The sequence below is a fragment of the Nicotiana sylvestris genome, chromosome 4 (genome assembly GCF_000393655.2).
Source record: "Nicotiana sylvestris chromosome 4, ASM39365v2, whole genome shotgun sequence".
Classification (NCBI taxonomy): Eukaryota; Viridiplantae; Streptophyta; class Magnoliopsida; order Solanales; family Solanaceae; genus Nicotiana; species Nicotiana sylvestris.
The window spans coordinates 58,604,000-58,676,088 of record NC_091060.1 but is presented as its reverse complement, the minus strand read 5'-3'; the positions used below and the strand labels follow the sequence as shown (position 1 = coordinate 58,676,088).

The window sequence follows — 72,089 nt, the reverse complement described above, 5'->3', positions numbered from 1 at the left end:
GTTCCGTATTCGGTATGTGAGCGGAGATTTTGGGCCTTGGGCCACCATTACTGCCCCTGCTTTCTTTCTTCTTTGATATGCCACCTAATTGCAATGCTTTGTTTGTGTCCTGCAGTGCCTCAAATTTTTCACCATCCCACTTTTAATTCCCTCTTCAATCCTTTCTCCAAGTTTGATGATATCAGAGAACTTATGATTTTCAATAACCATTAGCCTTTCATAATACTGTGGGTTCTTTGCCCGAACAAAGAACTTCTTCATCTGTTCCTCGTCTAATGCTGGTCTGACCTTGGCTGCTTCTGACCTCCACCGAATAGTATACTCGTGGAAAGTCTCGGTTGGCTTCTTCTATAGGTTTTGGATATAGAAGACATCTGGTGCATTCTTCGTATTGAACGTGAATCGATCCATAAAGATTGATGCCATGCTCACCCAATTGGCCTATTTCTTAGGATTCTGGATTATGTACCAGGATAGGGAATCTTCGGTAAGACTTTTCGTGAAGAGCTTCATTCGAATCCTTTCATATTTTCCGACCCCTACGAGCTTGTTACAATAAGTTCTCGAATGAACCTTGGGATCACCTGTTCCGTCAAACATTTCGAACTTGGGAGGTTTGTAACCCTCCGGTAGTTCCACATCTGATTGTATGCATAAATCTTCTTAGTTCGGACTTTCTATCCCTTTGCCTCCTTCAACACCCTAAACATGACTTGTCAACTTTTTGAGCTCCTCGACCATGTTCTTGATGAGCAGGTCCTTCTCAGTGGATTCTGGTGTATAAGAGATTGGTTGAGTGGAATGAGGTAGGGTCTCCACATATATGGGGTTGTTTTGGTGGGTGCCAGGGATTTGGGAGTGGTGGTGGTCGTTGGTCGAGTTTTGAGTATCGAGAATAGGTTGTGGTGTGTTATGAAGAGTGTGATAGGTAGTGGTTGTGGGTTCTAGGTTAGTTGATGATGTTGTTGTAGAGGAGTTGGTACCGGTAGAGGATTGGGATTTTGAGATGGTGTGGCGTATTGATGGGGTGCAAGAGGATTTTGTGGATGTTGGTTTGTCGTATTTTAGGGAGGTGTTGGGTTTTGAACATTTTGCTGGTTAACGTCTGGGACGTTCAGAGTGAGGGAGAGGTTTTCGAAGTTGCGGGCCTGCTCAAGTTCTCCTTGTAACTCCAGTATTTTCTGTTCCAATCATAGGACCAAATCATTCGGGGCTGGAGTACTCCGACAGTCTGATGTTTCAATATTCTCAGCATTTTCTTTTCGTATACCACTCAAGTCATCCATCTTAGTTTTTCCTCTTCTTTTCGGATTACTCGGAGGAGGAGGAGGTGGAAGGCCTCTAGATCTGGTGTGATATGCTGATGATGCCAGTATGTGCGAACCAATCTTAGGGGATGAGAATAATAATAAAAGGTAAACAAGTCAGTAATGATTCTAAAAGTGTTTGCAATATTTAAACACATATTGCGAGAATGTAAATTCGCATCCTAATTTGGGAGTCTCGTTGTGCTCGAGGTAGGCCTAACGACAAATAGATTTGGAGAATTTCAGTGCCAATAATTGCCTCATTTTATTAATGTAAAAAAAAGATGACGCTAAATATGATAAGTCACAAATGGCAGTTGGCCTTATTACATTTGAAAAAAGCAAATAAACCTAATATACTTGGTCTCAGAAGGACCTTCTCCAGGCTGGATGTTTTTGGTTTCGTCGATCAAATTCCCCAGTTCGGCAAGTTCAGTAGTAGGTATGCCCTTGCTAAATGTCCTCCTTCACTTCCTTCAGTGTTCTGGCAATCGGTGACTATCTTCCTTATTTTTCCCTCCAATTACATCAGGTTGTACTCCAGATATTTCAACCTTTCGCTTGATTTAATAGCCCTCTCCCTCCATTCATTAATTAGTTCCATATTGGCCTTGTGTCGCTCTATGTGCTCGGCCTCTGACTCATGAACTCTTTTGCGCAGTTTCTTGTACTTCACTTGTGCCTCGACAACTTCATCTATGATTCTATTTCCTAGACCAACCCTTGGCTTGAATATTCCTGCTATGTTATCCTCTAAGCATGATGGGTAAAAGTACACATGACCGGCATGATATCGATCTGGCTTGATGGTATACTTTTCCACAATAATTTTCAAATGCCACATATGCTGAGCTTCACATTTGTATGGGATGTCATCATCCTGAAAATCTGCCCTGTAGTGACTCATTTTAGCAACCCGCGGAATGACTGGCTTCCAGCCTGCCTGTCTCATAACCCTGAGGGGAACATAAGGGTAGATGCCTCTTAACCCGATCAGTACCAAGTATGGAACATCCCTAGATCTGATGATGAACTTGTCGGTAGGGAACCATTCGAACATCCATTGAACCTGGTCCTCGGTCAAATTTTTGAAAAACTACGCCCATCCTATAACATTTTCGGGTTGAGCAAACCTGTCTGGAAAATAGGTCATTCTCTTAGGATGATGGAAATCTATGTGATAATTCCACGGTCTTCGCAGAAGCTCTTAATGGTATTGATCCTTTTAGAGATGCTCTAACAACCAAACTTATAGCAGCAGATTGCAACCTTCGAAGTATTTTTACACCTTCTGGCAGTGCTCTAAGGCCCGGTATATATATGCCATGATCATAGGGATAATGGTATATTTTTGACCCTAGATCCCATCCATCAAGGTTTTGGCTACCATGGCCAGTCTGGTGTGGATTCTATCCCCTTGGATCGGGAGCACTAACATACCCAAGAAATAGACAATGAACACAAAAACCCTGCGGTGGATCCAAACCAAGGACGTGATGGAAGATTCTCATCGAAAATACGATAATATCTGCTATGACTGTATCGTTCATAGAGGAATTCGAAGGGAATGCAAGAATTTTTCAGGCACTCCAAGTCATCATTCTTCTTTAATCCCATCATCTTCAGAAACCCCCTAGTAGAGTGATTTTCTGGCACCAATAAACCAGGGCTATCCTAAGGTAGCCCAGTGTGTCCCCCTATTTCTTCCAAGAGAGGGGTCATATCTATGTTTCCAAAGCGAAACACGGCTCTTTCTTTGTCCCATAATATTGTAGCATCTTCGATTAACATGTTGTTCGGCTGGAGGTCCAATAAAGAAGGAAAATTTTCCAATACCCTTTTCACATGATTTTTATCACTTGATGGAAGATCCTCCCACCAATCTAGCAATAATGGTGGTATGTTGCGGACCATACCAAACCTAGGGACTTCGTGTCTCATTTTCTGCAAAACAAATATGGTTAGGCCATTTCCCCCTCCAGATCCGACTATTTGTACAACAATGATTAGCATATTGACACATATTTCTCCAAAATTAATGCACACAATCGTGGTTGCGTCCGTTGGGATTATGGAAAACCCAATGGACTTTTGGACGAGGCTTGTCTTAAAGGGTTATTATGTGGACAATATATTAAACCGGCTAGGTTTGACCATGATGCATGTACAATTAATCAGAGTAAGGTTTTTAGAGAGATCTAGACTGGTACTCTCAAATGGATAACTTGAGGGGGGAAAAGCACGGAACCATCGACTGCACTGCTGATCGACTAGTTTACAGCAAATACGCTTTTCCGATTTTAAAGGGTGATATATAGGAAGGGCGCAAACACTCTTCAAGTGTTGCTATAGGATTGATTACGCACGAGTGGGATATGATGTCGAGCATGATTTATGCAATAATAAATAGCATGTTGTCACGTATTTGCACGTTAAAAATGATAAATGCGTTATTTAATAATTGAAAGACGTTTAAGAAAGATAACAAGGAGACAAGTCAGTTTCTTTAATAAAGGAAATCACAAATGCTTGAAAAATAGGCAATTAAATCCAAATAAGGGAGGAAAGGGAAAGGGTGCACATGTATTAACAGAATAAAGCATGCTTAAAACTAATTCACAAAAACAAGTTCGTTATGGTAAGAGCCTAAAAATATCCCCAGCGGAGTCGCCATGCTGTCGTGCCCCCTTTTTTCTCGCGGAGTCTAGGTTTCGACATTTTGGGGACAACTCCTTTCCTTTTGAGAATTGGCTAAGAGATTGGAAGAGTTTCCACCTAATGGATTAAGGTGCATTAGGGCACCTAGAGCAAATAACTTATGAACTAGTTTACATTACCAGAGATTGGGTAAGGGCTCGAAATTATCTTGAGGGAAAGGTGTTAGGCACCCCTCGAGGTCCACAATAGTGGGTCCCGACCAAACTCAATTTAGGTGAACTGGTCTCATAAAGCAATTTAAACAAACAGATATCACTCTTAAAACATGGAGTAAATGGGGTCATAGGTTTTTTAACCTATAGGATCACTTCTGTGCAATACTTGGTAATTGTCCTCAAATTGGGGTGCTACACATAGTATTAACGCACAGGTCATCATTTCCTTTACTACCCAATTACCCTCCCCTTTAGATTATTACCTAAGCATTCTAATAACATTCAGTACGTACCCTATGCGTGCACTACCCGTCCTTACCTCTGGCCCTGGAGGTGTTTAGGGCCTCTATTTAAAGTGGTTCTAGACTCACCTATGGTGTTTAAAAGAAGAAAACTGGACTCACCTATGTTGTTTAAAAGGAGAAAACTAAGCGACAAACAAAAGCCAATTAGGACTGTCATACAAGAAGCAATTAAGTGGGCTCATGTTAACCTCCACAAATAGATAAACAGAATGTACAACAGTTTTATTAAAGCGGGCAAATGAGTACGTATCAGTTTGCCTACTGATTTTGTTAACACTTTGAATTCAAGCATATTTCAAACAAGCAATCGCAGTTTTAGGCCCAAAAATTTAATTAACCTACAAGCTTGCTTAAGTGATAGTCGGGCAAAACCTTATAGACATGACAACTAAGTTGTACATCAACTACTAATTCTTAACGGGTAGATTTTTATCTTTAAATACTATAGACATGCTTTCTAAGTGCTGAAGCGAGGATTTCATTTGAAATCCTATACGCATGATTTCTAAATGCATAAACTGATTTTAAAGCCTTATAGGCATGATATCTAAATGCAGAAACTGATTTTAAAACCTTATAGGCATGATATCTAAATGCAGAAATTGATTTTGAAATTCTATAGGCATGGTTTCTAAATGCAGAAACTGATTTTAAAAACCTTATATGCATGATGTCTAAATGCAGAAACTAATTTTGAAATTTTCTGTAGGCATGATAACTAGGTGACTTTAGTTTCTATACGCAGGATTTCTATTACTCATGTGTAGGCAGAATTCTTTAAGCACATTGCCAGGAAAATTGTTATTCAAACAGGCAAGATCCTATAGACATGGCCACTAATGCACATTGAATTGAAAATACATTCGGATTCTACAAACATGATGTCTAATGTACAGAATTAAACGTAGAGTCCAATAGTAGGATTTCTAACATGCAGATGTGCAGCACAGAGTCAAACGATCATAAAATCCTATAGGAAGGATCTCTAAACATAATATAGTATCCACATAGTGTAATCAACATAGTCAAGTCCTATAGGTAGGTTCTCTACCCAATTTTCAACAGAGATGCAAGAATAGACTCCCCCTCCCAACATTTACTAATAATCCAATATCTATTTTTACGAAGATTATTGTTATAGACCAATATGAATGAACTACATAAAGCAATTCATTACACTATAAGGAGCCTTAACAGGCCCAATATAATCCTATGAGCTAGGCCTTCAGCACAACAATCTTGAAACAGTAGCAGGGATCCATTCATAGCACATCAAACCTAACTTCTAGTGTGTCAAAGTTCCCAAAGAGCCTCACGGGCCCTAGGCAATGCTCACACTAGAGCCATGTAATCAACACAGAATTCATAAAGTTTGGAAACCAGCTCCCATGTGTCAGAGTTTAAAAGAGTCTCAGGGACCCTAGGCAGTGCTCACATTAGAGGTGGTAGGAACCTAAGTAGCTAAGAGTGGAAATTTGAAAAGTAGTCCATGTAAGGGGTAGGAGATAGTTTTTAGAAAATAGTTTTTATTCAAGAGCAAACAGAAGTAGAATTCTACCTAGACAAGAAGAGTCCAGACAGATTGGTATGAACAATGTGTCAACCAAAGCAATCACAAAAGAGCAGGGGTACTTGAGTTACAAATAGAACCGACCATACATGTTTGCAGTATCTAAACATGTTACAAATAGAGGCATACAACTAAATCAACAAGGTTACATATGACTGAAGTTGATTTGGCTCATTAATTACCACTAGGTGGAAACATGTAGACAGACATTGAACAAAAGCATGTTGAAGTTAAGATGAACAACCAAACAAACACATAAAGTAGGAGAGTAGGAAGTTAAAGCATACTAGTACAGAAATCATGGATCAAACAGAAACATTATAAGGTAAACTACCCATGATAGCATAGAGAACAAGATAGGTTAACAGGAGCTAGTCATATTAGTTAGGAAGAAACAAACAGGAAACATATGACAAATAGAAGCATATCGAGATTTGAGGTGAATTAATCATATAATCATATAGAACAGAACAAGATAACAAGAGCTAAGGCAAAGAAATAGTCTGGAATCTTGTATCAAACAGGAGCATGTTGAGGGTTGTGATAAAGCTGACTACATGAACATACAGAATAAAACGAGATAATTGGATTAGCACATACCCGTAGAGGAGAAATTAAATATGTAGAAATAGGTAGGTTCTAGAATAGCTTGGCCTTAACTTTCAGCCGGTCAAATAATAGCCACTTGGCATAGCAGCTAGAGAGAGCTTAAGTTTGTAATGAAAAAAATAAGAGAGTTCGAGTTTCCTCTAAAAGGGAGAAGGGGAAGGGATTTATAGAATGTAATAGAATAGAATACACAAGGTAATGAACCAACCACACACAAATAAGATATTACAATCAACTAATAATCAGTTTAGGTCGACATAAGTTAATGAACATGCGCTAAATCGGGCTAGCATAAGTTAATGGACTCAATCAATAGTCAAATAAGGCAAGGAATAATTCCGGAATCAATTAGAAGTAATTTAGGGCACAAATAAAGGATTCAGTAAATCAGGAAAACACACAAAATTATTGTTCGGAATATTTAAGGCAAATACTAGAAGCAAAAATTAGGGAAACATACAAAATCATTCCGAATATTTAAGGCAAATGCACAAAAATACCAAAACATAAATCGTTCAGAATATTTAAGCCAAATACTAAGGTAAAAATTAGGGAAACACCAGAAAATAGAGTAATTAGACATAGAAAAGGAAAGATCCATCAAAACCAGTAAGGAAATGGGACAAGTCTCAAACCCTAATTTTTTTAGGAAAATGAATATTGACAGAAATATAACAAAAATCGGTCACATGGTAAAATATAGGACGAACATAGACATAACAACTCTTAAAATCAGGGTAAGTAAGAATCTCAAAGATACACAGAGATTCATAGAGATTCATAGAATAAAAGAACAAGAACAAACACAGACGAAGAATGTCAAGGAAGTGAACCAGTTTTTAGTTTGGATTCGAAGAAATGCACTTTCCATGTTTAGCCAAGCAACTAGGTAACACCATAAACGAGTAACCAGTAGAGAAATGGAGCCAGATAAGGCAGTAAATCACTAGATGATTTCATATCTGGTTGGGAATCAAAGGGATTTGGAGGGAATTTTAGGTGACGGCACTTTAGGGTTTGAGGGTGAAGAGGGGAGAAATTGAGAGCATTTAGGGGAGGCGGGTTTGGGATTATGGGTAGGTTTTGGGGGTCGTTTTGTTAATAAAAAAGAAAATGAATCCTGGACTGTTGATCTTTTGAGATCAATGGCTAGTATTTTATCTGGGTTGAGCGGGTATTTGGAGATTGGGTTATGGGTTATATTATAAAAAATCAAAAGTTATTGCAATTATAACCCTAACATGTACATATGTCTATTCATGAAATAATTAAATCTTAGTATAAATATAAATGATAAATTAAGCAATAAAATTATCATAAAATCGTTTGTGATGCAATTAGTAATTATTTGGATAAAAAATGCTAGAAAAAATTACTTAAAATCCCTTTAAAATTACAGAAAAATTATGAAAAAATACTGGTTGATGCTCATGCACTATTTTGAAAGTATATATGCATTTTGAAATGTATGAGGGAAAAAATGGTAACAATACCAGCAATGGAGCCTCTGGTAGATTTTGATAAGGAGGTTCCAACTCAGTCTGCACCTGTTGGACTAGCTCAGGTCCAAGAGGGGTTCGTCGTCACCCTAGTACTTTAGGATGCTTTGGTCCGTTTGGTGGGCATTATGGAGAGTGTGGCCCAGGCCGATACATGTCCTATGGCACCAGACGTCTCTCATGCTAGGGGATGAGTAGAGACTCCCGCATCTCACACTCCGGAGCAGATGGCTCCCTATTATCAGACTCCAGCAGCCCCGCTAGTTGGGGTAGTTCAGCCAATTGTCATGGCACAAGCTAGTGATGGACATGCCATGTCTATTGAGAGCTTATTGAAATTGGACAAGTTTACCAAGCTCTTCCCAGATCACTTCAGTGGAGCACCTTCTGAGGACCCATAGGATTATCATGCCCACTACCATGAGGTGCTACGTAACATGGGTATAGTTAAGACAAATGGGATCGATTTTGCTTTGTTTTAGATGACGGGTTCTGCCAAGAGATAGTGGAAGGATTATGTATCTACTAGACCAGCTGGGTCACCTGCTCTTACTTGGGACCAGTTCTCTAAGCTTTTTCTTGAGAAGTTCCTTCCTATCACACTGAGAAAGAGTTACCTCTAGAAGTTTGAGCGTTTCCAGCAGGGCAGTATGTCAGTAACTCAGTATGAGACCAGTTTTGTGGATCTAGCCCATCATGCTAATATTCTGCTTCCTACTGAGTGAGCGAGAGAGAGAGAGGGTGAGGAGGTTTATTGAGGGACTCGCTCATCCTATCAAGATACAGATGGCGAAGGAGACCGGGGTGAGATTTCCTTTTAGACGGCTGCTAATGTTGCCAGGCGGATCGAGGATGTTCTTTCACCAAAGAGAAGGCAAGGGTCTGATAAGAGGCCTCGTCATTACGTAGGTTTTAGTGGTGTCTCATCTGGAGGCAGGGGTACTTTTGGTAGGGGCCATCTTCCCAGGCTATTTCAATCAGCACTTCAGGCATCCCACAGTACTTTAGGGAGTCGTGGTTCTTATGTGCCTCATTCTGGGAAGCCAACCTATAGTGCACCATCAGCTCCTATTCAGAGTTATCACCATGGTTATCAAGCCCATTTGGGTCATTCTCAGTTTCAGCAACCACAGTACCAGGATGGACGTTTTAAGTATAGTGGTTTTGAGCATATCAGGAGGACCTGTCCGAGATTATTATGTAGCACGCCACAATAGAGTTCTTGTGCCATGATTCCGGCACTGGTTGCACCACCGCCAGCTCAGCCAGCTAGAGGCAGGGGTCAGGCAACCAGAGATGGAGGTGAGGTCATTAGAGGTGGAGGTCAGGCCGCTAGAGGTGGAGGTTAGGCTGCTAGATGTGGAGGCCAGCCAGCTAGAGGCCGTCCTAGGGATGTAGTTCAGAGAAGTGGGACCCATCACTGATGTTATGCTTTCCCAGCTAGGCCTGAGGCTGAGTCATCAGACGCTGTTATCACATGTATTGTTCCAGCTTGCCACAGAGATTCTTCAATTCTATTTGATCCAGGCTCTACTTATTCCTACTTGTCATCCTATTTTGCTTCATATTTGGTTGTGCCCCATGATTCTTTGAGTGCTCTTGTGTATGTATTTACACCTGTGGGAGATTCTATTATTGTAGATCATGTCTATCATTCGTGTGTGGTTACTATTGGAAGTCTTGACACTAGCGTAGATCGTCTACTTCTCGATGTGGTTAATTTTGATATCATTTTGGGTATGGATTGGATGTCACCTTATCATGCTATATTGGATTGTCACGCCAAGACGATGACCTTAGCCTTGCCAAAATTACCTCGATTAGATTGGAGATGGACTCCTGACCATTCTACCAACAGAGTTATCTCTTATGTGAAGGCCCGACATATGGTCAAGAAGGGGTGTCTAGCTTATTTGGCTTATGTCCGCGATTCCAGTACGGAGGTTACTTCTATGGATTCAGTACTAGTTGTTTGTGAATTTCCAGAGGTGTTTCCTGCAGATCTGTCGGGGATGCCACCCGACAGTGATATTGACTTCTGTATTGACTTGGCTCCACGGACTCATCTCATTTCTATTCTGCCATATCGTAAGGCCCTGCCAGAGTTGAAAGAATTGAAGGAGCAGTTGCACGATTTGCTTGATAAGGTCTTCATTAGACCTAGTGTCTTGCCCTGGGGTGCGCCTGTTTTGTTTGTGAATAAGAATGATGGATCGATGAGGATGCGCATAGGTTACATGCAATTGAACAAAGTCACCATCAAGAACAAGTATCCATTGCCAAGGATTGATGACTTATTTGATCAGCTTCATGGTGCCAAGGTGTTTTCAAAGATTGATTTGAGGTCTGGCTACCATTAGTTTAGGATTAGGGCATCCAATGTCCTTAAGATAGCTTTTCGGACTCAGTATGGCCATTATGAGTTTCTAGTAATGTCATTTGGGTGGGAAAATGTCCCAACAACATTTATGGATTTGATGAACCGAGTGTTCAAGCCCTATTTGGATTCCTTTGTGATTGTGTTTATTGATGATACCTTTATCTACTTCCACAGTCAAGAGGAGCATAAGCAACATGTTAGGATTGTACTTCAGACTCTGAGACAACCAGTTATATGCTAAGTTTTCAAAGTGCGAGTTTTGGTTGGACTCGGTCGCTTTCTTAGGGCACGTTGTATCAACATAGGGCATTCAGGTGGATCTTAAGAAGATTGAGGCAGTTCACAATTGGCCTAGGTCCACTTCAGCTATAGAGATCCGGAGTTTCTTAGGTTTGGCGAGTTATTACCATTGGTTTGTAGAGGGGTTCTCATCTATAGCAGCCCCATTGACCAGGTTGATCCAGAAGGGTTCCCCCTTTAGGATGGTCACACGAGTGTGAGGCGAGCTTTCAGAAGCTCAAGAATCTTTTGACTACAGGGCCAGTATTTGTGTTGCCCGCAGGTTCAGGTTTTTATATGGTATATTGTGATGCATCTAATATTGGACTTGTTGCAGTATTAATGCAGGATGGCAGTATTATTGCATATGCATCGCGGCAGTTGAAGATTCATGAGAAGAATTATCCTGTTCATGATTTAGAGTTGGCAGTCATTGTTTATGTGCGAAGATGTAGAGGCGCTATCTTTACCGCGTGTCGTGTGAGATATTCACGGATCATCGAAGCTTGCAGTATTTGTTTGAATAAACGGAGCTCAATTTGAGGTAGAGGAGGTGGTTGGAGCTATTGAAAGACTATGATATCACCATCTTGTATCATCCAGAGAAGCCCAATATGGTGGCTGATGCTTTGAGTACAAAGGCAGTAAGTATGGGCAGCCTTGCGTACATTCCAATCAGTGAGAGACCGTTTGCATCAAATGTTCATGTCTTGTCCAATCATTTCGTGAGGTTGGACATTTCAGAGCCCAGTTGCGTTCTAGCTTGTACAGTCGCTTGGTCTTCCTTGTTTGAGCACATCAGGGAGCAGCAGTATGGTGACCCTCATTTGCTTGTCCTTAGGGACACAGTGCGGCAAGGTGATGCCAAGTAGGTTACTATTGGAGATGACAGAGTTTTGAGAATGCTTGGTCGTATTTGTGTGCCTAATGTAGATGGACTTCGTAAGTTGATTCTTGAGGAGGCCCACAGTTCACGGTACTCTATTCATCCGGGTGCCACCAAGATGTATCAGGACTTGTAGCTCGGTGTCTAAATTGTCAGCAAGTAAAGTATGAGCATCAGAGAATTGGTGGGTTGCTTCAGAAGTTAGAGATTCCTGAGTGAAAATGGGAGCGTATCACTATGAATTTCGTTGTTGGACTCCTACGGACTCAGAGGAAGTTCGATACGGTATGGCTTATTGATGACAGACTGACTAAGTCAGCGCATTTCATTCATGTGACAGATACCTATTATTCAGAACGGTTGGCTGCGATTTGCATCCGTGAGATCGTCCGTCTTCATGGTGTTCCCATGTCTATCATTTCTGATCAATGTACACAGTTCACCTTGCACTTCTATAGGGAAGTACAGTGTGAGTCGAGCACGCAGGTTGAGTTTAGCACAATATTTCATCCTCAAACGAACGGACAGTCTGAGCGCACTATTCAGATATTGGAGGATATGCTCTGCTCTTGCGTTATAGACTTCGAAGGTTCTTGGGATCTGTCTTGCCACTTGCAAAGTTTGCCTACAACAACAACTACCAATCGAGCATTCAAATAGCTCCCTATGAGGCATTATATGGGAGGCAGTGCCGATCTCCAATTAGTTGTTTCGAGCCGGGGGAGGCTCGGTTGTTGGGTACAGATTTGGTACAGGATGCCTTGGATAAGGTCAAGATTATTCAGGATCGACTTCGAACAACTTAGTTTAGACAGAAGAGTTATGCCGACAATAGAGTTCGTGATGCTGCATTCATGGTCGGAGAGAGGGTATTTGTTACAACCCATATCCACACGCGTTAGTTCATGCCATATATTAGTTAACATAAATTCAAGAAGGAATTACCTTTGAGATGATAAGAAGTTAATCCTATTGGTCTTAAGTGATACAAGGGTGTATAAGGGTGATTAACAAGTATTAGAAGTTAAACGAATCAAGGATGTGGTAACTCGTATTTTCAGGTAAACCTAGAGGTTCTTAATACACTCAAGGTCATGTATTAAGGTGTTTGAATCATATAATATCCGTATCATAAGTCTTGAAGTCAAACGAGTTATGAAACAAAAGTCGACAAACGTTGTCGCAACTTAGGTTCATAATTTTACTTAAACATTAGGTTAAATGTTTCTAAGCTTTTCTCCTAATTTACAAGTAATTACGGGGTGATATACCCACCAATTTAAATATCTATGAGTCTAGTTTCCAACGCATTAAACCATTTGTCAATACGATCTCGGAGTATAGAGATATTCATATTTTCGCAAGCCTGCGCAGATTGGTAGATGACAAGTAGGTGCATCACCTACTTGCCAAAATGATAGGACAAAATTAAAAGACCTAAGTCGGCCAAGAGAGGACTTTTAAGGGGTTATGAACTCAGTTATTTCATCCATATTTCATACCCTCAAAACCAAAGTTAACCCCTGCAACTCCTCCCCAAAAATCCCACACAAACCCAAATCGATTTTCCCTCCGTTTCAAGTTCTATTTGAAGGTAAAACCTAGAGTTTGAAGAACCAAGGGAAGAGATGAGTTATCCAACAAGTAAGGTAAGTTAATTCCATTTTTAATACATTTTTCTCTACTGTGAATTCATGGTAATTTGTTCTATACATGTAAGAACTCACGGGATGGTGATCGGAAGCCGTGAGTTCGAGTTATTCACTTGTAGCGGACTGTTTTGTGGACTGTTTTGTGTTGCTATTGGGATGCGTTCTTTACTACTATTTTGTGGAGTTTTGGAGGTGGAAGGGTGTGGAGGAACACCATATATATTTAGGTTTGTGGGCTGATAGTGATTCGTAACATTTCCGGGTCGTTTGACACGACGACGGTGGTCGTCGTATGTATGATGTAATAAGGTTGTGCGTGGACTGTTTTGGGAGGCTCAATATGTTTATTATTGATATTGTTTGGGCTGTTTGGTGATTGTTTGGAATGGTGTGAAGTCATATATATAGGGGAGGTGTTGTCAGCTTTAACGTAAAATAAGTTGTGGTCGATACATAATAGTTATGACGCTTAAATGATAACGATAGTATCGTTTCTCTTATTGTAGACTAAGGAGTTGTGACAATTGCACAGCGTGTGATTGGGGCAGTATATACAAGGTTTGTGAGGCTATCCCTTTTCTTCTTTTTCACGACTCCGATTGTACATAATGTAATGAACGAGCTTCCAAAGATACTCTACTCTTAGAAGCTAGTAGTACTTACATTGCTTTCCCTCTTATGGAACGATTGATATTAATGTTTCTTCTCTTATTCTTATGTTATCAATGTTGTCGGTACTTCCTGATTCATATAAGGTTCGTAATGAAGAGTTGGTCCTAATAACGTGTACAGAGGATACCGACCTTACGTCACTCCGAAAGGTTTAGAATGTGATTCCATGAGTTGAGCATGCATTATATATATGTATCTATTTTACTCTACCGAGTCGCGCTATAGTCGGTCGGGTACGGCACATATTGTGCAACCACTGATCAGTTGGGTTTTACCGAGCTCCACATGGCCGGGTACGATTCTACCGAGCCTTATGATGGCCGGGTATATTTTTACCGAGCCTATTATGTTCGGGTACGATATGATGATGATGATGCCCACAGAGGTGTATGTTTTAAAAGTTTATGTATACATACATATGTATCATGCATTGCATGTCAGTATCCCTCAGAAGTACTCAGATTTTCCAGGTTGTATATTCTCTTTCCCTGCTTACATTACTGTTCGTATTTATGGTTCCCTGCCTTACATACTCAGTACTTTATTCGTACTGACGTCCTTTTGTTTGTGGACGCTGCATGTCGTGCTGCAGGTCCTGATAGACAGATAGGTGTAGCTCCCCCACCACAGTAGGCTATCTAGTTCAGCGGTGATTAGCGAGATCCCTTCTCCGGACTTGCCGTAGTCTTGGTATGCATTTTTGTTATAGACATTATGGGTATGTCGGGGCCCTGTTCCGACTATGTTGCAGCACTTTTGTTCATTTAGAGGCTCATAGACAAGTGTCGACTCATGTATAGTTTGGTATGCCTTGTCGGCTGGTTTTTGTTGTATAGTCTTTCATGGTAGCGTGGTAGCTCATACCTTATATGTAGTTTCTTGATTGTCTGGTCATCCCCTGCTATGTATGTTCATGCCGTCATATTTTATTGCTGGTTGTCCATGATCCAGGTCTACCATTTATATTGATCTCGTCAGCCCTAAAAGATAATAATGAAGGTTAGATGAAATGTACGTTGGTGCTCGGCAAGTATGGTCGGGTGCTAGTCATGGCCCTCCAGTTTGGGTCGTGACAAACTTGGTATCAGAGCAAGTCTGTCCTAGGGATTGTCTATGATCCATGTCTAGTAGAGTCTTGATTATGGATGTCTAGCGCGCCACATTTATAATTAGGAGGCTACATGACTTCTAGGGTTGTTACCTTCTTCCTGAATCTAGATCGTTCGTAGAGTTGAGTCGTAAGTGTTTGTCTCTAATATTCACCTTATTTTCTTTAAGCGATGCCTTCGACTAGGAAGCAAACAATTAGTAGACGGCTTGATATAGTTGCGGGAGAGGGTAACAGTCAGGTGCCCCAAGCCAGAGCAGGCCAAAGTGAGGCTCAGAGTGAGATGCCCTCTCATACCTCATCTACTCCATCTCCTCCAGAGGATATTAGAAGGCACCCAGCGCCTCCAGTTCCTCCGTCTGGCACTCCAGACCAGGATATGCGGAGTGCTTTGCAGTTATTGACTAGCTTGGTAGCTGCTCAGGCTCAGAGGCAGAATACAGGTGCTGCTGAGAAACCAGTTAGTACAAGAGTTCGTGATTTTATTAATTTAGACCCTCCAGTGTTTACCGGATCAGACCCCAAGGAGGACCCACAGACTTTTATTGACCAGGTTCATCGTACACTTCGGGTTATGCATGTTAGTGATACAGAGGCAGTAGAGTTGGCTTCTTATCGGCTACGGGATTTAGCGGTTCTCTGGTATGATAGTTGGGAGAGATCCAGGGGTCCGAACCCTCCTCCAGCTGTGTGGAAGGAATTTTCTAAGGCCTTTCTTCATCACTACTTGCCAGTTGAGATACGACGAGCTAGAGCTGATAAGTTCTTGAACCTTAGACAAGGTAATATGAGTGTGCGAGAGTACAGTATGCAGTTCGATTCTTTAGCAAGGTATGCTCCCCATATGGTGGCCGAGATGAGTGATAGAGTGCATTTGTTCGTGAACGGATTGGGACCACATCTGATAAATGAGTGCACGACAGCCTCCTTGGTGGAGGGCATGGATATTTCCCGTATTCAGGCTTATGCCTAGACCCTAGAGGATCATAAGTGCCAGCAGAAGGCAGATAGGGAGCAGGATAGGGGCCAGCATAAGAGGGCGAGATTTGTGAGGTATTCTAATGACTTTAGAGGCAGTGTCAGGCCCCAGTCTTCGAGGAGTTCGGCGACACCTGTAGCTAGTGCTCCCCTACAGTTTCAGAGGCCTCAATATGATCGATTTACCCATTCTGGTCCAGGTCAGAGTTCGCAGGCATCAGGCTCGCAACATCACAGGGATACTAGTCAGACGAGACTCACAACACCACATTGTGATCATTACGGCAAGGCCCACTTTGGACTGTGCCGTCGAGGTTCTGATGCATGTTATTCTTGTGGACAGCCTAGCCATATGATACGGGATTGTCCTAATAGGGGAGGTGATGGTATGGCTCAGCCGACTGGATCTGTGTCTACTTCCTCCTCATCAGTTTGACCTCCAGCACGGGGTTTTTAGCAGTCGACAGGTCGTGGTAGAGGTAGAGGTGCAGTGCCGAGTTTGAGGGGAGGTCAAAATCGAACCTATGCTCTAGTAGGTCGACAGGATCTCGAGTCATCTCCAGATGTTGTTACAGGTATTTTATCTGTGTTTTCTTATGATGTATATGTGCTGATTGATCCGGGATCTACATTATCATATGTTACACCCTTTGTGGCTAATAAATTTGGCATTGAACCTGAATTGATAAGTAAACCCCTTGCGGTATCTACTCCGATAGGAGATTCTGTGATTGCTAGAAGGGTATATAAAGGTTGCACTGTGATGATTTGTAGTCGTCAAACCTCGGCAAATTTATTTGAGTTAGAAATGGTTGATTTTGATGTGATAATGGGAATGGACTGGTTGGCCTCATGCCTATGCAAATGTTGACTGCCGTACGAAGATGGTTAGGTTTCAATTTCCTGGTGAACCCATCATTGAATGGAAAGGGAATATTGCTACACCAAAAGGTAGGTTTATTTCCTATCTTAAGGCAAGGAAAATGATCTCAAAAGGTTACATTTATCATTTCGTTCGCGTTAGGGATGCGGAGGCGAAACCGCCTACTTTACAATCAATCCCCGTGGTCAACGAATTCCCAGATGTTTTCCTAGATGAACTCCCAGGCCTTCCTCCTGAAAGGGAGATTGAGTTTAGCATTGATGTGTTGCCTGACACTCAACCGATCTCTATCCCTCCATACAGAATGGCCCCGGCAGAGTTGCGAGAGTTGAAGGTGCAGTTGAAGGACTTGCTGGATAAGGGCTTCATTAGACCTAGCACTTCACCTTGGGGTGCACCAGTCCTATTCGTGCGGAAGAAAGACGGGTCGTTATGGATGTGTATCGACTATCGACAGCTGAATAAGTGTACTATAAAGAACAAGTATCCACTTCCAAGAATTGATGACCTGTTTGACCAACTCCAGGGTGACAAGTATTTCTCCAAGATTGATTTACGTTCAGGGTATCATTAGGTGAGGGTTAAGGAGAAGGATATTCCAAAGACTGCCTTTCGGACAAGATACGGGCACTTTGAGTTCTTGGTGATGTCGTTCGGGCTAACAAATACCCCAGCAGCTTTTATGGATCTCATGAATACTATATTTAGGCCCTATCTTGATGTGTTCGTGATTGTATTCATTGATGACATTCTAGTATATTCTCGTTCGGAGGCGGAACATGTGGGCCACTTGCGGATAGTATTACAGACGCTTCAGGATCGTAATTTATATGCTAAGCTCTCCAAATGTAAATTTTGGCTGAACTCAGTAGCGTTCCTTGGCCATGTGATATCTGATGAGGGTATTAGTGTCGACACTCAGAAGATCGATGCAGTAAAGAATTGGCCGAGACCTACAACACCATCAGAAGTTCGCAGCTTCCTAGGTCTAGCAGGATATTATAGGCGGTTTGTGGAAGGGTTTTCCTCTATATGATCACCATTGACTAAGTTAACACAGAAAGCTACCAAGTTCCAGTGGTCTGACACTTGTGAACGTAGTTTTCAGGAGCTGAAGAATCGATTGACATCCGCACCAGTGCTCACTCTTCCTGAAGGAACAGAAGGTTATGTGGTATATTGTGATGCCTCAGGTATAGGTTTGGGGTGCGTATTGATGCAGCGTGGGAAGGTGATTGCTTATGCATCAAGACAATTGAAGAAGCATGAAAAGAATTATCCAACCCATGATTTGGAATTGGCTGCAGTAATATATGCTTTGAAGATATGGCGGCACTACTTATACGGCGTCCATGTTGACATCTACACAGATCACAAGAGTTTACAATACATCTTCAAGCAGAAAGAGTTGAATTTGAGGCAGCGTAGGTGGCTTGAATTATTGAAAGACTACGACGTCGAGATATTGTATCATCCCGGTAAAGCCAATGTTGTGGCAGACGCTCTCAGCCGTAAATCAATGGGAAGCTTAGTACATATTGAGGCAGGTAGATGGGGGTTGACTAAAGAGCTTCATCAGCTAGCCAATATGAGAATCAGATTGTTAGACTCTGATGACGGAGGTGTTACTGTACAGAATACATCAGAATCATCTTTGGTAGCCGAGGTAAAAGCACGGCAATATGAAGATCCTATCTTAGTACGATTAAGAGAGAGCATTCAGCAGTGTAAAAGTATGGCTTTTGAGATCGGAAGAGATGGGGCACTGAGATACCAGGGCCGATTATGTGTGCCTAATGTGGCAGGGTTGCGAGAGAAGATTATGAATGAGATTCATCAATCCCGATATTCCATCCATCCCGGCTCGACAAAGATGTATCATGATGTCAAGGAGCAGTATTGGTGGGATAACATGAAGAAGTCTATTGCAGAATTTGTAGCCCAGTGTCCCAATTGTCAACAAGTAAAGATAGAACATCAGAAACCCGGTGGATTGCTTCAGAATATAGAGATTCTGACCTGGAAATGGGAGGTGATTAATATGGACTTCATTATTAGATTACCTCGCTCTTATCATAAGTTTGACTCCATCTGGGAGATAATTGATCGACTTACAAAATGTTCCCATTTTTTGCCAGTTAAGACAACTTACACGGCTGAAGATTATGCGAAGTTGTATATCAAGGAGATTTTTAGGCTTCATGGTGTGCCGGTATCTATTATATCAGTCCGAGGAGCTCAATTTATAGCTAACTTTTTGAGGTCTTTTCAGAAGGGTTTAGGCACACAAGTGAATCTCAGCACTGCATTTCATCCGCAAACTGACGGACAGGTTGAACGTACCATTCTGACACTGGAAGATATGCTACGAGCATGTGTTCTAGATTTTAAGGGAAATTGGGATGACCATCTTCCACTCATAGAATTCGCCTACAATAATAGCTACCATTCCAGTATTAAAATGGCCCCATACGAGGCACTATACGGGAGAAGATGTAGATCACCAGTTGGATGGTTCGAAGTCGGTGAAACAGAATTATATGGGCCAGATTTGATTCACCAAGCTATTGAGAAGGTGAAAGTGATACAGGAGCGATTGAGGACGGCACAAAGCAGGCAAAAATCTTATTCTGATGTCCGACGTCGTGATCTAGAGTTTGAGGTTGGTGATTGGGTTTTCCTGAGGATCTCACCAATGAAGGGTATTATGCGTTTTGGGAAGAAAGGTAAGCTGAGTCCAAGGTATATCGGGCCGTATAAAATTCTTCGACGGATTGGACAGGTTGCTTATGAGTTAGAATTGCCATCCGAATTGGAATTTGTCCACCCGGTATTCCATGTATCTATGTTGAGGAAATGTATTGGAGACCCTTCTCGAGTCATCCCTATCAAAGATGTACAGGTTACAGAGGACCTATCATATGAAGAAGTGCCAGTGGCTATATTAGATCGACAAGTCCGCAAGCTGAGAACAAAAGATGTAGCTTCCATCAAAGTATTGTGGAGGAACAAGAATATGGAAGAAATAACATGGGAAGCAGAAGAGGAGATGAAGTCTAAATACCCGTACCTATTCCAGAATGAAGATAACAAGGATGCTGGTGGAACACATGATACATTGGAAGGTGAAATGGCTCTATGAGGTAAGCAATAACTTGAGAATACTCTTCCTTAATACAAAATGGCGATATGCAGATAATGTACATGTCCATAATGCTTTGCATACTCTTGTAAGGCCATACGTTGAGTTAACCGCTTGCAAGTTTGTCCTCTATTTATGGGAGAAACTTGACCGGAATCCACGATGATTTAAACTCCCCATGGACCCTTACATTCGAGGACGAATGTTCCTAAGGGGGAAGGGTGTTACAACCCATATCCACACGCGTTAGTTCATGCCATATATTAGTTAACATAAATTCAAGAAGGAATTACCTTTGATATGATAAGAAGTTAATTCTATTGGTCTTAAGTGATACAAGGGTGTATAAGGGTGATTAACAAGTATTAGAAGTTAAACGAATCAAGGATGTGGTAACTCATATTTTCAGGTAAACCTAGAGGTTCTTAATACACTCAAGGTCATGTATTAAGGTGTTTGAATCATATAATATCCGTATCATAAGTCTTGAAGTCAAACGAGTTATGAAACAAAAGTCGACAAACGTTGTCGCAACTTAGGTTCATAATTTTACTTAAACATTAGATTAAATGTTTCTAAGCTTTTCTCCAGATTTACAAGGAATTATGGGGCGATCTATCCACAAAATTAAAAATCTACGAGTCTAGTTTCCAACAAATTAAACCATTTGTCAATACGATCTCGTAGTATAGAGATATTCATATTTGCGCAAGCCTGCGCATATTGGTAGATGACAAGTAGGTGCATCACCTACTTGCCAAAATGATAGGACAAAATTAAAAGACCTAAGTCGGCCAAGAGAGGACTTTTAAGGGGTTATGAACTCAGTTATTTCATCCATATTTCAGACCCTCAAAACCAAAGTTAACCCCTGCAACTCCTCCCCAAAAATCCCACACAAACCCTAATCGATTTTCCCTCTCTTTCAAGTTCTATTTGAAGGTAAAACCTAGAGTTTGAAGAACCAAGGGAAGGGCTGAGTTATCCAACAAGTAAGGTAAGTTACTGCCATCTTTCATACATTTTTCTCTGCTGTGAATTCATGGTAATTCGTTCTATACATGTAAGAACTCACGGGACGGTGATCGGAAGCCGTGAGTTCGAGTTATTCACTGTAGCAGACTGTTTTGTAGACTGTTTTGTGTTGCTATTGGGCTGCGTGTTTAACTACTATTTTGTGGAGTTTTGGAGGTGTAAGGGTGTGGAGGAACACCATATATATGTAGGGTTGTGGGCTGATAGTGATTCATAACATTTCCGGGTCGTTTGACACGACTATGGTGGTCGTCGTATGTATGATGTAATAAGGTTGTACGTGGACTGTTTTGGGAGGCTCAATATGTTTATTATTGATGTTGTTTGGGTTGTTTGGTGATTGTTTGGAATGGTGTGAAGTCATATATATAGGGGAGGTGCTTCCCGTTTCAACGTAAAATAGGTTGTGGTCGATACATAATAGTTATGACGCTTAAATGATAACGATAGTATCGTTTCTCTTATTGTAGACTAAGGAGTTGTGACAATTGCATAGCTTGTGATTGGGGCAGTATATACAAGGTATGTGAGGCTATCCCTTTTCTTCTTTTGCACGACTCCGATTGTACATAATGTAATGAACGAGCTTCCAAAGATACTCTACTCTTAGAAGCTAGCAGTACTTACATTGCTTTCCCTCTTATGGAACGATTGATGTTAATGTTGCTTCTCTTATTCTTATGTTATCAATGTTGTCGGTACTTCCTGATTCATATAAGGTTCGTAATGAAGAGTTGGTCCTAATAATGTGTATAGAGGATACCGACCTTACGTCACTCCGAAAGGTTTAGAATGTGATTCCATGAGTCGAGCATGCTTTATATATATGTATCTATTTTACTCTACCGAGCCGCGCTATAGTCGGCCGGGTACGGCACATATTGTGCAACCACTGATCAGTTGGGTTTTACCGAGCTCCACGTGGCCGGGTACGATTCTACCGAGCCATATGATGGCCGGGTATGTTTTTACCGAGCCTATTATGGTTGGGTACGATATGATGATGATGATGCCCACAGAGGCGTATGTTTTAAAAGTTCATGTATACATACATATGTATCATGCATTGCATGTCAGTAGCTCTCAGAGGTATTCAGATTTTCCAGGTTGTATATTCTCTTTCCCTGCTTACATTACTGTTCGTATTTATGGTTCCCTGCCTTACATACTCAGTACTTTATTCGTACTGACGTCCTTTTGTTTGTGAACGCTGCATATCATGCTGCAGGTCCTGATAGACAGGCAGGTGCAGCTCCCCCACCACAGTAGGCCGTCCAGTTCAGCAGTGATTGGCGAGATCCCTTCTCCGGACTTGCCGTGATCTTGGTATGCATTTCTGTTATAGACATTATGGGTATGTCGGGGCCCTGTTCCGGCTATGTTGCAACACTTATGTTCATTTAAAGGCTCATAGACAAGTGTCGACTCATATATAGTTTGGTATGCCTTGTCGGCTGGTTTTTGTTGTATAGTCTTTCATGGTAGCATGGTAGCTCATAACTTATATGTAGTTTCTTGATAGTCTGGTCATCCCCTGCTATGTATGTTCATGCCGTCATATTTTATTGCTGGTTGTCCATGATCCAGGTCTACCATTTATATTGATCTCGTCAGCCCTAAAATATAATAAAGAAGGTTAGATGAAATGTCCGTTGGTGCTCGACAAGTATGGTCGGGTGCTAGTCATGGCCCTCCAGTTTGGGTCGTGACAGTATTGCTCTGGGTTTCACCCATGAAGGGTATGATGAGGTTCGAAAACAAGGGAACATTGAGCCCTACGTATATCAGACCTTCTAAGATTCCTCTAAGAGTGGGTGAGGTTGCTTACAATCTCGCATTGCCACTTAGTTTGTCAGCAATCCATAGGGTGTTCCATGTTTCCATGCTCCGGAAGTATCACCGCGATCCGTCCCATGTGTTAGATTTCAGCTCAGTCCAGTTGGACATGGATTTGACTTATGAGGAGGAGCCAGTGGCTATTCTAGCCCGGCAAGTTCGATAGTTGAGGTCAAAGAATTATCCTTCAGTTCGAGTGTAGTGGAGAGGACAGCCGGTCGAGGCAGCTACTTGGGAGTTCGAGTCGGGCATGCGGGGAAGATATCCACACCTTTTCACTAATCCAGTTAATTTTTTATGTCCATTCGGGGATGAAGAATTATTTTAGAGGTGGAGAATGTGATGACCTGATAGGTCATCTAGAGTTTTAGAACCTAATTCTCTGTTTAGAGGCCTCAAATACCTTATTTTAGCCTTCCTCGATTTGCGTGCATAGTTGGGGGTGCTTTTTCGAAAGGCTTTTGTGTTAAAAACTGATAAAATATAAAATTTTGCCTTAAAAATCTATTTGAGTTGACTTCGGTCAATGTTTTGAGCAAACAGACCCGGATTCGTATTTTGACGGTCCTGGTGGGTCCATATCGTGATTTTAGACTTTGGCATATGCCCAGAATCGAATTCGGAAGTCCCTAGCTCGAGTTATCGCATTTTGTTGTAATTTGAAAGTTTAAAAGATTAATGAATCTAAAAGATTGACCAATGTTTGACTTTATTGATATCGGATTCGTATTTTTGTTCCGGACCCCGGTACATGTCCTTTACTATATTTATGACCTGTTTGTCAAATTTGGTGAGAAACAGAGTTGTTTTGTCATGATTTGGATGTCTCGATGATAAAATAGTAATTCTAAAGTTTTCTTGAAAATTTATTTGATTATGATTTCCGATTCATAGTTCTAGATGTTATTTTGGCGATTTGATCACGCGAGCAAGTTTGTATGATGTTATTAGACTTGTGTGCATATTTGGTTTAGATCTCCAAGGGCTCGGGTGAGTTTAGGATTGACTACGGAGTGGATTGGACTTAATTCATAGCTAATTCTGGTGTTTGCTGCAGATCTTGTATTTGCGAAAAATTTGCGAGCCTGGGCATGGCTAGAGTTCCTCGCATTTGTGAGGTAAAAGTTCGCAATTGCGAACTTGGAATTTCCGCTTTTGCGAAGGCAGAGTCGCATTTGCGACTCAGCACCTTTTGTGAAAATCTTCGCAGATTGGTCCGCAGTTGCGAAGGCATCTGGGTTCGCATTTGCGACCATTTTATCGCAAATGCGATTACTGGGATTCTAAGAGGAGTTTGCAATTGCGGCCTCTTTCTCGCACTTGCGATGTTCGCAGTTACGAACATGATATCCCAATTGCAACATCTGCAATAGTGTAAAAGTTGAGTTAGACGAGATTTCTCTCATTTCTTCAAAATTCCAAGCCTAGATAACCCTAGAGGCGATTTCCCCAACAACCTTCTTCCTCAATCCATTGGTAAGTGATTCTAACCTATTTTCTTTCAATCATTCATTACATTTCGTAAGATTTCAACCAAAAATCTAATGTTTTCATGGTGGAAATTGGGGGTTTGGGTAGAATTAGAGATTTTTATAAAATTGGGATTTAGACCTCAAAGTGAGGTCGAATTTCAAAACAAATTACATAACCGGGTTCGGGGGTGAATGGATAATCAGATTTTGGTTCGAATTTCGGGTTTGGACCAAATGAGCGAGGGAGTTGACTTTTTCAATAATGACATAAATTGAATCTTTTGCAATTGTGGGTGGTTCCTAAGGCTTATTTTGAATCCTTTGGTTGGTAATTTTCAAGATTTTATTGCTTCGGAGGCTTGTTTGAAAGAAAAAGTTGTGGTTGAGCTTTGTGTTAATCTTTGGAGCGAGGTAAGTGTTGAGTTTAACCTTGATTGGAGAGAATTAGGGACCCTCGAATTATGTGCTACGTGAATTTCATGTGTTACGGCCTATATGTGAGGTGACAAGTGCTTATACGCTGCCGAATCACTTGTTTCACTGATTTTTTCCGATTTTCTTTAATTATCTCCTTCTCTATCTTAATTGATATATGCTCTAAATGTCGTCCATGTTTAGTTGCTATTTGTTAATCAGTGTTTCGTCTTGGTAATAATGTTAGATCTTTTCATATTTTCATGATTCCCTGCTATTTGCCTTAATTGACTTACTCGCACCTTCTAATTGTCATTTACTGAACTTATCTTGCTGGGTGGTATTACTTATATGAATTCCTATGTTGTACAAGGTTTCCTTTTTGGTTTAGCGTTGCATTCATTGAGTGTAGAGGTTTTTGTGATTTGAATTATTGATGTGACTGTGCTCGTTATGTATTTGGTACTGATATGGTGGGATCGGGTTGCACGCTGCAATAGGTGAAATAAGGGTGGATTGATATGGTGGAATAAGAGTGAACTTGTATTGATATGGTGGGATCGCGTTGCACATCGCAGTAGGTGAAATAAGGATGGATTGATATGGTAGAATAATGGTGAACTTGTATTGATATGGTGGTATCGGGTTGCAAGCCACAACTGGTGAAATAAGGGTGGATTGATACAATAAAATATGGGTGAAAAGTGGTACTGATTTTGTTGCACACCAAACATTTATTTATTGATTTTGATTATTGATATTTTTATGGTGGAATAAGGGAGGATTGTGTTGTACGGTGGGTCGGGTTGCACGCCGCAACAACCTATGTGTTTCTATTTCTTGAGTTGTGTTGGTTTTTGGTATTTTCACTTGAAACTCTATGGATTGATAACTCTGATCGTCACTGGCTTATTTCTTGAGATTGTAGCTATTATCTTCAGTTGACTGTCCTATTTTGTTATGCATTTCCTTTTATGTCTTTATTATGTAATGCGTACCGGTTGTAGTGTAAGTGACTTGCCTTAGCCTCGTCACTACTTCGTCGAGGTTAGACTCGACACTTACAGAGTACATGTGATCGGTTGTATTCATATTATACTTTGCACTTCTCGTACAGATTTTAGAGTCGATCCCAGCGGCAGTTATTAGCATGCTCAGATTGTACAGCTTGTGGAGACTTGAGGTACATTTGCTCAGCGCGTGCAGCTCTTGGAGTGCCCTTCCCTTTTTATTTGGTTATGGACTTTCTTTTCAGACAACTTTATGTTATTTCAGACCCTTATTTGTACTATTCCAGTAGTTCGTGCACTTGTGATACCGGGTCTAGGGATGTATCAAATATTTGGCTATTTTAGCTTCCACATTATTAATTTGGATTATTGCAGTAGTTTATGAACTTTCGCTTTAAGTAATTTTATACTGTTAGAATTTGATAAAATATTCTAACGTTGGCTTGCCTAGCAAGTGAAATTTACGCCATCACGGTCCCGACGGTGGAAATTTCGGGTCGTGAAAGCGATCCAATTCTTAAGTTAATTCACTCTATAATACTATTGATTCTCACGAATTCAACAGATAATAAGATTACAGTTGAAGTTAAGGTTCCACTTTCGATTAAACGTTAATTTCAGTAATTAATCCAATTGAAACATGGTAAACAATTGCAAGAATAAAATGATGGTTACGATCTAAAGGATTTCTCACGAATATTTTCATACTTTCTAGCTCGATTAATAATTCAAAAAGGCTCTTTGACTACCTATTTGAATCAGGAATTTAAACTAGAGCATAAGATGTATAGCAATTCAATATCAAACTCCTCTTTCGATAAAGCAATTCAATATCAAAAGAGGTATATGGTTCAAACAAATAGCCAATCCAAAATAAAGGGGTCAGACTTGTAGTCTAGTTGCCAAAGAAAATAGGATTACATGCTCAAAGGGGCTAATTAGGATACACAACAACTTGGCGGGTCACAAACATATAATTGGCTCAACAAAAAAATGCCTATATTACTTCCAAGATTGAACAAGACTACCATTTTACTTTGCAAATACACGGGGCAAGTTTTAGACATCACTAAAATGCAAAAAATATCAGCAAAAACCCCAGTCACACATTAGCACATAACTCACTTCGGATCGAATCTTTCACGACTCTCTAGTCAAAGAAGTTAAGCAAAGTTACGATCAACCAATTTAAGGCACTTATCTAAGAGTCAAGAATTTAGCCTAGACGTCACAACTAAGGCACTCACCTCTCTCAAGGCATATGCAGTCAAGGAAAATTGCTTCAAATTAGCACTATGACTCAAGATTCTTTATTCCTATAAAATAAAAAATTAACTACACTTGCTTCAAGTAAAACACTTGAAAAAAAATTGTGTCACAGAGAAAAACCAAGGTGGAATTACTACATTACCTAAGAAAGTAAAATAAAATATAATAAAATAAAAGACATATTTTTTGATTTTTAAATTTTCAATTTTTTTTCTCGTTCAACTTCAAATCCCTCAGGAAGCCAGTAAATAAAATACATCATCGAGAAGAGTTGAAACTAAACAATTAATTACTAACTATTACATGCCGATAGAATTTAGAGTTATAATTACAGACAATATTGTCTAAGAAATTGTATACGGTAAAATCGGAGGGTCCAATTTTCCATCGTTACGACGTCTCGAAAGCTCAAAACCACGGTCGAGTTTCACCCCTCGAGGGCCATCGACGCTCGACCTCGGAATGGTACAGACCGACGGCTACGGGAGGAAAGTGGGGAGTTCACAAGGCATGCAGCTAGAGCCGACAAAGTCTATCAGGCTAGTTTGAGCCCGTATCATGGCGTTAACTAGCTGTCCCATCTCCATATCTTTGTAATAAATGTATGTGTACTATGTTGGTATTTCCCCTCATATATAAAGGGGATCCTTGTCATTTTGTAAACATCTGTTGCTCAATACTAAAGATACAAGAACATTCTTTCTGCTCTTTAACATATCCCAGTGATTTTATTACTTCATTTATTACTTATTATAGACCATAAAGAGCCGTCATTGATTTATTTATAACTGTTAGTCTCCATCGACCACCCTTGATAGCTCCCAGCCGAGCTTCAAATTCGACCCCAAGGCCCTCGAATAGGAAAGCTCAAGGCCCTGATTGACAGGGATCCGGTTTGATTAACGTCTCGTTTTTAAGCTCTTATCTCGTTTCTAAGTCTTTCACATAGCATCAACTGTCTAACAACTAGCATAAAAATAATTCACATATTTTTAGAACCACTAAATCAAATTTAATTATTATTACCATTTTTGCGGTAAACAGCTTGGCGCCCACCATGGGGCTAAAAATAATAGTGATTATTTTCTTGCTGATTTAACTACATAACACAAGTTATCTTTCACACTTTTTCTTGCCCAAGATCTTTGATTTCAGGTCAAAATGTCTGACTCAGTGAACAACAATCTTTAGAACCACAGAGAAAATGGTGTGGATGTTCCAGGTGTTGGTGTACCACCACGAAACCCTGAGAACACACCAGAATTGATTACCGTGGACGCGGTATCATGCGATGCTCAACACGTCGATGTAAGCTCCCACACTAACAGGAGCGTGCACCAAGGAGACCAATAAGAAGCTTAGAAAACGCAGGCTAGAGAAGAACGGCAGGTTAACCTTCACGTTATTTTTGAAATGTTGTAGGCACAACAGCTAGCGGTTGCTCAGCTGCAAAGTCACCAGAAAACCCCCAGCCGAGCAGGTACCAGAGAGATCAAGCAACAACGGGTCGGTGGCCGATCCCACCATCGTAAAGATGCTCGAGGACCTCACAAAGAGGATCGATCGGGAAAGAAGAAGATAGAAGCCAATGACAAAAAGGTCGAGACCTACAACTCCATGGTCGACCAAATTCCGGGAACACCCCTGATCCTGAAAGTGGTGGATTCGAAGAAGTTCATACAAAGGCCATTCCCAGAGGAAGCGGCTCCAAAACCTATTCCAAAGAAGTTTAGAATTCTAGACCTTCCGAAATACAATGGAACCTCAGACCCCAATGAGCACGTTACTGCTTACACTTGTGCAATGAAGAGCAATGACCTAAAGGACGACAAGATCGAGTCCGTCTTGCTAAAGAAGTTCGGGAAAACACTCTCGAAAGGGGCCATGATATTGTATCACAACCTAGCTCCTAACTCCATAGATTCATTTGCCATGATGATAGATTCATTCATAAAGGCCCATGCTGGTGCCGTCAAAGTGGAAACAAGGAAGTCCGACGTCTTCAAGATCAAGCAGAGGGAGAACGACATGCTACAAGAGTTCGTATCTCATTTTCAAATGGAAAGATTGAAGTTACCACCAGTCTCGGATGATTGGGCAATGCAGGCCTTCACTCAAGGTCTAAATGAGCGAAGCTTGATGGATTCAAATCAGCTAAAATAGTATCTAGTTGAATATCCCACCATGACCTGGTCGGATGCTCACAATCGATATCAATCAAAAATCAGGGTCGAGGATGACCAACTAAGGGCCCCCTCGGGCTCGGTATACCCAAGCAGGCTCTGGCGAAGGAGCCAAAGCCGAACAAAGAAAGATACCAGCCATATACCGAAGACAGGAGAAACGCACCGAGGCGTAACATACCCCAGCAACAATCGAAGGATGGACCGAGGCCAAAACCCTCGGGGACTCGTCAATAGAGCCGGATTCAATAGAAACACGGGGCCAACGGAGGCACCTCGCTTGTCAGAGTACAACTTCAACGTAGACGTATCAGATATCGTGTTCGCCATCAATAAAATCAGAGAAGCAAGGTGGCCCAGGCCTATGCAATCAGATCCTTTACAAGGAAATCATAACTTAGTATGTGAATTTCACAACACACACGGCCACAAGAGTGAGAATTACCATCATCTTCGAGAGGATGTCGCTAGACTACTCAGTAAAGGTCACCTCCGAGAGTCCCTCAGCGACCGGGCCAAAAATCAATTCCGAGAGAGATAGGCAGCCAAGAAGAACGAAACGAATGAGCCATAACATGTCATCCACATGATCTTGGGAGGCATAGATGCCCCATAGGACCCCATGATGAGAAGAACAAAAATATCCATCACCAGAGAAAAGCGAACTCGAGATTACATACCCGAGGATGCCCTCACATTCAGCAACGAGGATATCGAGACCTTGTCTCAGCCTTGCAACGACACACTGGTAATCTCTTTTCTTGTAAATACATTTCAAACTAAACGTCTACTTGTGGATCCAGGTAGCTAACCAACATTATCAGGTCGAGGGTGGTAGAGTAGCTCGGGCGGCGTGACCAAATCATACCCGCCTCTTGAATCCTCAATGGATTCAACATGGTGAGCGAAACAACAAAAGGGGAAATCACCCTCCCAGCCAACGTGGCCGGCACAACCTAAAATGCCAAATTCCATGTTATCGAGGGAGATATGAGGTACAACGCCTTGCTCGGAAGGCCATGGATACACTGCATGAGAGCATTACCATCCACCCTCCATAAAATGATGAAATTCCATACGAATGATGGGATTAAGACCGTCTATGGTGAACATCAAGCGACAAGAGAAATGTTCGCGGTGCACAATGTGGCCCCGACACCGATACCTCCAACTTCGAAAGAGCCAAAGGATAAGAAAACAGTAAGATAGTGATAACAAGCTACACTCTCAGCTATCCCTAAATAAACAAAGCAGGGGACCATACCACATCCTCATCATAAGCGACTGAAACATACCAAGGCTCGAAACATCGCCGACATTCTACACTAAGGTATGAACATCTCCTTTATCTTTCAATTACATTCTACGCTGATCTGAATGCAGGTATCTAATCGAAACGACCAAAGCACTCTCCAACTCGAAGCCTTAGGTTTCAAAAAGCATGTGTTGCACTCTTTTCCTTCAACTGGGTTTTTATCCCAAAAAGGGTTTTACCGGCAAGGTTTTTAACGAGACAACATCCATATGCTACCTAAGGAAAACTCAACAAGTATTTAAGGCTTCTTTTGCAATCAACCTCGAACACTGGTGGGCATCCCCCCGGAAGGTCACCTACTCGGAGAAGACAAGATGTGCTAAGTGGGATCTCGATAGGAAAATAATGTACCGGGAAAAACGGTCGAACGAACTGTGTCCGCATAGAACAACCTATCCCACAACAACAAAAACATGTATACTCCCAAAAACATTTTGCGTGTCCAGGAAGATCGACACTTTTTGCAAAAAACGGCCCTAGAGCCAAAAAATGTCCCGAATACTCGGGGACTGCGTCAACAACTCATAACAGTACGACCCCTGGGTCGGAGTTTCAAACTCATAAGCCCTCAATGAGGCAACACCGAGATCAAAAAACAACTGTAGAACCAAAAATGTCCCGAACACTCGGGGACTGGCGTCAAAAACTCAAGGACACATGACCTCCGGGTCAGAAACTCCGAAATCGTAAGCCCTTGATGAGGCAATACAAAGTTCACAAGTAATGGCTCCCGAGCCAAAGAGTCCCCGATGACTCGGGGACTGCTGTCAATCGCCATTTCCATCAACATAAAAACCCGAGGCCGTAAGGCCACATGCAGGTAGCCTCGGTCTCGTAAGACCTCAAAGGCATGTAAAATTTGTAAGACCTCAAGCAAGGAATGAACCATACTTGTATCAAGTATCCATGACTGTAAGACCTCAAAGGCATGTAAAACTTGTAAGACCTTACTAAAGGCATAAACCCGATCTCAAAGTTTAGGCTATATATTGAACTTGTAAGACTCCTAAAAAGGCATACCCTTGATATAGATGTTGAAACTACTTCACTCGGGACTTAAAGGCTCCAACCAAACACAAATGACTCCGGTCACAAGGCTGTACCTGCCAAACTAACGCGACAAGGGGACGCCCGACCGTCGCTATATAATCATAGGCCTTCAATTACTTTGAATATACTTCAGAAATAATCGGTTAAATAGGCTACTATCGACATAGGAAAAAGAGCTTCGACCATGTCAGCTCCTAAACATTGGCTTCGAGATACTCAGCCTCCGAGCCAAACCTCCCGAGGTGCTCGATCTTCACCACATAACAAGTCACAATCGAGGTTTTTTTTAAACTGTCGAAGAGTCAGGAAACTACTATTTCAAAAAGTCCTTAACGAGGGAATAATAAAGCCTATATTAGAGGTCGCATCGACCCAAGGCGTAAGAGCCATTGTCGCCACCCCACGTAAAAGGTTGCATCGACCTAAGGCGTAAGAGCCATTGTCGCCAGCCCACATAAAAGGTTGTATCGACCTAAGGCGTAAGATCCATTGTCGCCAGCCCACACAAAAGGTCGCATTGACCCAACGCATAAGAGCCTAAGGGCCAGCTTGAAATTCAAAAACTTGAGGGTCCAATAAGCTCGAGTTAAAACCCGATTCGGAGACTGAAACCAAAACAGTTAACTAAATATGCCTAAGAGCAAACACGTAAGAACCAATGTCACCATCACTAAAATCGAAGGTCGCACCGACCAAAAGCGTAAGAGCCATAGTCGCCAGCACTAAAACCAAAGGTTGTATCGACCAAGCACGTAAGAGCCTATGAGCTAGCTTAATGAGCCTCAGGGCCATACCACGAATCTAAGGATTCCTTCTAACTCAAAAACTAGTTCATTCTGCTAAAATCAAGGAAAAAGAAATGCAGACAAAATGAAACTGCGAGACTTTCCTTTTATACATACATGCGGGAAAATACAAGCTCCATTTACAACATACTTCAAAGTTACCATGTACAGACTCAGAAAAGGAAATCTACATCCCCTTGGGGACTGTGGCCCGTCGGCCTCATCCTCGCTATCCTCGGTGTCGGACATAAGTGACTTAGCACTACGTTCGTCTGCCTTAGCCCACTTCACTTCTTCCGAGAGCTCAAAGCCCCTAGCGTGAATCTCCTCGAAGGTTTCCCTTCAATACTTACGCCGAGCATATTCCTTTCTCCTGCCATCGTGGTCAAGAGTCCTTCCTAGCTCAGCTTGAGCATCAGCAGCATCCTTCAAATAGACCGCCACTTTTTGGTCAGCCTTAGTTCGGCTCATTACAGCTTCATCCCGGGCATCCACAACTTTGGCCTTTATCTTTAATAGCTCAGACTCGAGCTTCGAAATTATATCAATTCGAACCAAGTTATTATCACGAGCTAAGTGAAGTTTAACCTCAAGGGCAGAAGCTTTAGCCAGAGCACCCTTCTCCGTCAAAGCCTGGGCGTCCGCCTGAGCCTTTAACTCATTACACTCACGCTTGGCTCGGCCAATCTCGTCCCGAAGGCGCTCCAAGTCCTTCGCCTTTTTCTACAACTGAAATAAATAAAACATTAGCCTCAGGAGCTATAGGGAGGAACACACACTCACTCGGAACAAAAACTACCTGCTCGTTCAAGTAGCTCTCATAATTCAAGCTCCAACTCGCCTCATACCGTAAGTGTGCCAACTCGACTTTTTTTTCATCTAGAAGGAGCCTAAGGGATTTCTCCTCATCTAGAGCTTTTCTCAGCCTGGCCTCACAGTGAAGCAGCTCGGACTTAAGCTTGTCGAAGGCCTGTAAAAGAGAATTCAATAAGGAAGGGAAGGCGCGAAACTCGAAAGGCCTGTGCCAAAACATACCACAGAGTGAAGCCGCTGGGCTTCCTCGAAGTTCGAGCAAACATCTGCCAACCTAGCTTCCTCAGCTTCGAAAGAGTCAGCCTCGGTCGAGGCACGGTCCCTCCGTGCATATGACCCCGGGTTTCGAGTATCCCTCAAAGTATGTACGACGGAAAAAGAAGACGACAACGAAGGAGAAACCGCCTCTCCAAAACCAGAAATCACGGGCGCGACAAGCTCAGTCAATACTTCCACTCTGGGCCCGTAGTCCTGGATCGCCTTGCTTTGAGCACCACCACCCTGCAAAAGTATCTCTTGCTTATTGTTATTATTCTTTAGCCCAGAAGCTTGCGATCCTTCTCCGTCTCTAGGGGCACGGCCTCACCTCAGAAGGCTCCCCGATACCTACACTAACAGGGTTATTACATAGAAAGAGAAAGTGCTTTTCCAACTAAAAGAAGGGAAAGGAACAGATCGCACAACGCATACCTTGATTTTTCTCTTCCCATATGCCCCTAGACAAAGCTCGCCACTTACGCTCATCACAGGTCGAGTGGGTCGCCAACTCCCAAGCCCAATCTGGCTAATTAGGGACCTCGTGCGGCATCCATGAAATTGTTGTAGAAGAGAGAAAGAATGCACATTTACCGAACACTCCTTCGCCATAATGAAAAACCTGCGAAGGCACGAGTGTACCACTTACTTGTATAATTCCATTCCTCAGGAAATGGCAAAAACTCACGGGGCTAATATCAACAGTTCGTACTCAGACAAATTGACTCATCCACTCCCGACCTTCATCTTCTTTATCATCAACAACAAAAGGCATGGTCGACCGGCATTGTAAGTTTAGCAGACCTCGATCATGAAAAGGATGGTATAGCCTGATAAGATAACTAAGTGTAAATTCAAGCCCTGTCTTCTCTGCAAAGAACCTTATCATCAACACTATCCGCCAGAATGATAGGCAAATCTGTGTCGAGGTAATCTGATACTTTCGACAGAAGTCAAGCACAACCCTATCAAGGAGGCCCGGCATGAAGGGATAGGTGTAAACATTCAAAAAACTCTCGGCATAGTCCGTAATACTCTCATCTGGGGAGGGTACCTGCAGTACTCCTTTTCCCCCCATCCGCAGTCTTTACTCACCAACTCAAGGTGTCCCTCTCCTACCGAAGAAGTAAACTTCAAGGTATGCTCCCGTTGATCCTGGGTATCGGGGTACTTTTCTGACGAAAAGTCCCCTCTCGAAGCAAAATGCCCCGAGTTAGGCCCACCTGGCATCTGGTTGCATCGCCAACAAGGAGAGAACCGGAGGCGAAACTCTCCCCTCCCTGCCAAACGGATCCCGATGTAGCTGTCATTAATGTAACAAACTTAGGGAACTAGAGCAGGAATTTAGGCAAGAGTGTTAATACTGAAATAATGAAAGGCAAAACGTATGAGAAAATGGTAACTAATCAGAATGGTGGAATCTCCGAAAGGGTAGAAACAAACCCTATATATGGAAAAAACAGCGATGATCCGCCTGCCTTAGAGGCCGATTAAAATGCTGGTCGAAATCACTTTGGGAAGATGTGTCGGCGGGATCGCCTCAGTCGCTTTGCAGCCATATCATCCGTTTGGCGAACGTCGTGTGACGTTTTGGGGACGGAGACCCCCGCACCAAACAAGTCCTAAGATGGTACCCGATCTCGAGGACCTCCACCAAAAAGAAGTTAGGCTCTAAAAAGCCATTGGTACCACTGCAAGTCCCGAGGTGGTACCCGATCTCGAGGATCTCCATTAAAAAGAAGTTAGTCTCCATGAATCCATTGGTACCACTGCAAGTCCCGAGATAGTACCTGATCTCGAGGACCTTCATCAAAAACAAGTTAGGCTCCAGGAAGCCATTGGTACCACTACAAGTCCCGAGATGGTACCCGATCTCGAGGACTTCCATTAAAAAGAAGTTAGGCTCCAGAAAGCAATTGGTACCACCGCATGTCCCGAGATGGTACTCGATCTCGAGGACCTCCATAAAAAAGAAGTTAGGCTCTAGGAAGCCATTGGCATCATTGCAAGTCCTGAGATGGTACCCGATCTCGAGGACCTCCATAAAAAAGAAAACAGGCTCTAGGAGACCAATGCCCTCACTATACGTCCCGAGACGGTGCCCGATCTCGAGGACCTCCATCAAGAAGAAGACATGCTCCAAGGGGCCATTGATATCATTACAAGACTCGAGATGGTACCCGATCTCGAGGGCTTCTCTTAAGAAGAAAATAAGTGCTTAAACTCCACTCATATGGGCTTGGCCTCAGGGTACCATCTAAACCCGGATAGGGCCTCATCCGGGATCTATCTACAACGCCTTAAGGCTATCTATACTAAGTTCAGAACAAGTTTCCAGATGGTCTGAGTTTGAGCAAACCCCCACTCGGGGACAGTTCTCGAAAGCATAAAGGCAGTCTCTATTCTCGAGCTTCCGAGTGAATCCCCCCTCGAAGATTATCGTAGGGTCTAAAGGCTAAGTCTCGGTCTAAGGGTTCGAAGCCCTACTCTTATTCAACTCAAAGTCATGGTCCCGACGACCCGCGTTTATCAGTCCAACCCCACAGAAAGCAAAAGGGATGAAATGTCACACTAGGCCGGGGTAGGAAGGTGAGCAGCGGTGTATGGTCCGAACACCCTCGTAAGCAGTGGTGTAGAGTCCAAATATATTCCCAAGTCGGAAGAAATTGGCCCTCCTATCTCATCGTCTCGAGCCAACAACGACAATAGTAATAACTATAATAACAGCAACAACAACAACGACAAGTCGGAGTAATCTCGCTCGGCAAGGGAAAGCCTAGGAAAAAGGCCATGGCGTGGCTGAAGAAAACACCGCCATGTAACCTTAAGGCCGCGGGCCTTAAAAATAAGGGATAGTGACGGACAAGGATGAGGAGAAGAGAAGGGCAAAAGGTTAATCTAAGAACACTTGAATAAAGAATTGGTTCTAGAAAGCTCCCATTTATAGAGAAAGGGCAAAGTAACCGGCGGACACAGTCAATACTCTTTGAAAAACGCAACCGATGGTGCCATCAATGTCCTTGAAAGACGTATCGCCAGGCACAATTAATGTATTTTTGGAACTGAATTGGCGGCAATATTATTGCTTAGAAGGACGAGAATAGGTAGTGCATTGAAAGGCGCTGAAAAGACAAGTTAGCGGGATGCCTTGGTTGCTACATAGGCCTATATCATGAGTATGACATCATCAGTATAACATTATCACTGGAAATTTTGAAAGATGGTTATCAAGGTCGTTTCTTATCGTTCTACTCTAAGAAACGTGTGGACTATCTGTATACTGTAAAATCGGAGGGTCCAATTTTCCATCGTTACGACGTCTCGAAGGCTCAAAACCACGGTCGCGTTTCACCCCTCGAGGGCCATCGACGCTTGACCTCGGAACGGTACAGACCGACGGTTACGGGGGGAAAGTAGGGAGTTCCCAAGGCATGCAGCTAGAGCCAACAAAGTCTGTCAGGCTAGTCTGAGCCCGTATCATGGCGTTAACTAGCTGTCTCATCTCCATATCTTTGTAATAAATGTATGTGTACTATGTTGGGATTTGCCCTCATATATAAAGGGGATCCTTGTCATTTTGTTATCATCTGTTGCTTAATGCTAAAGACGCAAGAACATTATCTCTGCTCTCTAACATATCCTCTTGATCTTATTACTTCATTTATTGCTTATTATTGACCATAAAGAGCCGTTATTGATTTATTTATAACTGTTAGTCCCCATCGACCACCCTCGATAGCTCCCAGCCGAGCTTCAGACTCGACCCTGAGGCCCTCGAATAGGCAAGTTCAAGGCCTCGATTGACAGCGATCCGGTTTGATTAACGTCTCGTTTTTAAGCTCTTATCTCGTTTCTAAGTCTTTCACATAGCATCAAGTGTCTAACAACTAGCATAAAAATAGATCACGTATTTTTAGAACCACTAAATCAAATTTAATTGTTATTACTATTTTGCGGTAAGCAACAAGCAAGAAACAAATCAAACAAAATCAACTGGCCAAAAGAAAGCAAGTACAAATACGATCAAATAGGAGCACCCCTCCCCACACTTAAGAAATTTCATTGTCCCCAATACAAAACTATAAAACAAGAGTGAAAAGGTAACTCCTTGAGTCCCGTGGCCTACTCCTCACCAACACCATCAAAGGTATGCAGGTACTCTTCATCATCAGAGGGAATAGAGTTTGAGTCCTTATCTAGTGGCATCTATGCACCATCGACAAAACCCAACCATTCTTGAGTGACCGCGAAGAGGGGATGGTCCTCGTGCAGCTCTACCAAGTCAATCTTCCCCCTAGCAGCGTGAAGGCGCATATCAGCAAATAGCAATTGCATTGCCTCCTCAACACGAATAAATCTCTAATCTATAGGAACAACATCAGGCGCAGAGGGGGGGGGGGTCCGTCACAGATGTGACATCAAAAGGCTTAAAAGGCTGCAGAATCAGAATCGTCCGGTCATAATGGTACTCCTCCACATTGTCCACAGAAGTCGCGTGATCATGCTCAGGAAATATAGGTGGTCGTACTCGAGACATATGCTCAAGCATAATCTTACCTAGATCAAACTTTATCCGAGCCAAGATAGCATAAATGAGACACATTCAACCGGGAGATGCAGTATCGTTTTGGGTAGGCATTATATTTGCATTAATCAACCGGAGAATGACCCAGATAAGAAACTAGAAATTGCACTTCTTCATGTCTTTGTGGAACACATTAACATCTCGTGTCCATGTAGCAAGAGACCCTGTGCCACACAGCTGGCATCTAGTATCTGGATAGGGCGGCCGATGTAGCAACCTCAGTAATAACTTATACAAGTGCTCCGTAAATCCCATGATTTGATTTATTACTCGGGAAGAATAGGGAATCATCTTGCCTCTCACCTCCACTTCATACACCGCATCTGAATTTGCCTCAAGTTTCCAGTTAGCATAAAATTCCTTGACCATGTTCACGTTCACCGACTCACCGAGACAGAACAAGCTTTCAAAACCAAGGTATTTGATCTTGTTGTAAATCCTCGAGTACTTCCTGGCTAGCTTCCCATCATGAATACAAACTTTCAGGTCGTGGCTCACTGCCGGAACAAAAGTCTGGTACCATATCCTAGCATGAGCTGGCACAGCCCGAATGACATACTTGCAGCCTGGTACTACATCCGCATCGGGATTAATGTGCTCCTCTTCCTCGTACACTGGGGTGGGGGGAGTGCCTTCCTACTTCCTTGACGGCTACTAGAAGCAACCTCTGAGGAACCTGTGTTAGAACGTTTGCTAGGGCGGTGAGACATTGCACCTACACAAGACGAACAACATTAGCCACAACACCTAAACCAAAAACAAAACCAAACGGGGTAACCATCTCACACTTATGTTATTGGCAAGTTCATAAGTACAATGTATATCGGGGGCTCAGACTACCCCGTTGAAGGCACGCCACACGTATTCAACGACCCACCCAACCACCAACATAATAATATAAAAACACAACCATGGACTACACTAATGTAAAATACACAATCAAGAAGCTACACTAGTCACTAAGAAAAGAAAAATAAGAAGTCATACTAAGTCATTACTAACAAAATAAACAACTTACAATACATATACATAAGTACTTAGCATGAATCGGACACCCCAATTAGCACCTAGGAACATATTAGCATGGGGTGGTCAATCGATTAACACTCGAGGCTAACACGTTACCGTTTCACAAAATAAGAACATGACCTCCCACCTCACACTTATCAGCAAGCATCACATCCAACAAAGCACTTCCCTTCAAAATTAGCAACACTACACAATTTTATGTCACTAAGACATTTCAACAAACACATTGTTGGCATATATTTCATCATCTTATTTCAATTCAAAGTGGGTTAGAATCACCATACAACCACACCAAATACACCACTTAGCACAACCACAACATCACCACATCTTCACAATAGCACAAATTGCACGAATTTTACATAAAACTTCACTAATTTTCAGCCACATGGTCACCCCCACCAAGATTCAACACAAATTAATTCCAACGTATCAAAACACACCAACAATCACCCACAATCATAAGAACAATGAAAACCCCACAGGCAAAGCACAATTTTTGGCCATAATAAGCAAAGAAACAGAAACAAAAATAGAAACAATTAGCACAACCACAACTACCCAGAACTTGGTTGAACTAAAGTAAAACTACTTAAATACTAAAAGAAAAGAGAAGAGATAAGAGGAAGACTTACCTTGATGAGTGTCACACCTCTTTTTTCCCGAAGGGGATAGAGAATTTTTTAAATTTGAGTGACATTACTCGAAATGAGATTATTTATTTATTTTAGGGTCGCCACTTGGAATAATTTACGCTGTCCCAAGTCACAAGTTTATATTAAATCCCAAATCGAGGAAAGTTGACTCTATTTTTGGTCCGCGAACACAGAAGACCGGGTAAAGAATTATGTTAATCCGGGATAAGGTGTTAGGCATTCCCGATTTTCGTGGTTTTAGCACGGTCACTTAACTATTAATAATTGGCCTAATTATCTGATTTATTACATGTTTTAAACCTATTGTGCATTTTTAACTTTATAACCGTTTTTATTTATTTATGAAATTATTTCTGGAAGAAGTCACGATGTGGTACACTTGTCGTTTTGTTACACATTGCAAGCCGCGCCACATGAAATGCACCCGCGACTTACGATATATTTATTTTATTATTATTCGAAGTTGTGATCGGGTCACATGAAATACATACCCGAATTGGGGATTATGTATCACGACTATGCCACGGAAACCGTACCCATAGCCACGATGATTTATTAATCGCGCTTAAAGCGAGCTACGATATACATTAATTATTTTTCTAAAGCTAATTTAAAATTATTGTGAAGGTCCAAAGTGATAGAATTATGGATATATATTAATTTTTAAGAGATGTGTTTAACTTGTGAATTTATTGCTATGGAGTCGATGGCCAATTTTAAAAAAAATAAAAATAAAATCTGCATCTCTTAAAATCGAACCCAAACCCACAGCCCTATATCAAATGTCAAATAGTTAGCTAATGGCTATGGCTCTTTGTATTCAGCTAAACCAAATAGTCTACTTAGTCTTAAATTGCAACTCTTAACAAATAAACAGAGCCAGGATACTACACTATATAACACATTCTATTACTCTGCTAATCAAATAACTAATCGGCAAGGAAAATTAACAATCAAATGAAACCCAACAAATAGTATAAGAAATCAATTCAATCTCAAACCCAAGTTATTAACACAAATAGAAGTAAAGTTTCAAGAATTTACATTAAAAGAAGACAGTAAAATAAATGTTAGAGAACAGGACCTCAAGATGCATCTTCCCCCGAATAGCTAATGCCTACCGGACTAATGGACGGAATTGTCCTTCGAAACCTCGAAACTCGCCGGGAAAGATCGTCGAAAAATTCGACTCGAACCCGACCAAAATACTGTTGTTTTGTGAGGAAAAGGAGGGCTGTTTTCGGGTGATTTGAGGTGGCGTTTGGTGCTGTTTTTTATCTGATTTACAGCTGATTTTCGCTGAGAAACGAGCTGATTTTGAGGTCATTTTTTAGGGTCAAAATGGGAAGCGATTTTGGTGGTTTATGGAGGTGTTACGATGCGTTTTTTGCTGAAATTTAGACTGCTTTGGGGCTATTCTTCAGCTGCAATTTTTGGACTGGGTTTTCAGCAAAAATGGCAGCAATTGAGCTGTGTTTTTGACCGTTTGGGGCTATTTTTTTTTTTTTGGGGGGGGGGGGGGGGGGGGGCTGGTTTGGAGCTGGATTTAAAAGGTTTAAGGTGGCATTAGGTTGCTGATTTTTTGTATTTTCAGGTGTGAAAATGGGGTTTATTTTCGAGGTTGCTCGGCTGGAATTTTCAAAGAAGAAGAAGGAGTTTTCTTCTTTTTTGGGGCATGTCGTTTTTGCCGTCTAGGAAATTAGGTCTTAGCTTGGTCTAGCAATTAGAGAATTAGATATATAAAATATGTAGGATTTTGGGGAGGAGAAAATCTGATGGGTTATTGGTTATTGGGCTCAGGTTTGGCTTAATTTGGGTCATGACTTGGATATTTGGACAAAGCAAGACTTTAGGGGAAAGTCAAAATTAAAACTTCTTTCCTTTTTGTAATTTTAATTTTTTCTTTTATTGATTAATAGATGAAAATAAAAATACTACTCCTAATCTTGAATAGCAAGATAAAGTACTAATCACTCAAAATTTACTTAACAAACTAATATATATATATATATATATATATATATATATATATATATATATATATATATATATATATTTTGCAAAACCTTTTCTTTATTTGTAAATTAAGATAAAGCTTATATTAAAAATATGACTCTCTTTTTTTAATTGTTTTCAATTTCTTAAATAAAATATATACAAGGAGAAATAAGAGCTAAAATATGTAGATTAAACTTAAAATATATTTACCTACTAAAAGTGATGAAAAATTCAAATATAGTCAAAAATTAGGTGCTCACAATGAGTGATGAATGTGAGTGGAAAAAATTAAGGAGGAAGAACAATGAGGGACTTGGGGGAGAGTTAGAGAGGAGAGATTTGTGAAAGAGAATGAGAGATATGGGAGAAAGGCGGAAAGAAATAGATCTGTTTTAAGAAAAAAAAGGGAGGGGGAGGTTCTGGGCATTTTGTTAAATTTTAAATTTTTTAGAATTTTTTTTTCGAATTATAACTAGTCAAAATTTATACTACCGCGTTACTGGGTGCGGTGCGATACGGTAGTGGAGATATTCAGAGAGGGAGTTCTGACAGAGTTGCATGTTTGGCCTAGCGTAGCGCCCCACACAGTACTCCACGCGACATTCTAGGTCACGTTTCTCAGACTTTTGATTTTTTAACTTTTTAGCCTACGAGTCGCATCCCTACTATATTATGTGCTTATTTTGTGTCTAATTCATGATCATACATGTTCAAATAATTATCAAAACTCCTTAACTCTAATAATCCTACACTACTATTATCTTATTATTCTACAAAAGCAAAAAAAAGAGTTAGAAGTAGTTCTGAGTTATAGTCGTCAGCTTGACTACGTCACTTTTACTTATTTGATCACGATGCTAGAGGATTGCTTGTCAAATCCTCTAATAAGGTACTGTTTCAACTTGTGCCCATTCACCTTAAAGCTGTCATTCCCTTGCTCATTCTGTATTTCATTGGCGCAATACGATGAGACATGTTTTACCACATACGAACCTGCCCATCTTGACTTGAATTTTCCAGAGAACAACCTAAGTCTACTATTGTATAGTAAGACTCTGTCCCCTTCATGAAAGTCCTTCGTCTTAATCAGATGATCATGACACCGTTTTGTCTTTTCCTTGAAAATTCGCGCATTTTCATACGCGTCTAGTCTAAACTCCTCCAATTCGTTCATCTGCGCTAACCTTTGTTCACCTGTAAGACTAAGATCAAGATTATGCATCTTAATTGCCCCAATAAGCTTTATGTTCCATCTCAACATGTAGGTGACACAATTTTTCATACACTAGTTTGAATGGTAAAGTCCCTATGGTTGTTTTGAACGTAGTTCTATTAGCCCATAGAGCTTCATCCGACTTTACTGACTAATCCTTATGAGAAACACTAACCGTTGTTTTAAGAATTCATTTAAGTTACAGTTAGCTACTTCAACTTGCCGACTAGTTTGGGACATGGTACAAGGTTCTAGTTTTGTATGTGACCCCATACTTGGACAACAACACAATGAGCTGCTTGTTCACAAAGTGCGACCCACTTTTACTGATAATCACTCGAGTGTCCCAAAGTGAGTAAAGATGTTCTTCCATAAGAACTCACACACCACCCAAGCATCATTGGTCATAGTAGGAATTATTTTGACCCATTTAGAGAGGTAGTCAACGGCTACTAGGATATACTCATATGAATGAGATGATGGGAATGGGTCCATGAAGTCAATGCCCCAAACGTCAAATATTTCACATACCATAATGGAGTTTAGTGGCATATCATCCCTCTTGCTAATGTTACCTTCGCTTTGACACTTGTCACGTGCAGCTATATACGCCCGTGAGACTTTGTACAAAGTAGACCAATAGAAACTCGCTTCCATGACCTTTGCTAGAGTGCGACTTCCACCATAGTGTCCTCCACCTGCTCCATCACGGCAATGAGAAAGAATGCTTGCCATTTCTCCTTTAGGCACACACCTTCGAATCACACCATTTGCATACAGTTTAAACAAGAAAGGGTCATTCCAAAAATAACTTTTTACCTCACTTTGAAGCTTCTTTCTTTGATCACGAAAGAGGTCACAAGGCAACCATCCACTAGCCAAAATGTTGGCTATCAGCATGCTAAGGAGGCCTTTCAGAGACCGTAATAATGGAGAAAATCTGCTCATCAGGGAACTCTTCCCTTATTTAAATTGTTTCAACTGAAGCCAGATAGATGATCTACGACTTGATTTTTTGTTCCCTTCCTATCTTTGATCTCCAAGTCAAACTCTTGGAGCAACACCACCACCACATTAGACGTGGCTTGGACTCATTCTTACTCGACATGTATTTCAAGGTTGAGTGATCAGTGTGCACAATCACTTTACTCTCTATCAGATATGATCTAAACTTGTCAAAAGAAAAGACCACAGCAAAAAACTCTTTCTCAGTAGTGGCATATACTTGAGCATCATTCAATGTCCTGCTTGCATATTAGATGGGCCTAAACATCTTATCTTTTCTTTGCCCCAGAAATCCCCCATAGCTACATCACTGGCATCACACATTATTTCAAATGGGTGGCTCCAATGAGGTGTTACCATAATAGGAGCACTCACAAGCTTCACCTTTATTAATTTGAATTTTCTTAAGCACTCTACAATGAAAACAAACTTGACATCCTTCGCTAGCAATATAGTCAATGGCTTGGTAATGCTGGAAAAGTTTTTGATGAATCTCCTATAGAAACTAGTATGTCCCAAAAATCCCCTTGTGCTCTTCATAGAAGTTGGTGGAGCGAGCCTTGCAATTACATCAACCTTAGCTCTATCAACTTCAATGCCATGCGCAGTCATTTTGTGGCTCAGGAAAATTTCCTCTTTCACAATGAAGTGGTACTTCTCCCAGTTAAGAACCAAGTGATTGGCTTCACAATGTTTATGCACGAGCTCCAAATTTTTCAAGCAATCCTCAAAGTCATCAGCAAAGTGGGTGAAATCATCCATGAATACTTCTAGACACTTGTCGTTTAAATTAGAGAATATAGACATCATGCACCTTTGAAAAGTGGCAGGTGCAATACACAACCTAAATGGAATCCTCTTGTAAGAAAAAATACCTAACGAGCAAGTGAATGTGGTCTTCTCAACATCTTCTAGGGCAATGGGTATCTGATCGTAGCCTAAGTACCCATCCAAGAAGCAGTGGCATCCATGTCTAGCCACATTCTCGAGCATTTTATCAATAAAGGGAAGTAGAAATGGTCCTTCCTTATTGCATTATTCATCCTTCTATAATCAATTCACATTCATCACCCAATGATTTTTCTCGTGGGGATCATTTCATTGTCTTCATTCGTCACCACTGTCATGTCCCCATTCTTAGATACAACCTGTACTAGAATAATTCACTGGCTATTAGAGATGGAGAAAATCACTCTCACATCTAGCAATTTGATGATCTCTTTGTGCCCTACCTCCTCCAAGTTTTTGTTCAACTTGTATTGGTGATGCACCACTTGCTTTCTATTTTATTCCCACGGAATTTTGTGCATGCAAATGGCTGGACTGATTCCTTGAATGTCGGCTATACTCCAAACAATGGCCTTCTTGGGCTTTTTCGGCAGCTCCACCAACTTTTGCTCCTATGTTCCTGTCAAGTCAGCAGAAATAATCACAGTAAAATTATTAGTTTCAAGAAAAGTATATTTCAAGTGAGCGAGAGGACTTTCAATTCCACATTAGGCTTAGAAGCCTCCTCTTTTAGTTTCTCCTCATCAACCACTTGATCCTTAGTTTCAAGAGCTTCAACATCTTTCTTTATTTTAGGATCTTCATCCTCTACTATGTTAGACTGAGTAATACACCTCTCTAGAGTATCCCCCACAATCTTGTCAAACTTGTATTTTTCAACCAATTTCCCAACAACATCTAGCTTGAAGCACAAATAGATAGACACCTCATCATTGGGGTATTCTGGAACACCACTTTTACATTGCCCACTCTAAGCATAAGCTTCCCCTTATAGATATCAATGAAAGCTCTACCTGTACATAAAAATGGCTTTCCTAGAATTAAAGGAACCTTCTTGTTCACCTCTATATCCACCACAATAAAGTCTACGGGGAACACAAACTTGTCTACCTGCATTAGAATATCCTCAATGATTCTCTTAAGCAAAATGGTGGTCTAGTTAGCCAGTTATAGGGACACTATTGTGGATTTGATCACTCTAAGCTTACCTTCTAATTTCCTGAATAGAGACAAAGTCATTAGATTTATGGACATACCAAATCATAGAGGGCTTTGTCGAATTTCTCACTCCCCTACGAACATGGTATGGTGAAGCTTTCTTGGTCCCCACACTTTTTAGGAATGTTGTTTTGCAATATGGTATGCAGTGGGCATTCAGCATGACCATTGTTGTCTCCTATACTTTTTTCTTGCTAGACAGGATTTCCTTCAGGAACTTTGCATAAGCAGGCATCTGAGTGACTACCTCAGTGAAGGGAATGTTCGCATAGTGTTGATTGAGCATCTCAAAGAATCGCCCAAACTTATTTTTCAAGTTTTTCCCGCTTTATTTTTTGAGGGAATGATAGAACTGACATATGTGTACTTTCTTCAATCTCCTTTTGTACCACACTACTCTGGCCTTTTTTCTCTTTGCTCTTTTTCTCTTACATTATCTCGGTCTGCTTGTTTACCACAGGGTTAGCCAAAGTTTTGCCACTTCTGAGAGAACAACTATGATTGTTTCCTTTAGGTTCTTTTCAGTGTCGGAGGGTAAAATTCCATGAGCCCCCTCATATAACAAATTTGCAAGTTGTCCCAATTGTCTTTCTAAATTATGGATGGTCGTGCACTGCTCTCAGATGGTTATGCTCTACTCTCATTTGTCTGTGCCCTGAGTCTAAAATTTTTCATCTGATTTGTTGATGAATGCCTTTAAGAGATCTTCCATACTATACTGATTTGACTGTTGTGGCTGGTATTGCTACCTTTGCTGGTTCCGAAAACCTAGTGGTCCTTGACCCTAGGTCTGAGATTATTCTATTTTCATGAGTTCAAGCTCCTACTAGATGAACTTCACAAAAAACCTGGATGTCTTTGACCCATAACATTATAGTTATTCCCACCTTAGTAGTTTGCTCTATTAAAGTTCCCCACCGTATTGATTTCCTTAGCTAATTGTTGACACTCATGTGTAGGGTGTCCCAATCCACAAAAATCACATGTTGCTTGCGGCTCACTCTGTACCTTGGCCAATGTCAGCTTTCTTATCTCCTTGGCCATGGTGTCTAGCTGGGCTTGCATGGATGTGTTCGAGTCTACCTGGTGAATCCCAACTAATTTTCTTCTAACATCACTCTCAGTCGACCTCCACATGTAGTATTCAGAGTTCTTCGTGAGGACGGTCTCAGTCCACCCTAAAAATCCTGGAGTTGTATCTACAAAGCAATTCCATTGTGTTGACACTTTTTGACTATATCCTTGAATCCTTCCCAAGTTTTGAAAACAGTTTCTATCTCCTTCTGTGAAAAATTGTGGATTTCCCTTCTAAACATCCCTGTGTTTGCAGCTGACAAGTACTTATCAATAAACTTTGTGGTCATATCTTCCCATGCCCTAATCGAACCTTTGGGTAAGTTACGAAGTAAGTGCTTTGTGTCATCTTTCAATGAAAAGGGGAATGCCCTTAAGTAGACTACATCCTTTGATACTCCATTGTATTGGAAGGTGTTCATAATTTCTTCAAAGTCCATCAACTGAGTGTTAGGATATCCGTTCACCTTCCCTCTAAAAATATAGTTGTTTTGGATAGTTTGAAGCAAGCCTTGCTTCAATTTGAAGTTGTTTGTTGTTATGGGTGGAGGTTTGACACTTGACAATCCTTGATTGTAGACTGGCCTAGATAGTCACCCAATGATCTTCCAGGCCTGGGTGCTGCTTTCTCGAACTAGTCTTCAACCAAGGGTCGGTTTAGATTAAACCTTCAACCCCCATTATCTTCGACAATCTCATCAACAATTCTCTGGGCTGCTATCCGTGAAGTGTCTTATTGTGCTACCTCTCTTGCAACTAAGTCTACTCCACCATTCTCTTTGTTTACCATGGTGGCTTGAGTCGAAGTTTGACCGTAGAAATTTTCTATTAATTCTCTTTCTTTTCTTAGTTGTCGTAGGTGTTTCTCCAACTCTGGTTCATAGGGTATCACTTCCTTTGAAGAGGATCCAGTCATACACCAAGGAAATCAAACATGTATCCTGCACACAAGTGAGAAAACGTGAATACACAAAAGTAAAAATTGGTTCCTGAATTAGTACTAAAAACTATAATAAACACTATTGAGTGTCAATCCCCAGCAGCAACGCCAAAAGTTTATGAGCGCCAAATACAACACAAAATTGTTGCTTGTTAGTAAAAACTATTATAGTTTAATTATCGTCTCCACAGGGATTGAATTTAAACCATGTTCAAATAATCTTCAGTTAATTACTATCTAGGAAAATTAACACTTGATTTGATGACTATTACTATGATTAACTACTACAAATTAAGCAACTAACAATTGATCACAAAAGACAACAGATGAGCAACGAAGAAATATCGATGAGAGGAATAAGGGTATTTGACTAGATAGGTGCAAGATAATTGACCCGGGATCCAATTCTTGAGTTAATTCACTTTATAATACTGTTGATTCTCATGAATTCGACAGATATTACACTTGAAGTTAAGATTCCTATTTTGATTAAACATTAATTCAGTAATTAATCCAATTGAAACACGACAAATAATTACAAGAATAAAACAATGGTTATGATCTAAAGGGTAACTTCTCATGAATATTTCCTTAATTTCTAGTTCGATTAATAATTCAAGAGGCTATTCGATTACCTATTTGAATCACAAATTTAAACTAGAGCATAAGATGTAAAGCAATTCAATATCAAGCTCCTCTTTCGATTAAGCATAATAATAAATAACTCACAATACAAATTAATATTCCATCAATTAATTCTAACAATTATAAAGAATTGAATCCCTAATGAAGTTATCAAAACACCATATCTATCAATACCCTAATGGAAATTACTCTATAGCAGTGGAGTAAGACATCTCAATAAGGTTCAAAAACAAAAAAAAACATCAATTCTAATGATTCAATACCAACTCCTGTATTGCACCGATTACAGGGTCCATATGAGGGAAGCTGCCGCAGTTGGGCTGTCCACCTCATAAGTACGCCACCACTGATAAGCTGCTCCTCGAAGCTGGAAGGCAGTGAAAGAAACCCCTCTCGATCCTGATATACCCATAGTGCGGAGGATACAGTAGCACTCCTCCAGATATCCCAGGGAATCATCTGATGCTAGACCACTGAATGTAGGAGGCTTGTACTTCTTGAACCTCTCAAACCCCTACTACTCATCCTCAGAAGCAATTGCCCTACCCTCGGGCTGAACTGGGGCTACAGGCAGTACCGGTATAACCTCTAGGATCTGATCAACCTGGACCCATTGCTCTGGGGTGCAGGCGACGGAAGTCAGTGCTCCTCCCCCGACCTGGGTTGTGGCTGCAGCAAGTGGAATCAACCCCGCCTGGGCTAGAGTGGTGTACATGCTCACGAAATGTGCAAGGGTCTCCTGAAGAGTTGGAATAGTAGTAGCAGTAGGCGTACCAGGTGCCTGGGCTCCGGCTAAAGCTGTTGGTGGCTAATCTATGATAGCTCGCGTGGGTGCTCTGGCTGCACCACATGTGCGTCCTCAGCCTATACCCCGGCCCCGACCTCTGGCAGCTCTAGTAGGGAGTGTAGGTGCTTGGTCATCTCCGGTAGCACATTGTATACGGCAAAAATTGGCGGTTTGATTTTACAGTCACCAAGGCGCCTCGAAGGAATTGCTTCCCCTAAAGGATCGAAGCTTAGCTCGGGCCATGGCGTCGAGGGTTCTCAGCAATCTATTTCGAGGTAGCGCAAGCAACGATCGGCCTTGAGGCGGGGTAAATCAGTGACGACGGTGGATCAGTGTGAGGTTCCCAAGGAATGTGACTAGAGCTGACAAGGTCTATTAGGCTAGTCCAAACCTGTACCATGGCATTAAATGGCTGTACCGGCCTCATTTCTTTGTAATAAATGCATTTGTACTATGTTGTAATTCCCCCTCATATATAAAGGGGATCCTTGTCATTTTGCAGTGATCTGATGCTCACTATTGAATACACAAGAACATTCTCTCTTCTCTCTAACATATTCTCTTGCTCTCATTACTTCCATTTATCGCTTATGTTTATTGTGTTCTATTTATTGTTCTTCATTTATTTCTTATCATTGATCATAAAGAGCCACCGTTGTAGCTCTCATAACTGTTATTCCTCCCTCGATCGCTCCAAGCCAGTCACCTAACTCGACCTCGAGGCCCCATATACGACAGCTTGAGGCCCTGATCTCTAACCGATTTGATTTGACCATTACATCGTTTTTAAGCTATAATCTTGCCTTCTAATCCTTTTTACTTAGCATCCATTTCCTAACAACTAGCATAAAAATAGATCACGTATTTTTAGATCCACAAAATCAAATTTAATTGTTATTACCATTTTCACGGTAAACACACGTGTTCTCGCCATCTATGAGAGAATAGAAAACAGAGGTTTAGAATTTTGATATCAAAATCTTGCACAACAAGGAAATGAAATGAAGTGGAATTTTCCTAATAGTTACAGTAGCCTCTCATAGATACGTAGAGACATCTCCATACCGATGCGCGAGACTCTAATGAACCAGCTTGTGATTCATGACTCCTATGAACCTAGAGCTCGGATACCAACTTGTCAAGACCTAAGTTCTCCCTCCATGAACTGTCGTGATGGAACCTAGTCTCTACGACTAGGTAAGCCTAACATATTGCGAAAAAAGGAAATGGAATACGAAACTAGAAAGTTGCGGGTAAAAATACATCATAAAATAGTTTAAAATGACGCTCGGTATATACAATACACACTCTCAAAACTGAATCAAAACTCCCAAAACCCGGAATTTCATGAAATCACAAGCTATAGAAAACTACATAATGTTCTAACTCCAGAGTGTCTAATCAAAATATAATACAGGAAGTCTAAAGTTAAAGGGGAGAATAGAGAGGAACTTCTAGGTCTATGGACATGGCAGATATACCTCGAAGTCTCTGATATCGCCCGCCTCACTGATAGAACGACGGAGCAAAAAAACATGGATCTGCACACGAAAAATATGTGCTGGAAAGGGCATGAGTACACCACATCGATACCCAGTAAATGCCAAGCCTAACCTCGGTCAAGCAGTGACGACGAAGGTCAGGGCCCTACTGGTTATATATATATATATATATAACAGATAAAGCAATATGAAATGTGTTAGTATAATTAAGATACTAACAGTCGATATAAATAAAGTCACAGAAAGAAATAACTTAGAACATATAAATAGCAACAGGGATCTCCCAGGATATCATCCCGTAGTCCCAAACGTAAATGTGTAGAGGATCTCCTGGGATATCTTCCCATTGTCCAAATCAAAAATATGTAGGGGAATCTCCCGGAATACCAATCCGTAGTCCCAAAGTAAATATCTAGTACAAGGGGATCTCCCGGGATCTCGTCCTGTAGTCTCAATTATAAAGATGTAGGGGGATCTCCCGGAATACAGATCCGTAGTCCCAAAATAAACACCCAATAGTATCAGGAAAGAATCCTACAATTTTATTCATGTTCGTATCAGGAAAATAGGAAATTTCTACTCTAAACATGCTACACAAAGTCCAGGTAAGCAGTTAAAGCAGGTAAGACAATTAAGTCACATAAGCAAGCTTTTCCTAAGCTAAACAGGAGGCTTCATATGCTAATACTGCTCAATAAAAGAAAACAAAGATATTTATTTAATGAAAACGGGGTTTTCAACAATTAGCACATGTATGCACTCGTCGCCTCACGTACACAACATTTATATAACAACAGTACCAAATCCTAAGGGGATTTCCCCCCCCCCACAAAGTTAGGTAGGCCACTTACCTCGAACTAGCTCAAATCAATCTGATCCCACGCTCTTGCCATAAGTATCCAACTTCGAGTGGCCCAAATCTAATCAAATCAATTACATAACGTAAATAAAGGTACAAACAACTAATTTAACTAATGAATTTAAAGCTACGACGAGAAATTATAAAAATTGCCCAAAAATCCTGCCCGGTCCCACGTATCAGAATCGGGTAAAAATTACGGATTATGAACACTAATTCACTCACGAGGCTCACCATAACAAAATCACCTAAATCCAATACCAAAATCTCGATCAATATTCCCAAATTTCGGCCTAAGAACTTTTCTCCATTTTTCCCAATTTTTCATCCCAATTCCGAAATTAAATGATGAATTTAAGCTTAAATTAATGGGATACAAACAAAAAGGGGTTAGGAATCATTACCCAATGATCTTCTCTTCAAAATCCCCATAGAATCGCCTTCCCTCGAGCTCCAATTTAATTTTCCAAGTTATGAACTCAAACCCTCGATTTTTCATATTTTTGCCCAGCGATTTCCGATTTTTGCAGTCATGGGGCAGCATCTGTGGTCCTGCTTCTGCGGCTGGGGACCCACACCTACGAGATTTCATTAAACACCCCAGGAGCTACACTTGCGCTCCACTCTTCGCAGATGTGATCTGCTTCTGCGGTTCTTAAGTCGCATATGCGACCACTAGCCTTCATGCCCAGACCGCACCTACAACCTCTTTCCTCGCTTCTGCGGGCCGCACCTGCGGGCTCCTTACCGCAAGTGCGAAAATACCAGAAGCAGCAAGCTTCAGAATTTGCCTAAGTCTGTCTTCGCTTCCATTAAACATCTGAAACTCACTCGAGGCCCCCAAGACCTCAGTCAAACATACCAACCAATCCTAAATCATCATATGAACTTAATACAACCCTCGAATCACATCAAACAATGCTAAAACCACGAATCACCCTCCAATCCAAGCCTAATGAACTTGAAATCTCAAGAATTCTTTAACCGATGTTGAAACCAACCAAACCATGTCCGATTGACCCCAAATTTTGAACACAAGTCACATTCAACACTACGGAGCTATTCCAACTTTCGGAATTGGATTCTGACTCCGATATCAAAATTTCACTATCGATCCGGAAACTTCAAAAATTTAACTTTCGGCATTTCAAGCCTAAATAAGCTAAGGACCTCCAAAACATAATCCGAACATGCCCCTACGCCCGAAATCACTCAACGGAGCTAACGAAAATGACAAAATTCCATTCCGAGCCCGTCTTCACACTGTTCTGACTGCAGTCCAAATTCTAAAGCTTAAGTTCTCATTTAGGGACTAAGTGTCCCAAAACATATCGAAACTCAGACGAATCCTCCCGACAACTCACAATAGTAGAAATAAACACGGGGAAAGCAGTTAATAGGGGATCAGGGTGTTAATTCTCAAAACGACTGGCCGGGTCATTACATCCTCCCCCTCTTAAAACATTCATTCATCTTCAAACGAGCATAGAGACATACCTGAAGTGGGGAAAAAAGAGGGTAACTCCTGCGCATATCCTACTCGGTCTCCAACGTCGCCTCCTCGGCCGGCTGACCCTACCACTGAACCTTCACTGATGCAATATTCTTTGACCTCAACTTTCAAACCTGCCTGTCCAATATCGCTACTGGCTCCTCAATATATGATAGTTCCTTGTCCAACTAGACTGATCTAAAATCCAACACATGTGACGGATCACCGTGATACTTCCAGAGCATCAAAACATGAAATACTAGTTAAACTCCTGCCAAGCTGGGAGGTTAGGCAAGCTTATAAGCAACCTCCCCAACATGTCACAATACCTCAAAAGGACCAATAAACCTCGGACTCAATATCCTCGTCTTCCCAAATCTAATAACGCCCTTTATAGGCGAAACCCAAAGCAAGACCCGCTCTCCAACCATATAGGAAACATTACGAATCTTCTAGTCCGCATAATTCTTTTATCTGGACTGGGTTGTGCGGAGTCTATCCTAAATCACCTTAACCTTATCCAAGGCATTCTGAACCATGTCTGTGCCCAATAATCTAGCCTCGCCCATCTCGAACCAACCCGCTGGAGATCTACACTGCCTACCATACAAAGCCTCATACGGTGCCATCTGAATGCTGGACTGATAACTATTGTTGTAGGCAAACTCCGCCAGTGGCAAGAATTGATCCCAAGAACCTCCAAACTCCATTACTCACGCACGAAACATATCCTCAAGAATCTGAATAGTGTACTCGGACTGTCCGTCTGTCTGGGGTGAAATGTTGGGCTCAACTCCACACGAGTTCCCAACCCCTGCTGTACGGCCCTCCAGAACCGTGATGTTATCTGAGTACCTCTGTCTGAAATGATAGAAACTGGAATACCATGCAGACGAAGAATCTCCTGGATATAAATCTCCTCCAACTACTCCAAAGAATAGGTAGTACACATAGGAATAAAGTGCGCGAACTTGGTCAGTCGATCCACAATCACCTAAATGGCATCAAACTTCCTCAAAGTTCGTAGGAATCCAACTACGAAGTCCATCGTGATTCGCTCCCACTTCCACTCTGGAATCTTTATCTGTTGAAGCAAGACACTTGGTCTCAGGTGCTCATACTTTACCTGCTGACAATTGAGGCACCAAGCTACAAACCCAACTATATCATTCTTCATCCGCCTCTACCAATCGTGCTATCTCAAATCCCGGTACATCTTTGTGGTACTCGGATGGATGGAATAACCCAAACTATGGTCCTCCTCTAGAATCAACTCCCGAAGCCCTTCAACATTGGGTACACATACCCGACCCTGCATCTTCAATACCCCGTCATCACTAATGGTCACATCTCTAGCATTACCATGCAGAACCTTGTCCTTGAGGACGAGCAAATGAGGGTCATCATACTGACGCTCTCTGATACGATCAAACAAGGAAGACCGAGAAATCACACTAGCTAGAACACGACTGGGCTCCGAAAGATCTAATCTCACAAACTGGCTGGCTAAGGACGGAACATCCATCGCCATGGGCCTCTCCACTACTGGTAGATAAGACAATCTCTCCAAACTCTCCGCTCGACGACTCAAAGTATCATCCACCACATTGTCCTTGCCCGGGTGATACAATATAGTGATATCATAGTCCTTCAGCAGCTCTAGCCACCTCCTCCGGCGCAAATTTAAGTCCTTCTGCTTGAACAGATGTTGCAACTTCCGGTGATCAATATAAATCTCACAAGGAACACTGTACAAATAATGACGCCAGATCTTCAAGGCGTGAATAATAGCAGCTAACTCGAGATCATGGACAGGATAATTCTTCTCATGTACCTTCAACTGTTTGGACGCGTAGAAAATCACCCTACCGTCCTGTATCAATGTGAGCACGTGATTTTTGCCTCGCATGAATCACTCCTACAGAATTCCAAAAATAGATTTTTCTTTTTAATTACTTGTAATTTTAGGAATTATTATAGAATTTTTCTGATTGTTTGCATTTTGTGTGCATGTTTAATTTTGATTAATTCACAAAAAAATACAAAAATATATTGTATTTGCATTTAGGATTTGATTTTACATCTCTTAGGTTAATTAGTAATTTAATGTTTTATAAAAATGGAAAAATCACAAAAAATAACTTATTTTTTGAATTTTGGGTAGTTTTTCCTTTAATTTGATACTTAATTAGTTGTGGTAGTTATTATTTTGAGTAATTAGTTTAATTTGGTAGGATATTTTAGTTTAATTATTAATTTAGGGTTTTGTTTTAATTTGAAGAACAAAAAAAATTCGAAATTGAAAAGAAGAGAAGGGAAATAAAGAAAAACAGATTTTTGGGCCCTTTTTATTTAATTTTTCTTAAGCCCAAACAATTACACCCCTAAACCCGACAAAATCCCGGCCCAGATCCATGTCTCCTACCCGGTCCACCCGTGTTAAATCCTAAATGACCCCGTTTTATGCCCGTTGATCACAGCCGTTGGATTTCTATCATCCAACGGCTCAGAACTGCTCTGTCTTCTACCATATATATGTCCGAACACTCCTCCCCCCTCATCATCTCTCATCACCTCATAGACCCCAGAGTAACGCCACCCAAACCACCGTCCGCCGCCCGCCGAAAATCGCCCACGGCAGCGACCGGCGGCCAAATACCACCAAAATTACACTCTTGAATCTCCTCCACCTCCTTATCCCAAATCCCTGATCCATTCAACTCGAATCCCTTTGAAACTCTTCGAATGTCAGATCAAAGAAGCGGAACCCTAGCACCGCCCAATTTTCTCTGGTGGCGGCGCCACCTCCAAACCACACCAAAATAACACCACATAACCACCTTTACCCCCTCATACCAGTTCCGTCATTGTTTTCCCTCGAATCACCCTAATCCCCTTCGAATCTTGAATCAAAGATTGAAACCTTGAAAACCTAAAAGCGAATTCTGTGCATGCAAGGGATATTTCCTCGAGTTTTCTGGTTATTCAAGGCCAATCTATCACGAAACAATGATGGTCGCTGGTTCTTGACAAAGAACAAGCTATCAACATTATTTTGGGATAAATTGGAAGTACGGTGTTGGTGTCGAGTTTAGTAGGTGAGTTCTATTCATCTTTCTGTCCGTTTTTGTTTTACCTATTATTCCTCTTCTCTTCTTCTCCTTTTCTTTTGTTTAAATCTTCACTTTAATTGAAACTCGACCAAGTTTCTGGGCCTAGATTGATTTGTGTTCGTTTGTTCCACCTGTTCCCTTTTCACATCTTTAAAGCTTTCTCTGATTCCTGGTCTGCTTAGTGTTAAGTGGCACATTTAAACCTCTGATTTTTCCCTTTGATTTTAGTCTCATTAGTTTAGTTTAATTAAGTTTATTTTGATTTAATAACCTAGTTTATTCTATGCCTATTTGTGTTCATTAATCAGTCAGTTGATTCAGATTTTAGTTGTTGAAATCATTTCAGTGTTTGTGTTTTTCTGTTGCTTACAGAATGTAGTTGGATTAGCTTCTTGTTTGGGCTTTAGGTCGTTTCTGACCCATTTGCAAAAAGAAAGGCAGCCCGTTCATTTTTGGTTTAAGCTGTTGGGTCAATTTGACCCATTTGGGTCCCTGAAGTAAAAAGCAGGGGTTCAAGGGGTAGTCTAGGAATTCTAGGTGAGGGAATCTTTAATAACTAAATGGGAAGCTGCCTAGAAGATGGGGGTTGGGACTATTTTAAAAACTGATTTTTTAAGCTAAGGGCATTTGAGCATAAATGGAAATATCAAAAGGTTTAAAGTGCAATAACTGAATTTATTCTGCTGCCCTAAAAGCTTGCCTATAAAGGCACCTTTTCTTCAGGCTCAAGGCAGATTTGAGGGATTAAAAACACTGAAAAGATGAAACGACTAAATTCTTTGAGAAAAGTTCTGAATTCCTTGCACCATTTGTTTGAAAACTACTCATATTCTGCTTATTTTGAATCTTCTAATTTCGTTTTGTTAGCTAATGCTTCTGAAAATGTCAAAGTCTTGCACCTTGGTTATAATGGCTTGAGTTCGGGTTCTTTAAAGTTTGGTTTTTGAGCTGTGCTGCTGGGGTTACTGTTGCATTGCTGAGATCTGAATTAACTTTAGTTGCTGCTTGTCTACTGATTCCTTACATTTTTTTGCTTTACCCTTATTCCCAGGTACATGTTGTCACACCTCCTTTTTCACCTACACCCCAGAAACGGGTATATAAGGGAGTTTTTCCAATTAAAGGACAATCAAAACGGGATTTATTATTTAATTTAGAGTCGCCACTTGGGAGATTTTTGGTGTCCCAAGTCACCGGTTAAATCCCGAGTCGAGGAAAAGATTAACTCTATATTACTGTCCGCGAACCAAAAATCTGGATAAGGAATTTTGTTAACCCGGGAGAAGGTGTTAGGCATTCCCGAGTTCCGTGGTTCTAGCACGGTCGCTCAACTGTCATATTCGGCTTATTTATCTGATTTTAATTCATATTGAACCTATGTGCAAATTTAAACTTTTTACCGCTTTTATTATTATTATTATTATTTAAAGAGAATTGCAACGTCGTGAAAACACATCTCGAACCACGTCACATCAATGCACCCATGGTTATTGACACATTTAGACTTCGTTGAGATTTGGATTTGGGTCACGTAAATGTGCACCCGAGTTTAGGGAGGTAATGTTATTAAAAGCGCGCCTAAAGTGACTAACGCGTTATTATGTTGGGGAAGGCCATGAAATTTGCTAAACGGCCCATCCCGAATTCTATATATTCATTATAACGATTTAAGAGGACCCCGCAATTTACGCATTTGTTTTGATCGGCGAGGCCCATCTCATGTGTTTTTAAGTGGGCAAACCTAAAAGGAACTATGATTCTCTACTTTATTTGTCTTTAAAAAAAAGACATCCTAATTTATTCACTGAGATTATCCAGATTATTCAAACGTGCTTAAAAATTAGAATCAAGGAGAAGCCGTATTTACTTATTAGAAATTAATGAAATAGTGATCCCTAGAATCCTAGTTTAAGACTCAGAATACTTATGTATTAGCTATTGGAAACACGATCGTGAAAACCCGGTTATTTTTAGGTTGATCCGAACTAATATTACTAATTGACATTAATGAACCTGCTATTGAAATAGAGAACACGATTATCATATGGATTCAACTTATGCTACCTAAATCAAATTGACCAACTTATTGACCAAAACTTAACAGACTTGACCATTGCTTCGCTGACTTATACTCAAACATTAATATTAATTTGGGAGGACCATTTGAGTTCACAAGCCAAACAAAATAAAAGAAACTTACTCATGAGAAATGGTTTAAGCCCTGAACTAATATTAACCATTATATCAAAATTCCAACTACGGAAGCACGTTTGGCTTAGAAATGAACTTGATGTGGTCAGTGCCTCCTGCTTTCAACTTGGTTGTAATTTTAAATTGCTTTTGGTTCTTAAATTTTAAACAGCCAAATGCTCAACTAAATAAATGCTAGCCATACTAAGTCTAAAGCTAGAATAACCATAAATCAACAGTCCAGCAGCCTACATAATTCAACTTAATCAGTCCAGTTATACACCCCAATTAATTACAACATACAACAAACCAAACTACATAAGTTATATAAAAAAACATAATGAAACTATGAGGACAACAGATCTACGGCAAAAAACTTCAGTTTCATTTTCGATATTCCGACAGGAGACAATACATTGAAACAGTCTGAGATGTGTACCTGGAAATCGAATCAAATAGAAAAGGAGAGGTTAGAAACAGGTAGTCAACTGGTATTCAACAATCAACAAGCAGCAGTAGCAGGCAGAAATCAACAATAGCCCAGAGCTTAACTCGACCAAACCAGGAATAGTATGAACCAAGTAGAAACCAAAAAAAAGAACACCCAAACACAACCTTGACCAAACCAACTGGTATTGAGTTTTGATTCAAACAAACAGATCCAAACCTACAAATGACTCCAAGTATAGAGCAGAAGTAAAAGGAAGAAAGTTTCTAGATATTTCAGATCCTAAGCGAGGCAATGAAACAGTAGCTATTCTTTTTCAACTCCCAAAACTCTCCAAAAAATCAATTTCCTCTTCCTCCCTTCTTTCAGTCCTAATCCTCCCCTCTTATAGACATCCAGACCTGCCCCCTCTTTTAAAACTTAACTACCCAACCCCCTTCCCAACTAAAAATTTGCATCCTTCCACTTAAAACCCACTAAGGAAAGCTTTTTCCTTATTTTCAGCCCTCATTTCCTCTTGTTCCCCATTACCTTATTAATTTAAAGACATTTAATACCCCAATATTAAGTCACTAACACTAAAATATTACCCTAACTCTTCCATTCCCAAATCACCCCTGAAACCCCTTAATATTACTGCCCCAATACAATCTATTCATCTGCATTAAAACCTTTAACTCTAAAATCTGTTCAAGCTAACAATTATCTAAAACTAATGCTGATTAACAACTATAACCAACTTACTTCTGATAACTGAATGACTAAGGTTAAATTTCAATTGAAACAAATGAACTGAAATTAAATCAAAACCAAATTAACATAACACAAAACTCAACAGAATCATTAAAACTGAAGCTGAAACTGAATCAACATCAACATGAATGCAGGATCATTGTCAGCCTATTGACAATGCCCTGAGGCTAATTGCCTAAAGATCAGCACATACAACATTCGACATCAAATCATTTGACGAAACTACTAATAAAAATGAATTAATCGACGATAACTAATTAACTGATTGCCTACAACAATTGACATCAATCACTCAGAAATAGATAATCAGGCAATTCAAGCGGTATTGACAAGACTAGGGATTTACAATAAAGCTTAACTAATCGATGAAACTTATTCGAATCGATTAAAAAGCCTATAATTATACCCAACAATGAGCAGAAACACATTCGACCAAATAGAAAGGTATGAGGGAGAAGAACAGAACAATCGACAAAAATAAAAAATTAATATAACAATACTAGACAAATAAACAGACGTTTAAAACATCAAAATAGAATAAAAGGAAAGAAGGAAAAATACCTTTAATGGAACAGAGAATAGACGGACTTGAATCGACTCGGACTTGAACTTTTTGAGGTCAAACGGACCTTAATCGAGTGTTCTCAACTGAGAACACTTCGACTAAGGTCAGTTAAACACCCAAATTCCCTTAAACTTCGGACAGAAACCAGTTTTGGTTTTCTAGGGTTCTTACTTTCGATTTGGGGTTCGAGTGTTTCTAGCCAAATTCGAACCAAACCAACGGTGGTTTGGTCATGAGGGAGGTCAAGGGGTGCCAGGGTGTGAGTTCAGGGCGGATTGGGGTAGGTCCAGGTTTTGGTCGAATCTTCAAATGAAGATTCGAGAAGTTTGAGGATGATTCGAAGCAAACGGGTACTGGATTTGGATTGGGGGTGGTTAGATGTTCTAGGGGTGTTAATTTGGTGACCGGCGACGTTGTTGCCGCCGGGTTTCAGGCGAAGGAGTGCCATGGTTGCTAGGGTTTTGGGGGGGGGGATTTGGTCTATGAACTTGGATGTGAACCGTTGGATCAAGGGTGATGGAGGGTTCATATCAACTTGGGGAAGGGAAACGGGGTCGTTTGGTTAAGTGCTGGGGTTGGATCGGTTACTGGGATGGACGGGTCGGTCTGTGAGGGAAACCTGGGACCGTTAGATCACTGGGAACGGACGGCTTGGATCAATTGGCCTGATACAGCGTCGTTTCGGTTAGTCTGAGGGCAGGCTGGACCGTTTGATCTTGGGAGATCAATGGTTCAGATTTTGCACAACAAAACGACGTCGTTTGGGTGGTTTTGGAGATAAACCAGATTGTACCGGGTGAAGGGTGTTGAATTGGGCCTGGTTTTGGACAGCCCAGTTCCGATTTTGTAGGTATTTCCACTTGTTTTTGTTTTCTTTTCTTTTAATTTCTAATTAGCAAAAAATTCTACAATAATTGTAAAACCAAAATTAACCTACAAAAATATTAATTAACACTTAACTATAATTAACACACAAAATTTAACACTCATTAAAAAACAAAAATCACACAATTGTACACTAATTGACAAAAATAGAACAAATACATATTTTTGTGATTTTCTTTTTTTTTTAAAACCAAACTATGGTTTAACTAATTCAAAATGCACAAATAAATCCTAAATAGGCATGCAACATGTATTTTTGTATTTTTTAATTAATTAAACAAAATAAACACTCACAGACAAAATAATTACGAAAAATGTCACACGAAATTCTTAAACTTGTACCCAAATGACATTTGTTTTATTTTCCGATTTCTTTTGGAGTAGTTTCGTGAAGCAAAAATCCCGTGCTCACACATGTTTTTTGAATTCTACCTCACGTGAAGCTTTGGTTTGAAGTATGAAATGAAACCTGGAAGTTTAAAGCATGTCTTCAGCATGTTCTGATTCATTAGTTTACCTTCATTTCTCCTGAATTACATGATTCTGAGTTTATTCGATGCACTGTATCATGCTGGTTGTTTGTAAGACTCTTTTAGGAATTGTACTTGGTTTGTATCTGGTAGGAAGCCATTTTTATCAAATATCTTATAGTTAGGTGTTGGTTTGTGATAATTGAACTTTATTTTTGTACCTAATTTTGAATTGTCACAAAAGCTTGATGAAATCCTATTAATCGAGTCAGTAGTTAGACTTTGTGTTCATTCCTATTTAATTAGGGTATGTTATATCAGATCTCTCCTACTATGCAATTCAAGTAGATGTTATAATATAATGCTATGTTTAAACAATGGGTAACTGATTACTTCTTAGGTGTTGATTAGTATAAAGTCACGTTCAAAAGGAAAGGAAACAGCCTAGGGGTCAAGCTATGTGTTGATTTGCTTGTGATGTGTTAAACATGCTTAGTTTGGAGATAGATTCATGTCTGTTTATTGAATAATCCCATAAGATCTCGTTTCGTTAATTGTATATATTGAACAGAAGGTTTAAGTCAAGTGGAAATCTCATAAGTGTCTTCTGAAACTCATTGGACTAATTCAAGCATGATTATCAATTGATTTGTTTGTTATTAAAACCCTTGCTATGTTCATGGTAATATTCCGGATTTGCTACTCCATTTACAGGCCTGGAGACTCGAACTTGAATCTTCCCCTCTTCAGGCTTTAGTTTTTAAAAGAGCTAGGCTACTCTTTGGGCCTCGGTTCATGAGGCCGCATAAAGTTGAAATGCAGGCCTCTCATGTTGGGCTCGCCCATTTCAATTTTGTTTTGTTGCTGAAGATGGCACGAACCATATTTCTTTAAACAACGAAATCTGTCTTCTTTCTTCGATGCAAGTTTTTCTTTAAACTAGTATCAATGTTGGACTTGAAAAGCAAAAGAGGTAAAATCTCAATTCACCTAGTGTTATTAATTAGATTTTGTTAATAGTTGAGAGGAGCTATAGTAGATAAAATAATTAGTTTATGGCCCTCAATATTTCGATTGATTTTTAGACAAGTAGATTGGAAGCGTGCTATATTAGGCAATACATAGTTTATGGCCCTCTAAAATTTAGTTCAAGTTCCTTTTAGAACTGGAATCGAAGTGCGCCATGCCGAATAAAAATCTCAAAATGCACGGCCCACACTTAATTAATCCTTAGAAATCGAGGTCCGCCATTTAGTTGAATTTTCCATGGCCCTCACAAAGTTGAAAGTGCGTAGTTGCTTTAGGCGCGCTATTTTTAAAAATTACTTATCTAAACTCGGGTGTGCATTTCATGTTACCCAAATCCAAATCTCAATAATGTTAAATAGAACGTGTCGCGAATCACGGGTGCATTTCATGTGGCGTGGTTCAAGGCATGTTTTAAATAATGTTGAATCTTCCTAAAAGCGGTTAATAAGCTAAAATGCACAACAGGTTAAAACATGTAATAAATCAGATAATGGGCCAATTATAATAGTTTAAGCGACCGTGCTAGAACCACGGAATTCGGGGATGCCTAACACCTTCCCCCGGGTTAACAGAATTCCTTATTCAGAATTTCTGGTTCGCGAACTTCAAAATTGAAAGTCGAATTTCCTCGATTTGGGATTTAAAAATAAACCGGTGACTTGGGACACCAAATAAACTATCCCAAGTGGCGACTCTAATTAAATAAAATAATCCCATTTCGAATAATGTCACTTAAAGTGGAAAAACTCCTTTATATACCTCTCGGGGGTTAAAAAGGAGGTGTGACAACTCTAGCGACTCTGCTGGGGATCGAAACCCAGAACTCTGGTTTAGGGTTTAAGAATTCGAGCTTAGAATAGCTGTTGTAGTCTGCTTTATCTATTATCTGATTTTTGTACATGTTTGAGCCTAATGTGCTAAATGCTTTTACCGCTTTGATATTTTGTGAATTGTATCTAAACTGCTACGAAACCGTTCCTCTCTCTGAGTCTTCTAAATCATGGAGAAGGGTGCACTTCGTGTGACTTCTCTTCTATCTAGAGTCTTATCCCATTTTAGAACGAGGTTCGAACAAGTTGCAAAATCGGTGAAGCTTCTTTTATTCCCGGTACACTGCCCCCCTCTCGGCTTGAGTTGTCTGCTCGGGTAAGCCAGGTCTAGAACAATAAACCCAGGTTTTAAACCTAGTATAATAAAGCCTCATACCGGATCTCTAGTAGGAACGTTTGTTTGTATCACGTGCATTTGACTTAGGAGACTCAACACAGGGGTTAGGTCTGTCTAAGACAGGTGTACCCGAAATGAAAAGACCATCCTGATGCATCCTACTTGCTACTTGTGCATTTATTTGCTTCAGATTTGCATGTTGACTGGCTTATGAATAATAGGAGAAACGTTGGGGAAAAGAAAAGTCAATGTGAGGGCTAAGAGAGATAATTACCTGTTTTGAAAAAAAAAACAATGTCCAAAAGGTACTGAAACACTGCCGAAATTTTGAAGAAAAGAAAAAGAGAGGAAAAGAAAATCTTGTTTTCAAAAAAAAGTTGGTTTTATTTTTTGACAAATTTGCCCGAACTACGCCAGTTTGATTCTCACCGGATGTGGGATACATATGCAACCCCCATAGGGTCTAATTTCCGTTTTTGCAAAAGCAGCCCAAAACAACAAAATTTTATTTTTTGTCACAAATCAGCTGGGTGATGCCATTCTTGTTTAAAATAAGCTGAATGTCCCCAAAAGGGCGCCGGAAGATTGTTTTTGCAAGAACAACCACCTTTGGTCATTTCTTTTCGACTGGTTAGCAAGCACAGCCTTAAAATCTTCTTCCCCGAAGTGTTGAAAGGCCGCATTTTTCTTTTTGGAGGGAAACTTTTGAAAAAAAAAGTGTTAATCTTTTCTTGAGTCAAAAATGAGTTATTAAATCACCCTAATAAATGTGCAGGATGAGAACAAACGAAAATGAACCCTTCGCAGCTCTTGAGGAAATCCCCTTACAACTTCATATGTGGTGGAATGATTTGGGAAAAGGCAGTAGAGGAACTGTGATTAAAGTATTGGGTGGTCTTGTCGGACTGTTGAACGTCAAGCCAAGATTGGACATAATTGAAGCCTTGATACCTTTTTGGGATCCGACTCGAAATGTGTTCCGCTTTTCTAATTTTGAGCTCACACCCGCACTAGAAGAACTTGCGGGTTATGCCGGCCTTAATGGAAATCTTAGAAGTCGGTATCCGGTGTCACCAAGGCCGGTATCTCCCCACAAGTTTCTGGATATGTTGAGTATTAGCCGGGATATCCAGGATAAGAATTTATCTGAAGGGTCATGCACTTTCCAAATCTTGTACCAACGTTATGGTAACGCCTAAGGCTTTGAAGCACCAAATACTGGTTTGACTCATGCTGGAAATAAAGATAAATGGGAGGCAAGGCGAGGCTTGGTCTTTATAGTAGCCTTCTTGGGAGTTATAATCTGTCCGCGAAAAGACCGCAACATACAACTGGGCCTAGTGGGAATGGTTGACGTCGCAATCAAGAAAGCTAATGGCACTCTAGTTCCCTTGATTTTGTCTGAAATTTATCCGAGCTTTGACCATCTGTCGAGAAGGCGAAAAGTTTTTCCAAGGTTGCAACTTATTATTACAGTTGTGGATACAGGAACATCTCTGCCACCAGGCCGGGTATATGAATTATGGCATGACCGGTTTGAATTGCATCGAAGAATTTGAAAGTCGAGTGGTGGGTGTTGGATTTCTTGAGGGTACTGAGGCTTGGTTGGCACAATTGAGCTCTTTGACTTCTGATAAAATTGAATGGGCGTTAGGATGGCTCCTTGTCACCAAGGTTGTGTACATGTCAGCCGAAGTATGTTATCTTCTCCTGATGGGCATCCAGAGCATCCAGCCATATGCTCCTCATAGGGTTTTGTGTCAATTGGGTAGATTTCAAACCGTCCCCCATGATGAAGAATTGAGTGGACATGTCGTCGAATTGGGCCCAAAGGCCGTATTTTCGGAAGGAAGAGTTCGCCAAGTGTGGAATGAATGTAGATTTCTTGAACCTAAGACTATGGTGCGGGATCTAGCTAGAGGTGAAGTAGACCCCAAGTACATTATTTGGTTCAGTAAAAGGTTCCAGATTCCTGAGAGACCTGCTAAGAGAGCTCATGTTCAACAATTCACCAAGACTGGCAAGAGCAGTGGGGCTGGTTGGCAAAAGAAGAAAGCTATAGGGCCAAAATAAGTAAATTAGAGGGACAAATCAGGGACATCAAGTTTGGCAACAGTATCCAGGTTGCTGCAGATGAAGGGGAAAAGAAAAAGCTAACTCAGGAAAACGAAGCCCTCAAAGCTCAAATCCAGAAAATTAGAATAGCTGCTAGAAACTCGGAAAGAAACCGAGTGGATGAAAGGCTTATAAGCAGTCTGAGAAAGAAAGCACTTGAGTGTCAAGATGACCTAAAAAAGTCTGAAGCCAGTCTAGCAAATGTCCGGTCCCAATTGGCAAAGAACGCAGAAGGGCAGGCACAATTTGTGCATCAAAGGAAAAGAAAATATGAAGGGACAATCACCAATCTGAAAAGAAAGTTAACTACCCTTGAGAATGAGGCGGCCAAGCAGGCCAAGGACTTTAAAGCTGATAGGGAACATTGTTATGCTTTGATGGCTCAGATGGAGGAAGAAATGCAACAATTGCAAAATCAAAACCATCACGACACTCACGTATTAGAAGCCAGGAATCAGCAGGTCGGGTGTCTACTTCAGGAAAAAGGGTAGAATCAGAGAAAGGGTTAGAGTTGTCATGAAATGCCAAGCATGTGAGGACATGACTCAAACCACTTTCTTCGTTGCAGTAATGACATTTGTCCGCCAGATAATGAGTGATTTGGAGCGGCTTCAAGGGGATCTCGCATAAAGGCCCGTGGCGAGACCGAATGATGTCCCACGGGCCCCAAAAGTCGAAGCCTTAATGTATTCCTGATTTTTCAATTATCGAGTCTATATTTTGGTTTATTTTGAGTTCGTTCGTAGTTTTTCCAAGAAAATGAGTAGTTTGAAGTCTTTTGTAATAGAAAGTTTAAAAGTTTTTACTAATGAAAATCGAAAATTCCCAAAAAAAATTGTTTTTCTTTATTTTTTGCATTTATTTTCTTAAATTACATAATGATCTGATTCACGCGGCGTCGTTATACGTAGGCAATCCTCATCGGATCCGGTCATGGTTTTGTAAATAACCCCAATAAGAGAGAGATGTGAAAAGAAAGACCCAGAAGAAAACCCAAAAAGTAAGAAAAGAGAGCCGAAGAAAAATCAAACCCCAACGTAAAGTGGAAGATTGGGAAGTGGAAAAAAGAGAAAATCGGGGAAAATAAGTAAAGCTGGGATGAAATATGCAACCGTTGCGAAACACGTAGAAACACATTTGACTGTATAGGTGCATCACACCCCAACGTACGATTACCTATGTGTTATTTGCTTCAAACTGACCGGTTTGTTGTCTACTGTTAAGCTCAGGTTTTATAGAAAGGTGGTTGGTTTTGTGGTAGTCTGGCTTCACATCCATACTTCATGAGGTCGAAGGGAAGCATTGAAATGTCTTCAGAAATGAATCTGCCAACAGTTCCTATTACGGATGAGAGTCCGATCTCGGGCATTTCAACTTCAGAATCGGTAGCTGACGAGGAAAATAGGTTACTGCGTCTCCGCATAATGGAAATGTGGGACGCCTAGGCAAACGGAAGAGAACCACCAAGTGCAATCCCTGGATTTTCCAAGCTTTTTCCCAGTGCAAGTGGGACCTCCAACATCCCCATAAACTATCCAAATACCTTACTAGGATACCCTACTATTTCCGCCAACTTTGTGGGAACACCTTCTAAGGCTCGCCCCTAGGTGTTAGCTTCAGGTGCAGCTTCGAATATCTTCACTGCTTTGCCTTGCTCGGCTACGACACAGCCTACACTGCCCATGCCCAGCTTTGACCCATCATCCTTCACCTTCCAAACACCATCTTTCCTACTGGAACCTACACAATTTCCTACCTATACTTACTCCCAACCACCCCGGTATGAGTTCACCGCAGGGCAAGAGAAAGCCACCAAAACCCCTGAGCAAAAGGAGATTGCGAGAAAGATGAGAAGCATGGAGAAGAGTCTAAAAAACATACAGGGTTTGAGTGGACAAAAAAGTGTATCCTATGCCGACTTATGTATGTTCCCTCATGTGCATCTACCATTGGGATTTAAAACCCTGAAATTTGAGAAATATGATGGGCACGGAGATCCCATTGCCCACCTCAAAAGATATTGCAACCAGTTGCGGGGAGCGGGCGGAAAAGAGGAGCTCCTCATGGCCTACTTTGGAGAGAGTTTGGTCGGTATCGCGTCTGAATGGTATATGGATCAAGATATATCACATTGGCATATCTGGGATGACCTTGCTTGGGACTTAGTCAAGCAGTTTCAGCACAACATTGATATTGCCCCTGATAGGAACTCATTGACAAATCTAAAGAAGAAGTCCTCGGAAAGCTTCCGAGAGTACGCTGTCAAATGGCATGAGAAAGCTTCCAGGGTAAAACCTCCAATGGACGAGATTGAAATGGTCAAAGTCTTCCTCCAAGCCCAAGAGGCTGATTATTTTCAAAACATGATGTCCGCAATAGGTAAGCTGTTCGCCAAAGCCATCAAAATTGGCAAAATGGTTGAAAACAGGGCGAATCCTGAGCTAATCCGTCATCATAGCTACCTCCCAAGCCATTCAGGGTGGGTCTGAAGGAGTAGAGAAGGGCAAGAAAAAGGAAAAAACATCCATGGCAGCGTTGGGTGCAAGAAAACACCGTACTCCCAGATCCCTTTTGTCAGAAAGGACCCCGCAACACTATTACCCCCACCAAGATGTAGCCTATGCTCCTCAGCCATATACGGTCATGAATGCTCAACCTTATGTCCGGCCATAACAACAAGCCAACCGAAACCAAGCTCTATTTTCTAGAAACCAGCCTCCTTACCAAAACCACTACAACCCCCGGCCTCCACAAAATAATTTCCACCCTCGTGAACCACCCAAGAGGCCAAATTTTACACCAATTAGCGAACCCTACTCCAGCCTGTTACCAAAGCTTGTTCAAATGGGTCTTCTACAGCCTGTTCCTCAAAATAGGCAAAACCCAACATCACCCACTTATAGAGCCAGGACCTGATGTGCCTATCACTTAGGGGCAGAAGGGCACAACACAAATGATTGCTGGACTCTAAAGAGAGCCGTGGAAAACCTGATAGAACAAAGGAAGATAGTGCTAAGGGATGAAAATATTCCCAATGTGACTAACAACCCACTACCGGCCCACAATAACGGGCCGGTAATCGGAATGATTTGTGAGGACAAAGAATTTAACCTAGCATTGAAGGCCATCATTGCCATCACTGATGTAGAAAAGAAACCAAAAGCTGCCCCGAAGCAAGACAAAGGGGAGGAGAAGAACAAAAACACCCCTCCAAAGTCAGAGAAGAGAGTTGAAGTTGAAACTGGGGCAACGCCGCCCAAAGATGCTGTTCTCTCTGTCCCTAGAGGACGCAAAGAAAAACAGATGAATTTGAGTCCTCCCAGGAGATTCGAGCTGAATAAGACAACCCAAATGTATGTGCCCAAGTGATCTTATGTAATGCGGGGGCCAATTAATCCACCAAGGCTGAGTGAGCCTGTGGTTATTTGCTGCGCACCACAAAACCCCGTGACGGATCCTACCACTGTGCCCTAGAACTACAAAATTAGTGGTGACTTACAAAGGCAAAGAAATCTTGGGAGAAGTTCAAGAAAATAACCTGGCTGAAAAGTATTTCAAATTGGAAGAGGTGAACAATTCCACTAGAAAGCGCTTCCCATCTAAGAAGCCCGTGAGTGCTGAAGAAGCGGAGGCCTTCTTTCAAAAGATGAAAATGGCGGATTATGAGGTGATAGACCAGCTTCGAAAATATCCCGCACAAGTCTCCTTGTTATCTCTATTTATGAACTCCACCGAACATCAAAAGGAATTGATCAAGACCATTTAACGAAGTATGTGCGCCTGTTAAGACTTCTGTAGAGCAGTTGGAGAGAATGGCCGAAAGATTTTTCGCAATCAACCAGATCTCTTTCAGCAAAAATGACTTGCCCCCAGAATGGGCCACACATAATAAAGCCTTGCACCTGACAGTCAAATGCAAAGGGTACTACGTGAAAAGGGTTATGTTGGATGGAGGCTCCGGGGTAGACATTTGCCTACTCTCAACTCTGCAGCGTATGGAAATCGGTACCGAAAGAATCTGACCCTACAATGTCTGTGTACGTGCCTTCGATGGTATCAAAAGGGACATAATTGGAGAGATTGATCTGATTCTGACCATCGGACTAGTAGACTTTAAAATAACTTTCCAGGTTCTAGACATGGACACATCCTACAACTTTCTTTTGGGGAGGCCGTGGATCCATGCTGCGGGGGCTGTACCCTTTACTCTTCATTAGATGGTGAAATTAGAGCACGAAGATCAAGAGATTGTGGTCCACGGGGAAGATGAGCAATCAATTTATTGGGACCCATCAGTCCCGTGTCTTGAAGCAAGAGAGGGGATTGAGCACATAGTCTATCAGGCCTTTGAAATCATGGTCGCTGATCAGTGCGAAGAAGGAAAACCTTTCCCTCAACCTTTTCTTTCTAATGCATCAATCATGGTGGCCAAAGAAATGATCAGGCACGGCTACAAACCTAGGAAAGGGCTTGGGAAATCGTTGCAAGGAATAGCTAAACCTATCACCCTGACCACTAGTGAAAAGTTCTTTGGGGTAGGCTTCCAACCTACTTTAGCTGATGTAAGATGGGCAGATGATAGAAATAATGATGGTTGGGTCTTGCCTCAGCCAGTGCCTCATCTGTATAGAACATTTGTCAAGCCGAAATACAATGAGGAAGAGGAAGATAAGGCCTTTAAGGCCGAAGAAATCGAAGAAATCTGTGGGGCCATGAGGAAGATATTGTATGAAACCCACATGGTTCAACCAGGGGAATGCTCAAGCACCGCTGAGGTGCTGTATATAGGACCTAATGCCAAACTGTAGAATTGGAAGGCTACGCCATTCCCAATCAGGTGGGAGTCCCGGTAGACCAGTCCTGCCACTTTTTTTTGCATCACGAGTTATTCCTGGGTGTAACTCATACGTTTTCTTTAGTTTCCTTTCTTTTAATTTCCAATGTAAACCTTGTTATCTTCAAATTCAATGAAATGAAATCAATATTTCATCGTGCATCTTCCTCTATTCCTTCTGATTTTCATTATTTTCTCTTTTATTTCTTCTTTCAGTTCTAATAATGCGGCTTTAAATAACATGACATGCTTGCAGACTTCATGCCCAGATTCAAACGGGCTATCTAACTGTGAGATAATGAACCAAGAGCCAAAATACGATGAAGAGGAGGCTTTTAGGGAAATAAATCGAGAATTGGAACAATTTGAGAATAAACCTAAGCCGAACTTAAATGATACTGAGCCAATTAATTTGGGTAGTTCTGAAGTCAGGGAAACCAAGATAAGCATTCACACAGATGAGAAAATCCGGGACGCATTAATCCAACTTTTGTTTGAGTTCAAAGATGTGTTCGCTTGGTCATTTGATGATATGACACGGCTAAGTAATGGTTTGGTGATTCATAAGTTGCCAACTTACCCCGATTGCCCCCCCTATCCAGCAAAAGCAAAGAATTTTTAAAACTGATATCAGTGATAAGATCAAAGAAGAGGTCACAAAACAATTGAAAGCAGGGGTAATCCAGGTAGTTCGATACACTACATGGTTAGCTAATGTGGTCCCAGTACCGAAGAAAGACGGAAAATCTCGGGTGTGTGTGGATTATAGAGATTTAAACAAGGCAGGTCCCAAAGATAACTTCCCTTTGCCGAACATCCACATCCTCGTTGATAACTGCGCCAAACATGAGATACAGTCCTTCGTGGATTGTTACGCAGGATATCACCAGGTGTTGATGGATGAAGAAGATGCAGAAAAGATAGTTTTTACCATACCTTGGGGTACATACTGTTATAGAGTCATGCCATTTGGTCTGAAGAATGCCGGGGCAACCTACATGAGGGCCATGACTGCCATTTTTCATGATATGATGCATCAGGAGATAGAGGTGTATGTGGACGATGTAATCATCAAATCCAAAACCCAGGACGACCACGTTCCGGACTTGGAGAAAATTCTTTGAGTGGTTGCGCAAATATGATTTGAA

General features: G+C 41.1%; 2 protein-coding genes, 1 long non-coding RNA gene and 1 other non-coding gene across 4 annotated transcripts; 2 read left to right on the top strand and 2 right to left on the bottom strand.

The window, feature by feature from the left end:
- Positions 1 to 37,503: 37,503 nt before the first annotated feature.
- Positions 37,504 to 41,544, bottom strand: LOC138889144 (uncharacterized). Its single transcript, XR_011406761.1, has 2 exons — positions 40,935 to 41,544; positions 37,504 to 38,880 (listed from the first exon to the last, which is right to left on the bottom strand). It is a non-coding gene; the product is annotated as an uncharacterized lncRNA (long non-coding RNA).
- Positions 41,545 to 42,689: 1,145 nt separating this feature from the next.
- Positions 42,690 to 43,070, bottom strand: LOC104227444 (uncharacterized). The gene has a single exon (XM_009779695.2). The coding sequence runs from the start codon at positions 43,068 to 43,070 to the stop codon at positions 42,690 to 42,692; it is 381 nt and encodes a 126-aa protein (XP_009777997.2).
- Positions 43,071 to 47,282: 4,212 nt separating this feature from the next.
- On the top strand, positions 47,283 to 47,389 carry LOC138890962 (small nucleolar RNA R71). The gene has a single exon (XR_011407324.1). It is a non-coding gene; the product is annotated as a small nucleolar RNA R71 (small nucleolar RNA).
- A 20,400-nt stretch (positions 47,390 to 67,789) lies between these two features.
- Positions 67,790 to 68,596, top strand: LOC138889584 (uncharacterized). Its single transcript, XM_070172916.1, has one exon. It carries the CDS (start codon positions 67,790 to 67,792, stop codon positions 68,594 to 68,596), a length of 807 nt encoding a protein of 268 aa, XP_070029017.1.
- The last annotated feature ends 3,493 nt before the right edge of the window (positions 68,597 to 72,089 follow it).

Bases quoted from the DNA above. Each gene is read 5' to 3' on its own strand.
- LOC104227444 (XM_009779695.2), bottom strand. From the start codon at position 43,070: ATGCATAATCTTGATCTTAGTCTTACAGGTGAACAAAGGTTAGCGCAG.
- LOC138889584 (XM_070172916.1), top strand. From the start codon at position 67,790: ATGCCCAGCTTTGACCCATCATCCTTCACCTTCCAAACACCATCTTTC.